The sequence below is a fragment of the Alexandromys fortis genome, unplaced genomic scaffold, assembly GCF_014885135.2.
Source record: "Alexandromys fortis isolate MF-2015 unplaced genomic scaffold, M_Fortis_MF-2015_v1.1 scaffold_81, whole genome shotgun sequence".
Taxonomy (NCBI): domain Eukaryota; kingdom Metazoa; phylum Chordata; class Mammalia; order Rodentia; family Cricetidae; genus Alexandromys; species Alexandromys fortis.
Genome location: NW_026067960.1, coordinates 7853288 through 7922525, shown reverse-complemented (window position 1 = coordinate 7922525; position 69238 = coordinate 7853288). Strand labels below are relative to the sequence as shown.

At 51.4% G+C, this 69238-nt stretch overlaps 3 protein-coding genes and 1 pseudogene across 9 annotated transcripts; 3 read left to right on the top strand and 1 right to left on the bottom strand.

Annotated features, from left to right (window-relative positions):
* The first annotated feature begins 16856 nt into the window (after positions 1 to 16856).
* Positions 16857 to 32112, top strand: Rbbp8nl (RBBP8 N-terminal like). 4 transcript variants are annotated; one of them, XM_050153102.1, is made up of 15 exons: positions 16857 to 17075; positions 17961 to 18035; positions 22087 to 22220; positions 23656 to 23698; positions 24450 to 24545; positions 24796 to 24908; positions 25267 to 25339; positions 25473 to 25615; positions 25705 to 25787; positions 26007 to 26173; positions 26794 to 27511; positions 27759 to 27885; positions 28736 to 28797; positions 28887 to 29004; positions 30748 to 32112. In XM_050153102.1, exons 3-15 carry the CDS (start codon positions 22160 to 22162, stop codon positions 30873 to 30875), a joined length of 1932 nt encoding a protein of 643 aa, XP_050009059.1. In that variant the 5' UTR covers positions 16857 to 17075; positions 17961 to 18035; positions 22087 to 22159; the 3' UTR covers positions 30876 to 32112. The 4 variants fall into 4 exon arrangements, with proteins under 4 accessions (XP_050009059.1, XP_050009058.1, XP_050009060.1 ...); XM_050153101.1 differs by having other exon boundaries at positions 17856 to 18035; XM_050153103.1 differs by lacking the exon at positions 17961 to 18035.
* Positions 32113 to 33822: 1710 nt separating this feature from the next.
* Positions 33823 to 53264, top strand: Cables2 (Cdk5 and Abl enzyme substrate 2). 4 transcript variants are annotated; one of them, XM_050152970.1, is made up of 10 exons: positions 33823 to 34204; positions 47539 to 47610; positions 47712 to 47804; positions 48735 to 48812; positions 49598 to 49706; positions 50139 to 50304; positions 50609 to 50688; positions 51039 to 51145; positions 51336 to 51552; positions 51650 to 53264. In XM_050152970.1, exons 1-10 carry the CDS (start codon positions 33849 to 33851, stop codon positions 51788 to 51790), a joined length of 1419 nt encoding a protein of 472 aa, XP_050008927.1. In that variant the 5' UTR covers positions 33823 to 33848; the 3' UTR covers positions 51791 to 53264. The 4 variants fall into 4 exon arrangements, with proteins under 4 accessions (XP_050008927.1, XP_050008925.1, XP_050008926.1 ...); XM_050152968.1 differs by having other exon boundaries at positions 50609 to 50712; XM_050152969.1 differs by having other exon boundaries at positions 50609 to 50712; positions 51336 to 51540; positions 51650 to 53262.
* An 81-nt stretch (positions 53265 to 53345) lies between these two features.
* On the bottom strand, positions 53346 to 54945 carry Rps21 (ribosomal protein S21). The gene is made up of 7 exons (XM_050152972.1): positions 54818 to 54945; positions 54429 to 54552; positions 54202 to 54264; positions 54014 to 54077; positions 53797 to 53868; positions 53501 to 53556; positions 53346 to 53409 (listed from the first exon to the last, which is right to left on the bottom strand). The coding sequence occupies exons 3-7, from the start codon at positions 54249 to 54251 to the stop codon at positions 53400 to 53402; spliced, it is 252 nt and encodes an 83-aa protein (XP_050008929.1). The 5' UTR covers positions 54252 to 54264; positions 54429 to 54552; positions 54818 to 54945; the 3' UTR covers positions 53346 to 53399.
* A 12627-nt stretch (positions 54946 to 67572) lies between these two features.
* Positions 67573 to 67671, top strand: LOC126508114 (uncharacterized; annotated as a pseudogene).
* Positions 67672 to 69238: the final 1567 nt, after the last annotated feature.

Genomic DNA, 69238 nt, shown 5'->3' with positions numbered 1-69238 from the left:
GTGAGAGGCTTGGACTGAGGGGTTACTGGTGTCCTCAAAGACATGGACTCTTTTCTCCCAGGCAAGTGGGAACCACAAAGGATTTGGGAGTGCCAAGGGATTTGACCTCCCTCAGGGCCTACTGCTACTGTATTTGAATGGACTTCAGAGAGGCAAGAAACCACAAGGAGACAGGGGCTCCTTGTTAAGGTGATCAGTGATGCCTGAAGACCCAGAGACCACAGCATGTGCTCGGAGCACAACTGGTGCCCAGCCGCAGAAGCATACAGTTCTAAACATGAACAACTGGGACCTCCAGCTGTGGACACACAACCTAGCTTCTCAGAGGGGCCCTCCAGCCAGAACCGTAGCCCAGGGCACAGTAGCCAGGGATCCTCCCTATCTTCACCCTTCCCTCCCTCCCTCCCTCTGGAGAACAAGTGACCCACACACTGTACGCTGCTGGTCTGTTAGTGCACGTCTAGGCCTTCCCACTCTCTCTCCTGCCCTGCCACTGGCCAGAGGCCCATTATTCCAAATGTTTCCGACAGAACCCAGAAGCTCTCAGACCCTCAGTATCTCCCTCTATAAAAGGAAAATCAGTTGCTCCCACATAAGCTGAGGGTCCCATTATCAGCGTCATGTGCCAGGTAAACAGTCAGTGTTCGGTCCGTGTTCGGTCCGTGTTCGGTCCGTGCATGTAACCGTCTCCGAGATGAAGTAGGGAAGTGAGGAGGGGTCGCCTTCCTTCTGAAGCCCTTGGTACATCTGCGGATGAAAACCCCAACACCACCGCAGGAGAGAGGAAGTGACTCTCACTGAGGCTCCACCCTAGCTCCAAACTGTCCCATGTGACCTAGCCACTGTGGCACCGCCAGAAGCACCAACAGTCCTCTGGGCCTCTCTTCCGGCTCCCCATGACCCTCCCTGCTCATGTCTCAGAGTCCACCCCAGGGTAAAGGAGCCTCCCTGAGCAGGTCCTCTGTTTCAAGTGTCCTGTCACACCCCACTCGTCCATTTCTGTGCCTCGCCAGGACAGGAGGCAGGCGACACCTTCCAGCCTGCAGGTGACACCATGTGACAACCAGAAGACTCCTGATAGGCAGCCCTGACTCAGGAGCCCAGCAGCCCACAAGAAGGTGCCTCGGGCACAGCCTGGGCCTCGTCCCTCTCAAGCAAACGTGTATGTTATTTAAAAAGGATGTCACAGCACACAGCATGCGGGCTTGGCTGCCAGCACTCTGATGCTGGTTATGGGCTCTAAGACCAGGCAACTGGCCAGACACCCAGCAGCTCACTGGCACTTACACACCCCAGCCTGCACCCTGGATGCCCTTCACTGGGCTGGCACAGACAGGACCACCACAGGACCTGAACAATACCTCCCTCCTGCCTGTCCTCTGAGCAGCTCTGGATAGTGTACAGCCAGGGCTGGCCAAGACTCCCGCAGAGGCCCAGAGCTCACCCTGATGGTCCTGCACACCAGGACAGGCAGGAGAGGGCCTTCTTTCCTGTCCCCTGTCTCTCCTAAGAGCTCTTGCTCCAGCCTTTGATCTTCCATAAGCGCGGCTGCTGCTCCCTCTCCGCCATGACACTGACAATTGTTTATTAGTTCTGAAATAGCTGAAATCATGTCAAACATTCCGCATGTTAGAAAAATGTTTATGAAGTGTTATCATCGTTTATGTAACAGTGCGTGTTGGGAAAGAAGCGTAGATGCTGCAGACCACACAGGCCAAGCCCAGCATGGCTGTGCCCGGGGAGGGGCTGTAGCCTGGAGTATGCCCAGGTTCCCCAGCTCTGGGAGCAGAACATTCTAGGTCCTGCAAAACCTCCAGAGCCTGGCCCAAGGCTGTGGGAAAGTCCCCTCACTCCCTGGGGGGAACCAAAGTTTCATGATTTTCAGCATTTACCGCGCTCAGTCAAGGTCTAGTTCCTCTGGGCCTTAAATAGCCCACTAAAAGTACCACTGACAGCCTCTGTTTGAAGTGGGCACTTAGCTTTCCTGCCTACCCTACAGGGAGTGCTGCAGGTAACAGTTCTATGCTGTGCTCTCTGTCACAGGATGGGCCCCAAGAAGACCTCAGGGACAATTCGGTGGGCATGGGATCTGCCCTATCCATCCTTACGCTGACCCTTGCTGTCACCTCAAATGAGTTTTTCTGCATAAGTGCCAAAGGGATTCATGGGCCAAAATGTGCTGTTCCCAAAGAGTGAGGAAGAGTGGCCAGCAGGAGGCAGGGGGCCAGCACGTGCAAGGCCCTGGAGAGAAGAAAGCGCAGAAACAACCGGGGTGAGCGCAAGACTATAGTGATTGTTTGTGTTTTAACAAATAAAGCTTGCCTGAAGATGAAAGTGCAGTGCTAAGTCACTAGAGGCCAGGCAGTGGAGGCATACACCTTTAATCCCAGGACTCAGGAGACAGAGGCAGACGATCTCTGTTAGTTCAAGGCCACACCGGGCTACTTGAAATGTGTCTGAAAGAGAAACAGAGCTCACACAAAGATGATCCCAGCACTTGGGAGCCCACGCCTTTAATCTCAGCACTACTAGGGAAGTGGAGACAGGGGTGATGTGGCTGGGCAGAGACAAGAGTATAAAATGGGAGAAGACAGCTCATGCAGTCTGAGTCTGAGGAGTCAGTCAGAACAGGCTTGCCCATTTGGTCTGAGTATTGGTAGAGGTAAGAACTCTCTAGTTGCTGATGGCTCTGCTTCTTTTATATTTCAGCATTAACCCCTATATCTGACTCCAGGTTTTTATTATTAAGATCAATTAGAATTTGTGCTACACAAGACACAGAGTCAGGCAGCAGGGGACATTAGTGTTGTAGAAGGCAGTGGTGGACAGGGCAGATTCCAGGGCGCAATTGCCAGCACAGCCTGAGACACAGGTCCCAACACTGAGGATTGGTGTTGCTAGACTGTTGTGCAGTCTCAAACAGTTCACTTCACCTCTCTGAACCGATTTCCTGGCCTTTAAGTCGTAACAAACACCACAGGAGAGACGGGAGCTGACACAAAGTATCAGGACAGCAGAAGGCAGTCAGTCAGCACTCTCATCAGACATCCATGGAGTCAGCTGCCTGTGGCTGTAGATTTGCCCTCTGAAGGAAATGCCCACAAAAGCCCAGTGCGCAGTCATCTATGTGAACTCCACTCGTAATGACCTGAAGGTAACACCGTGTACATCCACCATCAGTCAGGTGATGCGCTCTGGCTCATCCACGCAGGGATTCGCCGACAGGCAAGCAGACAAGTGATGGCTCACCCACGAGAGGAAATACTATTCAGCCCTAAACAGAAACAACATCCCACAGCATCCTGATCAGAAGTCAGGGAGAAGAAGCTGCAGAGGGTGTGGTTTTCTACGAACTGTCCAAAAAGAGAGGATTAACTTTGCAGTGGTCACATCTGGGGAGAGGAAAAAGAGGGCACACGCCTGTCCCAACACTTCCTCCTGATGACTCTGGACCAGGTATGACATTCCCTAAGTCATTAACACCATACCTGTGTCCAGGCAAGGATTATTATTAATCAACAGGAGCTCTTAGGAAGAGGGAGTGACATCTGAAATCCTACATGAAACACCAGAAGAGCTGAAAACAGACATCCAAGCAACCCTTGTCCCTAATGCTCATACCAGTCAAAGTACAGATGCTCCCATTACCCAATGCTCACACCAGCCAAAGTGGAGGTGCTCCCCAGTACCCAGTGCTCACACCAGCCAAAGTGGAGGTGCTCCCGGTACCCAATACCCACACTGCTCATACCAGCCAAAGTGGAGGTGCTCCCCGGTACCCAGTGCTCACACCAGCCAAAGTACAGATGCTCCCCACACCCTTGGAGGGAGGGGTAGACAGAAACAGCACTTCTCCACACAGCAGAGGAGTGTGACATTGTTCCTGGGGAAGGAAGCCAAACCCCAATACTGCACATTATACAATTCCAGTTACAGGAAGTGCCCAGCTAGGTGAACTGGGTGTAGGAGGGAGTGGAGAGCAGCTATTGAAGGGTCCCCCAGTCTTTCTTTGGTGTGGTGGAGTTGTAGAAGTGGTGTTGAAACTGGAGAATGCACTAAACGTCATTTAATCATTCACTTTCAAGTGACTTATAGTGGGAGAGATGACTCAGCAGTTCAAAGCACTGATTTTTCTGCTTGAGGTCCTGAGTTCAATTCCCAGTACCTGTATGTAGGTAGACTTATGAAACCTGATGCTGTCTTCTGGTGTGTGACATAGAGCGGACAAAACACCTATATACACAAAACATGTAATCAAGTGACTCTCAGGCTTCGGCTGTGCCTAATGCTGATGTGCCCGCATCCCTGGGCCCCTGATGTGCCTGCATCCCTGTGCCCCTGATGTGCCTGCATTCCTCGGCTCCTCATCTCACCTTGGGCCCAGAGGAAGCCGAGGACAGACCCCTTGCTCCAGGTGCTTCTATGTAGTTCCACATAGAGCAAAGGCATGAAGCTCCAGCACTGGTCACCAGCAGCTCCCAGGGCAGGAAGAACCCTCCCCCATGGAGTGGGGCACCGAGTCCTATGGACAGACCCCCATGGCAAAGTTCTGGATACATTTCTTTGCCAGGACTCTGCTCATACCGTGTGCCTCCCATGATGAATTTGCTCTTTTTTAGCAGGTCACTCAAGTTAATCCTTAAGATAAAACAAATGTTCCTCCAACAAGAAGCACATGGCAGATAGAACTTCCCACTGGAAAGAGGAACCCAGGCTCCACTCTGAACCCGGAGAACCAGGCTGTTAAGGAGCTCTGGTCCTGTGACGTACGCTGCTACCCAAGGGCATCCTGGTGATTACCCACCCAGCCCCATTGTCATGATGCACCCATGTCGTTCCATGCCTCTGCTTTCCTGCTGAGTCTGAGTTCACAAAGAGGGTCATCAGAGAGGAACCACACCCACATCCCATCCAGGGCGCTGAGACCCAGGGGCAGAGGCATCTTCTCTCTTCCCATATCTTCATTGTTTAATTGTTTTAGGCCATAAAATTCTGACTTTAATATTTTCAACTCTTGATTCTCATAAAACAACATTAGTATTCCTCTAAAGACACGCAGACCATTAATGTATCTTTATGATGTGCGCGGGATCCCTGGTGCCTGGACCGCAGCCTGCTGACACCAGACCCTGGCCTCACAGCCTTGGTTACAACATCTGGGTCTGACGCGGTCTCTGCACGCATGGCAGGGCGATGCAGTTTTACTATCTGTGACATGCCAGCAGACAGCCCAGCCCAGTCCGAGGATCTGCTCTCTCTTCACTGACACCTCCTTGTCCCCTCTGTCTGCCCTCCGCTAGAGGCACAGATCAAGTTATCCTGACCGACAGCCATTTACAGTTCCCATCACAAGCTCGTTAAGTTCCTTCAACTCCAGGAAGCTGAGGCCACTCTAGGCAGATACACAAGCCCGGGAGCCCTGCCATCACAGCCCCAGGCCAGGGGACAAATGAGCAGAAAAACAAGTCCATGCTTCCCAGAGTTGAGTCTCCAAGGAGATCCAGAACTGCCTGGGACTGCCATTACCTGTCAGTGGCCTCCCTCAGCCCCCTTCCCCTCTGTTAGACAACAGACAGCTGACCTGGCCCCAACTGGTCAGGAACGAAAGACGTTGCTAAGGAAGGATTCTGTCTACCCCCAGGACGTTCTTCCAGTGACCCCCACACAGTCCAGGAGCAGCTCCCACTACTGCCTTGCTAGCTCTGGAACTATAGAGGCCAAATGTGACCAGAGCAGCTATGGTTTTGCCCCAGGGAAGAGGACCTCCAGCAGGAGGGCAAGAATGAGAAGAGCAAGGGTCAGACTGCACACAGCTCACTGGTCTCTCCAGAGCAGAGATTTGAGATTCCTAGCAGGCATAGTGGCACACTCCTTTAATCCCAGCACTAGGGAGGCAGAAGCAGACAGATCTTTGAGTTTGAAGTTATCCTGGTCTAGAGAGTGAGTTCCAGGACAGCCAGGGCTACACAGAGAAACCCTGTCTTGAAAACAAAAAACATAACAAAACAAAAAAACCTTGGGATTCCAAAACCTTAGCAACCAAGAAAAAAAAATGTCCACCATTTAAACATTTTTACTTTTTATTTGGTTTTGATTTTTGAAACACAATGTCATGCACCCCAGACTGGGCAGGCTCAAACTTGACTATGTATCTGAGACTGACCTTAAATTCCTTATCCTCCTGCCTCCACTCACTGAGTACTGGGTTACAGGTTTATACTCAAACTTTTATTTCAATTGGATGCTTTTTTAGATAGTTGTGGGTTCACAGGCAGAAATGACCCTGCTACTACAGGCAAGGGTCTGTAGACCACCGAAGACTGTTCATGGTTCTCAGCCATAAAATCCAGCCACCTGAGGAACATCTGAGGACCCTCAGGCCTGGGGAGATACCCCAATGCTAAGAGACGGTAGTTGAGAGCAGATACTGCTCTTGCAGAGGACTTGAGTTCCGTTCCCAGCACCATGCCAGACAGCTCACAACCACCTGTAAATCCAGCTGCTGGAGAACAAGACACCTCTGGCCTCACTCTAATATACAAACCCACACACAAATGTACACATACATATAATTTTTAAAAATAATCAAAATCAATATATTTGTAAAAAGATCCTTAGGTCTGGGTACACAGCTCAGTAGTAGAGCACTCACCTAGCATACGGGAAATCCTGAGTTTAATGCCTGAGTCAATGTAGGGCAGTGTGTTCCCGTCCCAACAACCGTTTTTAAATGATCACACGGAAGCTTATATTAATTACAAATGCTCGGCCAATAGCTCAGGCTTACTACTAACTAGTTCTTACAACTTAACCCATTCCTATTAACCTATGTGCTGCCTTGAGGCTTGTGGCTTTTACCTCTATCCCATTTTGTGTGTCTGACAACTCCTCTGACTCCGCCCTTCCTCTTCCCATCATTCTCAGTTTGGGTCTCCCACCTAACTTTATCCTGTCCAGCTATTGGCCAGCCAACTTGTTTATTAAATCAATCACAGTGACATATATTCACACAGTGCACAGAAGTCAAGCACATATCTGCCACTTCAGCCTTGGGATGCAGAGGCAAGACAAGGACAGTCTGAGCTGTACAGTTGTCCCCTGAGGTCTATGAAAGCCTCTTTTTGGTCTTTTGGGACAAGACCTCACTTTGTTATCCTGGCTGGCCTGCAATGCTCTGTGTTGACTAGGCTGGCCACTAACCCATGGAGATCTACCTGCTTCTGCCTCCCGAATGCCTAGTCATGACAGCCCTTTTTACAACAACCACAACTGATAAAGGAGTCAGAATATTCGCAGTGTCTTTAACCCTGAGAAGGAGGGTAGCCCATTGTGTGCGGAGAGAGACCAGGCTATTTAGAGGAAATGCCCAGAGCAGGCAAATCCACTAAAGGAGAAGTCTAATGACTGTCAAGGGAAAAACAGATAAACCTAGGGTTTTCTTCTGGGTGAGGAATCTGATGGACACCATGGTTGTGTAGATTGGTGGTGTGGCCAAAGGAAGCATCTCTGAGTGGTTCGTGCTAGGGTGGCTATAATGCTAACCAGAGGAGGACCTGGAAGGAAGCAGGCTCATCCCAAGCAGAGGGAACCTGGGGAGGGGACAAGAGGGACAATAAAAGGAGACTTTGGCCTTACTCAGTGTTGGCCAAGTGGGTCATCCTTGCAATGTCTGTGTTATCAAAAAGAACTATAAAGACAGTGTGCTAACACAGAGGTCATGTGGGGGGCAAATGAGGGGTGCTTCCCCGGTGCTGCGTGCTCCATGTTAGGTACATTAGCCAGCTGCCAGAAAAGGTCCCATCCCCTCCCCCTCCCCCCACAGAAGCCCGTCCGCAGGAAGGTGGAGACAGGGGCCCGAAATTGTCATATAAAGAAGCCCTGCTCTGCAGGACCCCTCTGGGGCCATATTAATAGGTGACACATTTATCTGGGGGCTGGGGCTGCAGGGCTAGACTGGCTTGGTACCGGCCACCCACCCAACCCCTTATCTATTAGTCCAGTAACACAAACATCAGTGGCTGGGCAGCTTTTAAAGGTGTGCTCACAGGCAGCTGTCTTTGAAGCCTTATCTCCAGCCCTCCCTGCTCAGGGATAAAAGCCCAGGGCCGCCTCACCTCTGGGCTGGGCTTTTTTGCCCCCAACTGGCTCAGGAATCAGGGCTGGGGGCCATGGGAGCTTCAGGGATAGCCTTGGTATCACCCAGAGGAGCCTTGCAGAGCTCAGGAGTCACCACATCCTCCGAAGCTCAGACCACCTGTCCACTCTGACCAACTCCCCTGCTGACCGGATGCATAGGTGAAGGATGCCAAGGTGAGATCCCCGGGCCTCACAACAGCCCTGTGTCACAGATAAGTGAACTGGGGATCACACTGGACTTCCTACATGCTGATTCTGACCATCAGAAGTCTCCTGGACGTGAAGACACAAGCTCACATCTGCAGCCATTCAGGGCCCAGAGTCAGACATAAAACCTTGTAGGACATCAGCAGCTTCTGAGTGACTGGGAGTACAGCTCAGTGGGTAGTGAGCTTGCCTTGCGTGTGCGATGCCCTGAGTTCCATCCCTAGCACAAGAGGGGATGAGAAGAATAAGAACAGGAGGAGGTAGGGACAGAACAAGAAAGAGGGGGAGCAGGAGGAGGAAGTTTGACATGGGCCCAACAGAGCAGAGGAACGGAGGTTTGGGAAGGAGTCACCTTTCCCTCCCTCCCTGCTTTCTCTAGTTCCATCCCCTCCATCTTATTCCTCACCCCACACCCTCCAACCTTGCAGCTCCCCTCCTTTCTCCTACACCATCTCCTGATCGTGTGTGTGTGTGTGTGTGTGTGTGTGTGTGTGTCTTCTCTGGTTTATTTTGATTAAGTATCATCTGCCCCATGCTACACCAAAGACACCCTCGAGCTGCCACAACCAATATTCATTTTTTTCCCCATGCTCGTCCACAGCTGGGGTGGCCAGAATGGCCAACTATTTTTTGTAGGAGTTCCTAAAGAAGGAGAACCACACGGTACCCTTCCTGAACTGCACACAGTAGGCACTCAGCCATAGCACCCCATTCCTTATCTCCAGTCTTCACACAGTGGGCAGTCAGCAGAGGGCACCCCACCCCTGCCCCAGTCCCTACACAGCACAGATCTCAGCAGGCTGTAAAGAGTTAGCAATGAGCATGCTCAGTGGGATCCTATGGCTACAGTCTCTTTGGCCGACACCCACAGGTTCTGCAGGACAGAGGGTGGCCTACAAATGCACTCCCCGAGGCCTCCCATGATGCCTGCCTCAATAGCCTCATCTGCAACTCCAAGCCTGGGCTCTGAGGCTTAGCAAGGCAGAGAGGAGATGGGGCCACACCCTCTCTCAGCCTGGAGAATGGAGATTTTCCTATCTGTGTACTCAGGGCTTCCCCACACGTAACCGTGGTGCCCATGAAACGGCCTGTGTCCCTGAAGACCCACAGGCCACCCAGCTTACCTCCTAGGAAAGCCACAGAGCCCTCCAAGTCTTACAAGATCTGAGCCCCGCATCCCTGTCCTCTCCCAGCCAGCTTCTTCCTGAGATGAACACAAGAGCACAGGCTCTCTGGAGGACCCGCTTAATAGAACATCTCAACTGTAATTGATAGGAGAGGTAACCCGACTGAGGCAGAAGGACAGCAAGTCCAAGGCCTGCTTGGCCTACAGACAAAATCCAACACTGGGCCTAGAGACTTGGCTCAGTAGTTAGTGTACTTGCTGAACACGTGTGAGTCTCTACAGTCTACCCCCAATAGCATCAAAAACAAAAATCAAATAAATGAGGTCACCTTGAGCAACTTAACAGTCTTAAAATGAAAAAAGGCCTAGAGGTGTACCTCAATGCTTACATGACATGTACAAGGTTCTGAGTTCAATTCCTAGGATCACAAAAAAATTAATTGAAAAGAAAAGATGTTTTTATTTGCAAGTTTTTATAATAAAGTTTTATTATTTATATGTTTATCTTCTTAATGTGTATGGCTATTTTGTCTATCTGTATGTTTGTACACCACATGAGTGCTTGCTAATCTCAGGGCAAGGGACTGGAATTACAGATGGTTGTGAGCCACCATGTGAGTGCTGGGACTTGTAGCCAGGTTCTCTGGAAGAGCAACTTCTATTCTTAACTGCTGAGCTATTTCTCCAGTCCATATGTTTTAATTTAAAAGGAAGAAAGAAAGAGAGAGAGAGAGAGAGAGAGAGAGAGAGAGAGAGAGAGAGAGAGAGAAAGAAAAGAAAAGAAAAGAAAAGAAAAGAAAAGAAAAGAAAAGGAGAAAATATAGCTCACCCAGGTTTGGGTGGACAAAGGAAAAACTTTGGAAGAAGCCCCAAGAGGCCATACTCTGCTCCCTTCCAGAGGATAGGGGGTACCAGCTCTAGCTCCAGCATGCCTGGAACGTGGAAAGGGGACAGACAGGGAGTAATGAGTTAGAGGTGCCTACACACCCTTTCTAGTGCCAAAAACCTGGATCCCTGACACATCATCAGGTCACAGCGACTTTCCCCAAACAGCAAGAGAAGCTACTTCAGCCCCAAGGCGGTGAGGACCAGACCATGGCCTCCTGAACCAGACCTCTTCTGAGATGGTTTCTGTAGTCTTATCTCGTGTTGGCATCACCTCCATCTCTGAGCTCAGGACAGGCTTTAGGCTTTCTCAAGGTCGCCCAGGAAGGGTGAAAGAGCTGATGGCACTTCCAGTAGCCTTGGCACTAAGAGAGGGTTGTGGATTCGTGTAGGCAAGGCGGGGCTCCTGTCGATAACTGAACAAGGATTCATGCTGGCTAGTCTTAGGACAAATTGACATACAAACCAGAGTTATTTGAGAGGAGGGAGCTTTAATTGAGAAAATGCCTCCAGAAGACCCAGCCATAAGGCATTTTCTTAATTAGTTATTGATGGGAGAGAGCCCAGTCCATTGTGAGTGGTGCCATACATGGGTTCTATAAGAAAGCAAGCTAAGCATCCATGGGATGCAAGCCAGTAAGCAGCACTCCTCCATGGCCTCTGCATCAACTCTTGCCTCCAGGTCCCTGTCCTGTCTTTTATGATGAACAGTGGTGTGGAAGTATAAGCCAAAATAATCCTTTCCTCCCCATCTTGCTTTTCGGTCATGGTGTTTCTGATGCAATAGTACAAATCCTGGCTAAGATAGCCATGATGCTGGAGGCCTCATGAGCCATATAGCCAACATGTACCGGATGTGGATGGACATCAAATGGCCTCTGCCTTGAAGGGTGGTGCCAAAGAGGGGCTGAGCCTTAAATAGAGTGGTCACCAAAAAGAGTGGGGGTCTGGTGGGACACCTACCAGCTCCGAGGCTTTCTGAAACAAGTGTCTACTTTTTATCCCCTGAGAGGCTATAGACCTGCCCCCACCATCTGCTGCATCTCCACAGCCTCTGGTGGATCCCAGACTAGCAGCTCCAGGAAGACTGAGATCCATGGAAATGTGGAATAAGTCTGGAAAAAAAAAAAGCCTGCCAGGATGAGAGCAATAAAAATAGAAGCTGTCTCCCGAGGCCTGGCTCCACCTTGAAGCGTGTGAACCATGGGGGTACCTTCAGACAGTCCCACCCTTAACTCTGAGGCTCCCTCTCACAAGGGACGGTCCTCGGGTAAGGCCTCAATTCCCTGGCCTCAGTTTCTCCTCCTGTAAATAGAAAGGAGTGAAGAGGTTGATGCAGGCAACGCCCTTGGCCTTCAGCAAGACTAGACAAAGGCAGTGGTTAGCATCACTGTCACCATGGCAATTGTTCCAGCAAAGTGCTGAGGACAGAGGCCCTGAAGACAAAGGGCTGATGCTCCCCATCACCTGCTCACCATCCAACCATGACCATGGAGAAATGATCGACCATCCCTGGTGGTGTTAGGATCCAGAAAGATGTTGCCAGTAGGCAGAGTGGACACCTGCGGTCGTATGAATGTAACTGGCCCCCATAAACTCATAGGGAGTGGCACTATTAGGAGGTGTGGCTTTCTTGAAGTGGGCGTGGCCTTGATGGAGGAAGTGTATGCTGTGGGAGCTGGTTTTGAGGTCTCCTATATATCCTATATTCCAGTGTCACAGTGTGGTTCCTGTTGCCGTCTGATCAAGATGTAGCCAGCACCGTGTCTGACTGCATACCACCAAGCTCCCTGCCATGATGATAAAGGACTGAACCTCTCAACTATAAGCAGTCACCTCAGTTAAATGTTTCCCTTATAAGAGTTGCTGTGGTCACGGTGTCTATTCACAGCAATAGAAACCCTAAGATAGCGCCTGAACATATCATGTCCCTAAGCATCATCCATCTGAATCTGTGTTTATTGTGTATCTGCAACCCTTTTCTGACCAGGACCACTTCTTAAAATGCTAAACAACATGGCTAGGACTAAGGCTGCTTTGCCTTTTAGCTCCACCACCCAGTCCAACATGGTGGAGGTCTGTTTAGAGCCAGCTCTGTGAGCCATGCTCACAGCCCCATTTTCAGGCACACAACGGGTCTATGCTGCTGTTAAGCAGGTTGTAGCACTCTGCTCACAAGCCCCATTGAAGTGCTCAGCCTCCTGAAAGAACCAGAGTTTGTGCTGGCAGCATGAGCCAGGAAGCCAGTCACCTGAAGGTTTTGCTGCTAATGGTGAATCAGGAAGATCTCTCTTAAAGGGGCCGCAGCATCCCTGCTTAGCACCAACAAACAGAACCTATCTGAAAAAATACAAGAAACTGCACTTAACTCTGTTCTTTTGTGTCTAGAATTCCTTTCCAAGCTCTCCCAGTTTTATGTGGATTTAATCAGCCCACATTGGGTGCCCATCTGTAACCGGAAGCTGCCCAGATTATTTCTGTGTGAAATAATCACACAGAAACTATATTATTTGCAATACTGTTTGGCCAATAGCTTAAATGTATTTTTAGCTAGCTCTTATATTCTAAACTAGCCCATCTCCATTAATCTGTGCATCACCACCAGGTTGTGGTTTACCAGCAAAGTTCTGGCAGGCTCTGGCAGGACATCTGTCTCCTGCAGTAGCTACATGGCTTCTCTCTGACTCTGCCTCCTTTCTCCCAGCATTCAGTTTAGTTTTCCCACCTAGCTCCATTCTGTCCTATCATAGGCCAAAGTAGCTTCTTTATTCATTAACCAATAAAAGTAACATATATACAGAAGGGAATCCCACATCAGAGAAAGGAAGGGAGAGAAAGAAATGAAGAAAAGAAAGACAGAATGAGGGAGGGAGAAAGGGAAGGAGGGAAAAAGAAGGAAAAAGGAAAGAAGGAAGAAGAGATAGAGGGAGGGAGGGAGGGAGGGAGGGAGGGAGGGAGGGAGGGAGAGAGAGGGAGGGAGAGGGAGGGAGGAAGAGGGAGGGAGGGAGGGAGGGAGGAAGAAAAAAAAGAAGAAGAAGAAGAAGAAGAAGAAGAAGAAGAAGAAGAAGAAGAAGAAGAAGAAGAAGAAGAAGAAGAAGAAGAAGAAGAAGAAGAAGAAGAAGAAGGGAGAAAAGAGAAGACCAACTTAGGCCTGGCAGTGCACTTAAAACCCCAGCTGCTTGGGAGGCAGGCAGTAGAGGACAGAAAGTTCAAGACCAGCTTGAACTACATAGTGATACCCTGTCTCAAATTAAAAAAAAAAAATCTTTTGAGACACAGTCTTACTTAACCCAGGCTGGCCTCAACTCATGGAGGCATGTACCACCATACTTTGTTTTATGTCGTGCTGGGCATCAAGCCCAGGGCTTTATTCATGGAATACAAGCACTCTACCTACTGAGCTATATACACCCAGCCCCTTCTATTTTTAAAAAATATTTAAGAGCTGGGAATGTAGCTCAGTGGTAGACCAGTATGCCCTAAGTTCTACCCTCAGTACCATAAAAAAAAAATCAGCCATATGAGGCAGAGCTGCATAAAACTAAGTTAATGGTCTTTAATGTACAGGATGAATGTTCCCAAATGAGTCCTCCCACACACAACCACAACCAAGAAACTGATGGTTCATCACCCAAGAAGCTGGCTCCTTGGGCTGCTTGTCAGTGGAAATCCTGGTCTCTAGTGCCTATGCTGCCCTTACCCACATGGAGCAGAGGTGTAGACAGGGAGTTTTCCATCTCAGAGCTGGGCCCTCTGTTTACTTACTGGGGAGTTCAGTTGGGAGTGATTATAAATACAGCTGCAGGGCTGCAGGGCTGCAGGGCTGCAGGGCTGCAGGGCTGCAGGGCTGCAGGGCTGCTGGGCCAGTGTGCGTGGCCCTCTGAGAAAACAGCCTCTGCTCAGTTATTAACACTGTTCTCAGTGCCCCTTCCCTGACCATTCATCCAGCCCCAAGCAGGAAGGGTCACACTGCTGAGTACCCACTGAGGTAGACCCTGGCAAAAGCTTTAACTGCAACCCCAGGGCTCCTTCTGAGATGCCTAGGAAGCATACTACACAGACGCTGGGTCAGGAGCTGGGGACGGAGGAACCAGGACAGAATTGCAGTGTCCAAACCCCAGCTCTGGTCCATACATGAACCTACATTGCTAACGTGGAATATATGACTCTTCCTCCCCACAGAGAACCAACCAGATGTGTACACGCAACCCCTTAGACTTGTGTACACATTCCCAGGCATGCACTTACGCAGTTCTAAGATATGCACACACAATCCCCAGACATGTACACACAGTCTCCAGGCATGCATACACAGTCCCCAGACACATACACACAACCTCCAGGCATGCACACACAATCCCCAGACACATACATACACAGCCTTCAGGCATGCACACACAGTCCCCAGGAATACAGTCCCCAGACATGCATACGAAGCCTCTAGACATCCTCACACAGCCTCTAGCCTATAGACCCTACCTCACACACAAGAACAAGCCCATGCACATAGCATACATACATGCTGAACATGCACAGGCTGAGGGACTGCCATCAGTCACTTTGTCCCAGATGTGACTTAGCCATAGGCTGCTGTACAAGATGCCGTAGGCTAGGGCTGACAGGAAGCAAAAATGTGCCTCTCATGTTCCTGGAAGCTGGAAGTCCAAGGGAAGATCTGATAACAACCTTGTCTCTGTCTCATCTGGAGGGAACTGGAGCTTTCTAATCTCTCTATAAGATCACTGGTGCCAAGACAGACAGTGGTGGCACATGCCCTTAATCCCAGCACTCCGGAGGCAACGGCAGGCAGGTCTCTACGAGTTTGAGGCCAGCCTGGTCTTCAGAGTGAGTTTCAGGACAGGCTTCAAATCTATACAGAGAAACCCTGTCTCAAAAAACAATCAAACAAACAAAAATGTCAACGTATGAGTTGGGAGGCACTTCAGACCTTATCCTAATGCAAGCAAAGCATCCATCACATACACACAAGTCCCCTTTCTCCGGACATCAAGCTGAGCCCACGTGGACAACGCCCACTCCCTTCTTGGTGCACGTGCAAACACACTGCGTGAGTAGATGTGTCTCACAAAGACCCAGCCAGGAGTTAGGGAAAAGGAGACCATGGTGCTCTGTGGCCTAGAACTTTCCCCTTCTAGGAAGGTCATCCTGGGGCTAGAAACAGTTCGTCCTTGCCCCATGCCCAGGGCCAGCGGCCAGCAGTAGAAGTCTTCTATCCTTCAAGACCCGGGACTTCCTCCTCTCCTAGTCAACATGGTGCTCTGATGGACCTTCACTACCTTCCTTCTGTAGCCCCATAAACAGGGGAGCCCCCCTGCCTCTGGGCAGAGCCAAACTAAAATAGGGGACAGTGATGGGCAAGTGAACAAGAGAGAAGGGGGCAGTAGGAGAGGTCGCTTATCCGTTCCCAGCTGCTCAGACCCAAAATAATCACACAGAAAACTATATCATTTGAATCACTGCTTGGCCAATAGCATAAGTATATTTTTAGCCAACTCTTATATCCCAAATTAGCCCATCTCCATTAATCTGTGTATCACCACATGGCTGTGGCTTACCGGCAAGGTTCCATCTGGTGTCTGTCTCTGCCGGTGCCTACATGGCTTCTCTCTGACTCCGCCTTCTTTCTCCCAGCATTCAGTTTAGTTTCCCCACACACACCTCTGTTGTGCCCTGCTATAGGTTCAAAGCAGTTTCTTTGTTAATCAGTGGTATTCACAGCACACAGAGGGGAATCCCACATCAGACAGTAATTTGGGCATCCATGGCCTCAGAGGGCACTGTTTCCTGCAGGAATGCAGCCATGATGTCACTATCTAGAGAGGAAATGGTATGACAACAGTGCCTGGACTCTCTAGCACCCTGAGCCGGGCTACCTCATACCAAGCCAGCTCTCTGCCCTATTTGTCACCCCAGATTCCACCTGCTGGGGCAGTCAGCCTGAAACCCAGAGATACCCACCCACTTGGAACATCCACAGACCTGAGGCTCAGCCCTGCCCACCTCTACCACAAGTAGAAGCTAGCTATCTGTCTCTGCAAGGGCATAGTGGATACTAGACAAGCCCTAACCCAGTGAAGTCTCTCTGAATAGTAGTCTCTAGAGGCACAGGACCTGGGTTTTGTTTTTTATCCACAAGCCACAGATGAAGAAACCAAGTCAGGACAAGGGAACTGCACCTACCCACGGCCATCCTGGCCACAGACCAGGAAACCAAGGTTAGACAAGGAAATCAGACCTGCCGAAGGTCAGCCAAGGCAAGCTGAATGTAGATAGCTTGATGGCCTCCTAAGCATCTAGACCCTAAGTGGCAAGGCCAACCGCATCTCCCCTCCCTTCATAAGTGCCCACACAGCCTGGCTGTGCCCCTGGGCTAGCCAGCGCTCCTGTCCAGGGCCCCATAGGATGCTCCCCGTGACGGTCAAGCTAAGGCACCCAGGCAGCTGGGATTATGGGGAAACAATCTAACTCTATGCACGCGGCCAGCCGGTTCTTCCACTCTCTCTGAGATGGCCAGACCAGTCGAGCGGCTTTGGGCAGTCCCTGCCTCCTAGCAGCTCCCGGCTGGGAGAATCGGAAACCCGTCAGGCGGGTTTGGTCAAAATTCTGTCTTGCAAGTTCATGCTGCTTGCTCCTATCTCTCCCAGGAGGGGATCACTCGGGACCGAGGCCCCTGGAGGTCCAAGGCTGGCCAAGTGGCCATGTGAGTACACGCTTACAGCAGGCAGGGCCCTTCCAGGAGCTGGGTGGGCTGGAGTTGTTGGGGTGCTCACCTTGGGGGCCAGAGACCCAGCCCAGACTTCAGAGCAGGCAGCCCGGAGGCAGAAGGCAGGAAGCAGGAGGCCTGGGAGGCGGGAGGCAGGGACAGGCAGGCTGGCCTGCCTTCACCTGTGGGAGGTAAGGAGGACTGCCTGATGCCTGCTCCTGGGGACCAAGCAAGGAGGAGGAAGGCTCGGGGGTTCCCTGGACAGAACTTTGGGAGCAGCAAACGTGAACCCTGGTGAGACACTCTGGCCCCAATCTCTGCAGGGGGCTCCAGGACCTAGGATATAGGCTGGTGTCCTCTCACCACCTAGCTTCTGTGGGTCCAGAGACTGTGCAGTCATGGGAACAAGGGGAGCACAAGGCCAGGTCTGGCTGCCCATAGCTCCGAGCTTGGCAGGGGGACATTGTCAGGCCCTGAAGTTGGGTCAGTAGCTGCAGTACTGCAGCCGGCAGTGGAAGACAGTAGGATCAATCACTGGCCTACGATGTCTCCTGCCCCCAGGTCTGGGAGGATGGAGTCAGGTTGCAGGGCCTTCTGTCACCTGAGCTGCAAAGCTACCTCAGGCAGGCAGTGTGCACACAAGCATGAGACATGAAAATGTCTGTGTCCACTGCCTGTGTGTACACAGCCATCCCTAGCCCCGTGTAAGGGTCATGTGCATGGAAGGGGACGGGCTGACGGTGTATAAAGGCATTTACTTTTGGCATGTATACACAGATGTGGGTTTCTTCAGCCGAAAGTGTTGCTTTGTCTGTCTGTGGAGGCTACCTGTCTCTGCGGGTTTATTGTCAGAAAGATATCAGAAGCCACCTCTCCACACAGCCGCAACCCAGACCGACCCAAGAGGTTGCCAGGAGGCCCGTGTGTCTAGCCTGTATCTCCTGTGAGCTGATGATGGTAAGCAGATACCATCTCTTAATCTCAGATTTCTATAAAATAAGAGCTGCCATGGGTGACCATGAAGTGCACATGGGAGCACATGGGCTTAGAAGCGCCGCCCCCCCCCCCCGTCCCTGTCTGGTCCCCTGGATCAGCATGGAAGCTCCCACTTCATATCAGGCTTCTCCTATCTCTGTGGTCACCACCACCAGGTTTATGAATGGGGAAACCGAGGCACAGCCAGACGAGTAGTAGCTTGGCTAAAGCTTCTGTGGGAGATGCTTTGTCCATCCCTGCAGTCTCCCATTCAGAGAATGAGAGGAGATGGAAGCAGCCAGACTCTTGTTCAGATCCAGCCTCTGCCTCCCTGCCTCTTGTCTGCTCTGTGTCTTGGAGTCTGATTGCGTAGCATGGGATACTCAGTATTTCCTCAGTACTGTGTACAGCAGCATCTGCCATCATTACCACCTCTGTGGCCATTGCTGCTTTCTGTGGCTAAGTGGACATCAGATGGGTTGACTAACAGCTCATCCTTAAAGAAACAGAATGAGGGTTTGCTGAAGAGTCCTCTTCCCTTGAGGACCTGCTAGAAGAAAGGGGGCCAGGCTTTGAGGAAAGCCAGGCAGGGTGGAAGTCGTTGGTCTCTGATTTAGCACTCTGGGAAGGGAAGGAAGCCAGCTGCCACCACCCACCAGTGACAGGAGTCCAGGGGCTCTAGCTGCCCCAGAGAACACATCTAGGTATGGCCACTGAGCCACCTCTTGGGCTTTGCCACATCTGTTATTTATTTATTTATTTATTATGTATACAATGTTCTGTCTGTGTATATCCCTGCAGGCCAGGAGAGGGCACCAGACCCCATTACAGATGGTTGTGAGCCACCATGTGGTTGCTGGGAATTGAACTCAGGACCTTTGGAAGAGCAGGCAATGCTCTTCACCGCTGAGCCATCTCTCCAGCCCGCCACATCTGTTCTTATTGGAATGCATGGCACCTTCCCTGGGAATGGCCACCAAAACCCACGGACTAGTGGTCACTTTGTGTCCACCATCTGCTCAGAACACGGGATCTGTTCTCCTACAAAAGGTCTTTTTGTTTGTGAGCCTCAGGTCTGTCCCAGGAGGGAGGGCACTGTTAGTCCCCTGGGAGCTGTACGTGAGGGAGACAGGAGGTTCAGGGTTCCCTCTGTCACACACAGAATACCGCCACCTGACTTCTGCCTGGAGCATGTGATACCCGTGAGAGTCTTGCAGAAACCCAATACAGGACATGGGTGTGTCATTCCCCCCAGATGAGGAAACAGGGGCTCAAAGCAACTTACCCGAGGCTATACATAGGAAGGAAGAATCGTATTCAAAGCCCAGGCTAGTGCTCTAGGCTAACACTCCTGTGTCCTCTGGGACACCAGCCTGCTGGTCTGCTGTGATTGGCAATGGGAGGCCCCTCTGGGGAACTGTGAGGTACAGGTGAAGGGTCTGAGGTTCAGTTGAGGCTCCTTGGAGGCAGGTGAGCCTGAAGAGCAGGTGGGGGCTCTACAGAACAGGTAGGGCCCCACAGAGTAAGTGGGGGGTCTAAGGTTCAGGTGGGGCTCCTGGGAGGGTAGTAGGGGCCCTTGGGGTAGTGGAGGCCCCCATGGAGCATATACGTGCCTTAGAAGGTAAAAGGGGACCTGAAGGTGCTGATAGGGGCTCTTGAGACAAGTAGAGGTGCCATGGAGTAGGTGGAGATCCTTGTAGCAAGTAAGGGACTGGGGGTGGGGATGGGGAAAGAAGGGGAGGGAACCTGAGGCTCAAGTTGGCTCCCAGGGAGGCAGGCGGAGCTTAGAGTGTGCCTCCTGGTGAGAACTTGTGATAGCAAGCTTCTGCCATCCCTCAGGCTTCCTCACTGTAGAGTGCTTTCCTAAGCACTGACAGGGGAGCGATCTGGCTTAGGGACATGCTCTGTCTGGTTCTGGTGAGCCGTACTGAGTTGGTTCTACTGAGTTTGTTCGAGTAGCATTCAACCTGTCCATGTAGAAGCCAGCCATATCTCACATCCTCCTGTCTCTTGCCGGCTTTAATTCTGAACAAACCACCTCTGTCCCTGCATCTTCACAGGCAAAGGGAGGCAGATTGGCCTGAAGGTGTGTAATGTCTTTGCTCCCAATGTCGTATCTGCCTCCCCAACTGCTCTGGCAGCAGCAAAAGATGGAGCAGAAGCTGTTCTGCTGCCTTGTCCCTCCACCAGCTCCTTCCCAAGGGCTCAGTGCCCACACCAAGAGTGAGGGCCCTGTCTAGGGACCTAAGGCTCAGGGTTAGGGTTCATATCTCTGCCTACCCCCATCACCACTCTGCATTTTTGCAGCCCCAAAGCACCCTCACACATTCCTGGGTCCCACCCTTCTGGGTTGAAGATGGCACCAAGCCTATCACCTTTGCAGGCTTCTTACTTCACAGCTCCCTACAGCTGGATGCAAAGACAGCTGTGGCCTCTGAAGAGACCCACTCCCACCTACAGAGCTCCCTGCATTCCCAAGACTCACAGAGCAGGCCTCCTGGGGACAGCCACTCTGTTGGCACAAGGCTTCTGGGCATGGGCCTGTGTATTCGTAAAAGCCAGGTTCATTCCTCCCATGGGTGCCCATTTCTGCACCAAAATGGCTTGAAGGATGCATCCAGGCATCTACCACCCTCCATTTCCTTTCCCTGCCCGGACGGACCCCTAAAACTCTAGAATGGTAGAAGCTGGGCATAGGGACACCCTAGGCACGGCAGGGGCCCAGGAAACTGAGTTCCACTTTATCTCAGTTGTACGTGTCTCTGTCATCTGATTACCAGGGAAGTCACGTCATCCCTAGAGCGATGTTACCCTGGATCAAGACGACCTTGTTTGATGTTGTCACCTCCCTGAGTCCCTGGACAGGACACACCATGGAGATCTGAGGGAACTAAGCCAGTGTCCAGCAGAGAATTCAGAACTGCTCTTTGGGGACCTTGAGAGTAACAGCCTAGTGGTCTGTGCCATAGGCTAGAATGAAGAAACTAAACAACATATAGACCCAGAGCCCATACAGACCTCACCCCAGCCTGCAGGCTCCTCTACAGGTGTTGGCCCAGCCCATAAAGCAGGTGCTAGGGACTGGGGAAGAGCCACCTGCTGGGCGAGTCTGGGTGGAATTGCAGGTGCTGGCTTAACCCCTTCCTAGCCCTGTTTGTCCCAACCAGCTGGTCCCACCTCCTTGCCTTCAGCAAGGTAAGGCCTACCCAGCTGAGCACACCAGCCCTCTGGAAAACATCCTGAGCTCATGCTGGGTGAATAATCAAGTCTGAGTTCAAATCTACTCCCCACCCCCACTCCACCCCACCCCCAACAAGGTAGGGGCAAGTCCTCTTTGAACCTCAGTTCCCCCACTTGGAGAGAAGTTCCTGGAGCTATCTTGAGGATTAAATGGTAAAAAGCGATACCCACCCGTATTGAATTCAAGGAAGAAAACAGGCAGCTAGGTCCTGGTCATGTGACCTAGGACTGGGACACTCAGCCTCTGACCCCTCAAGGCTGGGGCAGTTAGTTAGCCCACAAGGATATCCCTCCTTGAGATGAGCCTTGGCTCCCAGACCGTGGTTGAGGGACCTCGCAATTCTTCATTCCGTGTCCCTCATCTACCAAACACAGAGCCACCAACTCTCAATTCCAGGACTGTAGCCAGCTCTGGGAGAGCTAGAGCCCAGGTGGATCTGTGAACAGTTTGGGAGCCCATCTTCTTCCTGGTTTCTGTCCCCACACCATAGATGTCTTTGCTTGGTGAGTTCCCGTGGCCACCACGGCCACTGTGTGGCACAGGATCCACTGCTCTTCTCCTTACTCCTAGCTCAGCCTCCAGAAGTCAGTCTGTCCAGTCCTCTGACCCCATGCAGTTTTTACTATTAACCCTTTCATCCTCCACATCCAACCTTTAGCCATTCACTCTCTGCCCCTCCCCCTGGACAGCCCCTCACAGAAAACGCATTTGCCCCACACCTGAAGAGCTCTCCTCCTTTTCAGCCCAAGCCCCTGCTTAAATCAACCTTCTCCCCAACTCCCCTACCTACAGGCTGGACCCAGAAGGGCAGTAGAGCTCCCAACCCTCCTGTGACTAGTGCAGAGTGGCCAGTGCACAAGGAGCCATGGACAGCTTCATGGAGTCACTGAACAGACTGAAGGAGGCCCATGAGAAGGAGGTTCTGGGTAAGTAGTTAATAGAAGGCTCCCCTGTGCTCATAGGAAGATGGTCTTGGGGGTCTGGGCAGGTTAGGGAACTTCCAGGATACCCCTTTAGTACTCAGTAGGTCTGTCTGGAAAACAGAATCCTGACCAAAGGATACAAGTTGCACAGGGTCCAGACTCGGCCTGGAGCACTTCCTCATCCAGAATGTTTTCAGACCACACCCCATGGTGTGAACCGGAAGAGGGACCTATTCAGAGATCACCATCAACACCTCATGACCACAAGCTGCATCCAGCCCCCAAGCACGGCCCTGCTGTGTCTTCTCAGAGGGCTAGCAGCTCCAGCACAACAGCTCCTCACCCGGAGGGAGAGGCTGCCCTTTCTAGAGCTCCTAAGGCCATAGGAAGTGTCTAGGGCACTGAACAGACACTCCCTCACCCTCCAGCCCCTGCTAAATTCCCCAGCCGTTCAGGGTGCCCTCCACCCACCTCATTACAATTCCAATTCAGTCCTGGGAGGCCTTCCAGGAAGAGCCACCTGAAGGTCAAGGAAGCCAGACACTCCCCCAAGCCTCAGGGAAGAAGCCAGTCTGTCCTTCTGAGAACCCTCAGGCCTACCCAGGCTGGGATCAGTCTCACTGGGTCCCAAAGGGGTGTGTGTCAGTGAGAACTTGCTCTGAAGGCCTGTTGATTGTACATCTAATGTTTCAGGAAATGTCCCAGAAGCAACAGAAACAATACCTGGCCACGTGTGCGTGGGGACACGAGCTATGGTTAATAGGATTTCATCTTGAGAGGTGAAGAGCCAGCACTGACCAAGATGAGAACACTCCCTAAAGAGGAGTGGATCTTCTTTTGGCAGTTGGTTTGGGCTGCCAGACAATCTTCACCATACCTAAGAGATTTGGTTGGGTACACAGGAATTCAGGGTGGGGCAGAGGCTGCTGAACCCTGGGGGCAAAGAACTTGTTGCTGCTGAGAAAGTAGATGGCTAGACCCACCCTAAGATCGAGCTGCTCTGAAGACGAACAGAACCTCAGTAGAAGAGACAGACAGGTGCCCGTTCTTTCTGTCCCGCTCCACGTACCCTGTAGACACTGGCAGGTCCTGAAGTTAGGAGTGTATCTAGCTTCCCCTCCCTAACACTAGCACTACCCCCCCCCCAAAAAAAAAATAGCCACTCTTGGATGCTCTGCTCCTGCCAGGTAGCCAACCACTTCCAGGACCAGGGTCTCTGTCAACCGCTAATTAAATGCTAAGTTAGGGACCCCGGCCTCAGTTCAGGAAGTCAGAGCATTTGGGCCGCAGGTGCAGATGGGGTGGGTGTCAGTGAGCAGGAGTCTGGAGAGGATCCCATGTGACGACCAGGGCAGGAGTTGCCACCTCATGCCTCAGCCCTACCGGTGCTGTGGGAAGCATCTGGACCTGACCTGTACCTATCTATCTTCTCTGCTAGGCCTGCAGAACAAGCTTCTAGACCTGAACTCAGAGCGGTGCCGGTGAGTCAACCCAGCCGAACCAGCAGAACAGACAGGAGGGCAGCTGTTCCCACAGGCCATGGCCACCCACACTGCCCCCAAGGGGGCAGGGAGTCTCTTGGCCAGGTGACACTGTTTATGTGGTAGAGCCGGGACTAGACCATTGAGATGTTAGCCCCAGCGGGTCTGGCGTGGCCCTCCACTTGGAGACCCAGTGAGACCAAAGCCCCCGTCACAGTACTTATTGTGGGTCCCAACGCATAGCCTCAATTGCTGGTGGCTGACCTGCAGGTCACCTTCCTGTGTCCCATCTCTGGCTAAATGAGTGATTCTCAATCTTCCTAACACTGTGGTCCTTTAACACAGTCCCTCATGTTGTGCTGACCCCCAACCATAAGATTATTTTCATTGCTACTTCAGAACTGTAATTTTGCTATTATTAATGGATCATAATGCAGATATCTTTGCTTTCTGATGATCCTTATAAAAGGGTTGTTTGACACCCCGCCCCCCCAAGGAGTTGCGATCCCCAGGTTGAGAAACAATGGACTAGACCAGGCTAGACCAGGGTCCATATGTGCTGTAGCTAAGGTAACAAGAAGACAAGATAGGCCGTAAGAACAGTTCTATCTGAGGGTGTAGAACTGAGCCCCATTTGAAGGGCCACACTCTAAGGCAGATCCCTACAGGGAGCTGCCAAGGGGGCCCCACCCAAACCCAGGCTACGCTGGCCATTGAGACCAGTGTTCCACCTCAGCTGTTTGCCACACAGGGATGCACAGAGAATAGAAGAGCTCTTTGCCAAAAACCACCAGCTCCGGGAGCAGCAGAAGGCACTGAAGGAGAACCTGAGGGTACTAGAGAACAGGTGAGCCCCCCCCCCAGAGTCAACCTGGGGGCCTTTAGCACAGACCAAGCCAGACAGGTGTCTCAAAGCCAGGCTTTGCAGAACCTTAAGAGAAAATCCTTCTCAAACTTAATCACACAAGGGATGCTAAGCCCTCAGCAGGAGGCATGCCTGGGGGACCATGGACCACAGTTGGGAAAGGCAGGACACGTCCTGGCAATGGGGCATAAGGAACCAATGTCTGCCTCAGTGTGACTTCTCCTGTCCCTAGGCTGAGGGCTGGCCTGTGCGATCGCTGCATGGTCACCCAGGAGCTGGCCAGAAAGAAGCAGCTGGAACTGGAAAGTGCACACCTGCAGAGCCTGCAGCATCTCTGCATCCTCAGTGAGCCACACCCACAGGCCGGGGACCCCAGGGCCTGGTCAGCCCACACAGAGCCACAGGGAAAGGAGGAGGCACGACTCCCAGACATCACACCAGTTCCTGGGCCAGGGCATCCCCACTCTCCTGACCTTCCTGAGGGAGCTCTTGGGACAAGCTGGAGTGTTGACCTCATCCTTCTGCAGACTGCAGGCTGAGGTTCACTCAACACCATCCCACAGTCCACTCCTACAGCCAGTTTTATACTCCTGCCTGCTATGAGCCAGACTAGAGCAAGACAATGAGAGCCTCTCTGGTGCTGTGGGAGTCCCCTGTCTCCATCCTGCCCCATGACCTTGCTAATTGCCACCACTCTTTGCAGCCAATGAGATGAATGGGCTGAGGGAGGAAAACAAGATCCTGAAGGAAGAAATGAAGCTGCTTCGGAGCCTGCGGTGAGTGGGGCAGCGCAGGCCCAGATGCTCGCTCAGCAGACCCGTGTCCTTAGAATCCTGCCCCACAGGGTGTCCTGGTTGTCCCAGTTCTCTAGCTTCTGTATCCTCATCATTGGCCTCATGTCCTCTCCAGAGACAAGGCTGCACCCCAGGCCTGGGATGGCTCCTCAGAGCCTGCATCACCCATGCCGCTCCCCTCACCTGGGAACCGGAAGGGTGCCCCCGAGAACCCCCCAGGAGACCTGGAGGAGGCGGAGGAAGAACAGTCAGGCACAGGTCCATGGGGTTAGCGGGAGGATGGGAGATTGGGCACCTGGGGGATCCCACAGTGTCTCCCTAGCTCCTTGTCATTCTTCTTCCCACAGATAAGGTATCAAGCCACAAGACTTCCCCAGTGGCCAGAATTTCCCCAGCTGCCAACCTGCCTGAGCCACGGGCCTTGGACATGGTAAGGACAATGGTTTTGACCCCTGACCCCCTCAACACTCAGTGCCATCCTGACAAGTGGGCTGGCCCCATAGTCCTGCCTTGTTCAAGGTACTTTGTGCCAACCTCACACCTATCAGGCCTGTCCCCAGGCCAGACAGGGACACTGAGCTTCATGCGAGGCAGGGGAGGCAAGCCCGGGTGAGATGACCTGCCAGGCTGACCCGCCCACCCTGTACAGAGCCCTCAGTGCATCTCCAACCAGCTGCACTCGACAGTAGCTGTGGTGCGGCCCGGCTCCCGGGCCTGCCCACCAGACAGTGGCACCGCCAACGGAACACCCCCGCCGCCATCCACCAGAAGCAGCCCACCCAGCCCACCATATGAACATGGCCTCCCTGTGGACAGGTGAGGCTCTACCCACCACTGTGAGCAATGCTCTGCTGCTGCCCCATAGTAGAGGCAGGACACTGGTAGACACCTTGGCTCGGGCACTCAGAAGACCTAGGTAAAGCTCCAGTCTCATGGCCTAGCAGAGCCAGTGGGATTGTGGGAGATGGACAGGAGGATCAGACACTCTAGGTAGCTGGTGCTCCCCCCACCAGATACTGTAATTCACTTTCTGTTGCTGGGATAAGCAAAAACTCTGACCAGGAGTGTCTGCGGTGCCACCCACCATGGGCTGGGCTCTCCTCCATCAATTAGTAATCAAAACAATCTCCCATGCATCAGCCAATCATATCTAGGCAGCCCATCTACTGAGGCTCCCTTCTCCTGAGGCTGCCTCAGCAATTAAAGCTAAAGACACAGGAGGAGGCATAGGACCCAGTGTGTTCATGCTCTGGGTCCTTTTTGACCAAATCTGCCACCTTCTTCTATACATAGTGGCCTCCAGAGAGGGCATGAGAATCCGCCCTCTCCCATGACCATGTGACCTCAGGTGGCTTGCCTGACCATCCATGAAGTGAGGTGCCTATTGTCTTCCCTCTAGGATCTCACTTAGCCAGTCACTCTTCTCTTTCCCCTAGCTTCCTGCGGGCCTCTCGGCCATCAGCCCTAGCCTATGAGACGCTGAAGCGCTCCCTTCAGACCGATCGCCTCTGCCTCCTGAATCGTCACCTGTCTCTGCGTCTGCAAAGCCCCCACAGGAGCCCCCCAGCTCCTGCAACAGCTGCCAAAAGCCCCCTGCCCCAGGGCCTGAAAACTAGAGAGGCAGAGGCATGGGAGGAGCCTGGTGCCCTGATGGGCATACAGGACCCACGGCTGGAAGGAGCATTGCACCTGCTGCTGGTTCAGCAGCAGCTGCGGGCACGGGCACGGGCAGGGGCAGGCAGTGCCAGGTTGAGGGTCCCATCCACACAAGAAAATATGCCATCTTCCCCACCAGCTGGTTCGGATTCTGAGAGCTCTGAGAGTGAGGCCCCCAGGACAGCTTTGAGCACAGAGGCCCAGCCTGATGGGTGGCATCCGCAGTCCACAAGCCAATGTAGCCCCCCAAGGAAGGAGATACATGTGACCACTCAGGAATGTCCCCCAGACAAGCCTCTGGACCTCTCTGACCGGGGACGGTGTCGGGACAGCCTCAAATCCACTAGCCAACCTTTGCCACTCAACACCACAGTTGCCCATGCTCCCAGCCCCCAGCTGCCCACCTTGTCCAGACCTGTGATTCACAGCCCCCATACTCTCAACAATGGCAACACACAGGCCAGAACTCAGGAGCCTGAGGAACACTCTACTCCCAAGGTAAGGGTCCCAGTCCTGGCCTTATTCTCTATGCCATTGCACTACAGAATGGCATTCACATCTCCTTGGGCTGCCTTCTCTCTGCCGCACCAGTTTGTGCCAAAGAGCAGCCTAACGGTCCTGTTCACACTCGGAAAGGACTGAATATCCACCTACTACAGCCTGAAGATGGAGTTGGCTCAGGGACACACACAGACAGACAGAGACACAGAAAGAGATACTCAAACCATTAATTTGCCTCTCCTAGGACACCTCACACCTTCTCCCAGGGACCCATACCAGCCTGACCTCTCCTGGAAGGACAGCAGAGGAGGCTGGAGGAAAACCAAGACCAGTACCCCACTTGCAGAGACCTGCCACTGATGGGACCACAGGTGAAGTCAGCACTCAGAGAACCAGTCCAGTGGGAAGGGATTGCAGTGGGAACTAATGTACAGTGGGAAGGGATTGCAGTGGGAAGGATGTGCAGTGGGAAGGGATTGCAGTGGGAAGGGATGTGCAGTGGGCATGGATGTGCAGTGGGAATGGATGTGCAGTAGGAAGGGATTGCAGTGGGAATGGATGTGCAGTAGGAAGGGATTGCAGTGGGAATGGATGTGCAGTGGGAAGGGATTGCAGGGGGGATGGATGTGCAGTGGGAATGGATGTTCAGTGGGAAGGGATGTGCAGTGGGCATGGATGTGCAGTGGGAATGGATGTGCAGTAGGAAGGGATTGCAGTGGGAATGGATGTGCAGTGGGAAGGGATTGCAGTGGGAATGGATGTGCAGTGGGAATGGATGTGCAGTAGGAAGGGATGTGCAGTGGGCATGGATGTGCAGTGGGATGGGATGTGCCGTGAAATATGATGTGCAGTGGGAAGAGATGTGCAGTGGGCATGGATGTGCAGTGGGATGGGATGTGCAGTGGGAAGAGATGTGTAGAGGGTAAGGGAGTGATTGGCAGCCTGCTGGCCTCCAGCGTGGTCTCTCCCATTGTGGATAGAGGCTCTGAGGCTCAGAAGTATTGCTCTCTTCTCATTTGAGGAAGGGAAGGCACCAACCCACAGGGCTGTAGGAGTCAAGCAGGAGGTTATCTAGCAGGGGGGCCTGGATTCAGATCTCCAGCAAGAGCCCCGAGGAAGGTTACCAGCTCCTCTGTGTCTTCATCTGAAGAGTTATTCTCATTGTCCTGGGACACCATGTCTAGGGCCACCAGTCTGGCTGACTCCATTCGTGTCTTTCAGAGCCCAGCAAGGTCAGGGCACAGAGGCCAGATCTGCAGCAACTGGAAGAGTCAGACACCAAGGTGGGTCCTCAACCATTCATTCAAAGTGACCCTGGCAGCAGGCAGGAGAGGGGTTGTTCCTTGCCCTGAGTGTGTTTCCTTCTGCCCAGATGGGACTGACCTCTGAGGCAAGCACAGAGTCAAGCATGCCAGGAGAGAGACAGGCTGAGGGCCATCAACAGGGTCCACAGCAGAAGAGGAAGCGGACCTCAGATCTTCAGGACAAAGGTACCTGCCTCCTGGAAGGGCAAATAGGGCAACATATGTGGTAGGTGCCTCTCCTAGACCCCTGGAGAATGGCATCTGGGGACCAGCGAGAGCCTGATGGAATCCCTGAACCTCCCCAGTAGAGACCTCTGTGAATCCCGACCACATGGCCTTCTGGCAGTACTCCTGAGCCTTAGCTTCCTTCCCTCAAGAGCACCAACACCAGCGCTCCATAAAACTTCAGTGGGAGAAGGGCAGAGCTGAGAGAGGCTGGGGGTGCATCTCAGCTGGTAGTAGGCTTTCCTGACATGCATGAGGCCCTGGATTCTAACCCCAACACTGAAAAAAAATTGACATCTTCCACAGGGAACAATATTTTGGGTTTTTTGTTTTGAGACAGGCTCTCATTATGTAGCCCTGACTGGTCTGAAACTTCCTCTGCAGACCAGAAAGACCTCACACTCACAGAGACTGTCCTGCCTCTGTCTCCTGAGTGCTAGGATTAAAAGTATGCACTGCTAAACCCAGCCACAGGAAACAATGTAAATCATGTTGTCCTCTTCAGCTGCAGTAAGATCAAGGCCAGCCTATGCTATTATGAGTGAGCCCCTGTCTCAAAAAGTGGGGGGGGGGGGTGTGGAACTGAAGACATTGATTACTGTCCCCTTGGAAGCAGCTCCTTGGGACTGGCATCCTTGGACCCTCTTGTACACCTTTGGGCAGCCACATCCTCTGTCCCTGTGTTCCTTCGGGGTTAGGGTTGCTCACGTGTTTGCTCAGGGCGGTGCCTTTGAGTTCAGCTCTGCCCGATAAGATAGCAGGAATCTCAGACTGGTCCCGGGTCTGAGAACCATGACACTTCCTGCTCCAATGCACAATGGTGAGTCTTTGAACACCTAAGCTAATATGCATGTGGCCTATGTTTGCCCAGGATACAGCTCAGCAGGCTGGGCTGGGGCCACAATAAGCCATTGTTGCTGGAAAGGGACTGACCGCAGCCTGTGTTTGCTCCGAGTGGAGGCCAGGGTGCCTGTGTCATTTCCAAGCACTTCCTGCTGTGTGCGACATGGAGTGGGTGTGGCTCACCTGGGTTCCCAGTGTGTGCTTGCACCTTTCACACTCGCAAGCCAGCCCCCCTCCCCTATCCTCCCGGGGAGAATTGGGCCAGGGACAGCTGGCTCCAGGCACCCTGTGGGTAGCACTCCTCCATTCCCGGACACTGCCTGGTAGTCAATGGGAACAAGCTCATTGTAAGGATCCCGCTTTACCTAGTAGGGTGACGGACACACATCCCAGCATTACCCTGAGCCAGGCAGAGTGGGAGGGGTATGTAGTTGTCTCTACTTTAGGCCTACAAATTCACCCAGCGGGTAGAATTGGCACTATTTGACAGATGGGGAAACTGAGGCTTGGTATGTGAATTGGTCCAAAGCCACAGGTCTGCTGCGTAGACCTACCATCTCAGTAGGTCCTGGGTGTGACCTGCCCAGAGCCAGATGCCCCTCCCTTGTAGTCACAGTCCAGCCACCCTGTGGCAGTGAGGGAGACTGTGGAGTTGGGCTCTGTGAGAGCCATACTCTTGTGGCTCTCCTCCCATGCTCCAGCCACTCAATAGCTTGTTAGGAACAAGAGTGGCCAGCTGGCTTCATGGAGTTTAGCTTTCCTGAGCCTAGATAGAAGCTGAAAGCCAGAGAAACATCTAGGTAGGAGAAACAAGACCACAGGGCCGTTTTCATGCCTCTTCTAACTTCATATTTCCCACAGCCCCGAAGAAGCCATCTCAAGGGAGAAGGAAGCCAAAGGAATCTTCGATACTAACAGACAGTCCCGGGAGCCCAAGGGACATGGAGGACTTCAGCCTCTCCCCTATTGACAGCGGTCAGGAGTCCTAACCCACCAGACTGAAGGATGCTTTTGCCCAGAAGTGGCTTTCTGTCACAGACTTTTGTTTGCACAAGTCAAACCACCCGACCTGAAGACAGCTCGGAACAGTCAGTACACCGAGGCTCTTCTGACATCCAGACGGTCTGTGAGGCACATCTCCCTCCCAGGTCTCTGGGCGGCTTCACCCCCTCTCAACCCTGTAGGAAGATGCAACACACGGAGGCGGGAAAGGGAAGACGGGAGCCTCAGTCCAGCCCCACCCCCTGCAACGCCCTCACCTCCGGGTGCAATCAGAGGTTCCAGAGCTTGCAGAAGTCTCCAGGCCAGGAAGAAGCGGTCTCAGGCGCCCCCTTGTGGAGCATGAGCAAATGCAGCCAGCGAAGAGGAAACGGGGAAGGCATTGTGACCTCGGGAGAGCGCAGAATATAAACAGTAATATGCGCAGCTGGCAGGGCTGAGGTCAGGGGCATTGGCCCATTTAGGCAGGCGACCCAGGATTAACTGGATCCAAGCGCAGGAAGACAAAGCAAAAGTAGCCCGTATGTTCTGTAGAGGCCCTGCACACTGACAACCTGGTGCTGTATCTGAGCTTAAGAATCAGTCCTGAGCCACTGGATCACTGGGATATTAAAGACACTCGGGGACCTGCGCGGATGAAGCTTAGGAACTGCCACTTTCAGAACAAAGACAGGCACTGTGGGCAAAGGGTTTCTGAGTCAGGGCCCAGTGTGAGGAGAGAAGGAAGAGAGAAGGTGTCTTGGGGAGGTCAAGGAAGTGGCATCTAAAACTCAGATTTGGATTTGGGGGGATGAATAGGAAGGTGCCAAGTAGGCAAAGTTCCTGACATGCTTTTATAAGTATCTCGACGCCTGCTAAGAGGTCAGGGTGAAGGCCAAACAGAACTTGCTTGACCGTGACTGAGGAAGGCCTGAGCTGACCAAGCCAGGTAGAAGAGACCACAGCATAAAAGGGTGCTGTGGAGTAAGAGTTTCAATTGTAAGAGTCTGAAATCTCTGGAACTGGAGAAGTTGTCACTAGGGCTAAGTGAGGCCTGGGCTTAATGAGAGGTACCATTCTCCACTGGGCAGACAGTGGCCTCTCTGCCTACCACCTGACAGAAGGACCGAATTCCAGGGGATATCCAGGGGTGCGTGAGCACATGCATGTGTGCATGCATGTGTTGTTGTTGTTGTTGTTGCTTTTGCAGGTTCCTTGAGGTTTTTTTTTTTTTTTTTTCAAAATTAAATAAAACACAAGCTGTATGCTCTATCTACTCTAACCTCCTGGTCCAGTTTGGTCTGTGAGGGAACACACCATAACACCACACCCAGGAAGAAGCCTAAATGTCCCTCAGGCACCTCAAGGATCCCACAGTGCCTGCCAGCATTGGGGACCAGCTCTAGGGCCAGCTCCATGTGGCACCCTGCTGAGGAGCACACCTCCTTGCCATCCCCACTTGACAGCAGCTTCTGTTAGCCACAAGCTGGTTGTCCTCTCCCACTCCAGGATTGCACATTAGCAACAAGGACCTAGGGCCACCATACCACAGGCCCAACACTCATCTATCCCAAAGCTGCTTAGGCATACAGCTAGTACATCATAGCTACCGGGAACCAAAACTCAGAAAGGTGAGTCACCCCCAAGGCCACTTGCAGACAGTGGGGGTTAACAGCAGCCTGAGTGTCAAGGGCACAACACCCAGGTCAGCAACATCATGACCCCTTCAGGGTTTAGTGTTGCTCTGACAGAAATGATCCTCTCTGGGAATGCCCACAACACGCTTGTGACCAAGCCCTACATTCTACTAGAAAAGAGAACTGCCGACCTTACCACTAGCTCCTGGCAGAGGCCAGTGTGGAAAAGGCAGGGGAGAAGAGGAGAGGGCAGGGTAAGGGTAAGCCTGCTTGTGCAGGGATGAAAGAAAGAGTCTGCCAAGGGGAAAAGGGGGTGGGTGTCTGGCAGGATCAGCCTGCCTAAGCCTTGAAAGAAGGGAGGGACAGGCAGTGAGGACCACTGACAGATTCTCCTACTAGCTAAGAAGCCACTTCCTAGGGTTCCCTGTCCCTCAACCAATCCACCCGCTGCAGCACCCGCTGCAGTAGCCACAGGACCCGACCAGGCAGTGAGCACAGAAAGAAACATAAGGGAGAATTTTCCTTTTGTGCTCCCTCAATGGTCCACCAAACCTCAAGGTCCGACCTTAAAGATAAGTCCACATAGGCTGGTCGCGGGGAAGAGCTTATGGTGGCAAGATGAAGGCGGGCTTTGTTCAAAGCCTCTCTACACTGAGGACGGACACAAACACACAGCCAAAGAGGTCCGTATACTCAAGCCCTGGACCACAGGGGAAACCGCAGACTGAGCACCATGCGACTCAGGACCACATCCATGCCGATACTTAGGCAACCCAGGATGGTGCCAGCTGTCCTCAAACCATAGATGGGTCTCTTCCGCGGACAGCGAGGGAGAGCAGGTGGGTCCGTTGGCACAGTCCGGAAACTGGTTCCAGGGTGGCTCCAAGGGTGGATGCCCAACCCAGAGGAAAAAACAGTCTGGAGGGCAAGTGACCAGGCCTGGCCCACACCCCGAGTCCGTGGCCCATAATGATCATTCTCTGCTGGGTGACCCCCCACACTGCGTCCTGGACAAGAGAACAGGGCAATGGCGCCGCCGTGCAGCCACGGACCTTGCTGTGTTTAGAGCCCGGTGGCCAAGCCAAACCTACAACCGATGGACGGGCCCACCTCTAGGACCCAGGGGAGCGCCGGGGCACGGTCCACCTCGCTAGCCAATGGAAGGGCTCAGGGGAGCCTCATTTGCATGTAGGTGCGCTGCGGCCAATGAACGGGGACAGCGGGATCGTATTTGCATGCGGCCGCGCCTGGGCCAATGGGCGGGAGTGACGGAGTGACATTTGCATGCAGGCGCGCCGCGGCCAATGGGCAGCAGCGCGGCGGCACGGCGCGGCGGCGCACTCGAGCATGGCCGCGGCCGCGGCGGGAGGAGCCCCGGGTCCGGCCCCCGGCTCCGCCAGGCCCGCGCCGGCCGCCCGGAACCCGCCGTCCGTGCCGCGGAGACGCGGGGACTCCCGGCGCCGCCAGGCCGCTCTCTTCTTCCTCAACAACATCTCCCTGGACGGACGGCCCCCGAGCCTGGGTCCCGGCGGGGAGAAGCCCCCGCCGCCGCCACCCCCGCCCACCGAGGCCCGCGAGCTGCCCGCGCCTCCGCCCGCTCCACCCGGAGGCCTCCCGGGGCTGCCAGCCAGGCCCGCGCCCCAGAGCCTACTCAGCCCCACGACGGCGCCCGCCGGCCTCAGCCTGGACGGGCAGCGCCAGAGGTGAGCGGGCTGGGCGGGTCGGGGTGGCCTAGAGGCCTAGGCAGCGCGCCCGGTGTGTGACCTGTGGGCTTGGCAGCCCACTGGGCACAGGTGGTGGTAGCTGAATCCTTCCCCACAGCTCACAGGGTGGTTGACCTGTGGGCTCGGCGGACCTGGACATGGTTGGGGTGAAGTGCATCCATTCACCCAGCACACAGGTGTCACCTGGGATCCGTCAGCTAGCACTTAGAGGTCTAGTCAGCCCAGGACATAAGGGTCAGGATGACCTAAGCCCACCAGCCCAGGAGTGGCCCCAGGCTCCGTCATTCCTGTACTTAAAGGGCTGGTCACCTCAGCCTGCAAGAGTCAGAGCGCCTTGTAGTCCCGTCTGCCCTTGACTTGACTACGATGATCTGGCAGCATCAGTCGACAAAATTGGGGTTAACTGAAGCTTGTCAGACTCCAGATATGGGGACTAGTTCCATTAAAGCTGTCCCCTCCCTATGGGGTCGGTTCTTCACCTTGAGAGTCCCCTTAGCCTCACTCACTTTAGACACATCCATTCTGTCTGTTCTGTCAGTGCCCAAAGCACTGTGACTCACAGACATTTCTTACGTGCCGTGTGTTCACCTCAGCTTGTGAACAAGAGTCTTACCCACACTTTCTCAACTCTGCTCAGCCTTGTACAACTGCCCAGACTCTCCTCCTTGCCGTTGCACACCTGCTGGATACAGGACCTGTCTGTCACGCTGGACCCTGTACTTCCCCTGTCTGCATCATTTCTAGGGGCCCCTCAGTCTGACTAACCCAGGGCAGCTCTTATTCCTAACCACCGCCCCTCCCCACGATTGTGCCCACTTCCCAATGTCCACAGCCACCAGCTACCATGTGGGTCTCAACCTCCTCCTCAGCCCCCTCTTACATCCTCAGTCTTAGTAACAATAGGAGCCGATTCTGGCCATTATGGTCCCTTCTGGTTGGTAGGCCCCTCTGCTATAGGGCAGGACTCCTGCCAGGTAGTTCCTAGCACTGGGAAGCCCTGGGCAGGTCTAGCCTGGGTAAGCTGTAGGCTCACAGGGATGAGGTGCCTCCCAGGTCTGTGAGGGGGAAAGTTCTCTGACGTCTGACCATGTATCACATGTGTGTCCAGAAGGGCCTGAACTCTCTGTGGTCCTCACCTTCGCCTGCTTTCCACAGGACCTAGAAGGATCCACTGGGGACAAGGGATAACTGAAGAGCAGGCTGGAGTTTGTGTGAGTGAGGCACCCTGTGCTAGGTCCTCCAGTGAGCTATCTCCTGCCTTCTAGTTCTGCTTTCCAGTTCATTCTGATAACCTGTGGCAGACATCTTTTCTTGGGTTCTGCTTCCAAGTTCTTGGCTAGAGTTGTTACCCTTCCTCTCATGGGCCCAGGCTCTTAGGAAGAAGACTGTCTACCCTCTCTCAGCTCCCAACCTGTGTCTAGGAGAGACAGTAGTGACTGGCCTGTTAAACAAGGCTACTGGCTCCCAAGTTTCCCTGATCTATTGGAATGTTTTGTTTTATGTGCATTGCTGTTCTGCAAGCATGTACATCTGTGTGAGCGTGTCAGATCCTCTGCAGACGAAGTTACAGGCAGTTGTGAGCTGCTGTGTGGGTGCTGGGAACTGAATCTGGACTCTCGGGAAGAACAGCCAGTGCTCCTAACCACTGAGCCATCTCTTCCCCTGATCTGTTTATCTGGAGTTCCTGAAGGCTGTGTCAGGAGTGCACACCAGCTTTCCTCCACCCAACAGCTCTGTGACCTTGAGCATTTAAGGGATTTCTTAGAACCTCAGTCCCCCCCCTGCAATAGGCTGCCCTGAAGCTCTTGCTCCTTGAGGTCCTGTGATCCTAAGGACTCAGTGAAGTGACAACCTGTTACAACTTGGGGCTCCCAACAATGTTTCTAGCTATAGACAGAATCGCCCCTGGTTTTCCGTCCGGGGCTCTTGGCACTGTTGATGGTCTCCTTTCACTATGTGCCTGGGAGTAGAGTCATCTCTAGAATCTGTGGTCAGGTTTGAAGCATGCATTCCAGCTCCCTCACCACTGCTGCCTTCTGCTTAGAAAGCCTGTGTATGCACCTTCAGAGCCATGGTGACAAAGGACACAAATCCGGTAGCTCTCCACAGCAGCACTTTCTTCCCTTCTCCAGGCCCTGAGCTCATGCTGTGTTGTTCTGTCTCATGTCTCCCTGTGTGTCCTCACAGACTTTTCCTTATCCTCCTTTTGGTTCCTTCCTAGACTGTCTCTAGCTGAGGCCCCTGACAAGGGCTAAGCCTTTGAAGGATCTTTTTGAGGAACCACTTCAACTCACAACAGCCCTGCATAGTATCTGCGGCAGAAATGAGGGGGAAGGGAAAGTCCCACACACAAATGACTTTGCAAATTGCAACCTAGTGCACCCACCATCAGAGAGCTGGGCATAGCCTAGAGGCGGAAGGCTGTGCTCTGCTTTTTTCTGGAAGAGGGGCCTAGGCCAGCCCTAACCAGCCCCTGAGTCCCTTAGCACCACACTTAGTCTGTGCCAAGCATCTGCTCACTGGGGAGCAGATGACCCCTGGAGTGGAGTTCTCTAGGACAGGTGCCTGCCCCACCCTGAGGCCCTGCTTTCTCTGTGTAGCTGCTAGACTACAGGCCCTACATGGAGTCCTGGGACCAGGCACCTCATCAGGAGACCATGGGGTTTGTTTTGTTGATTTTTTTTTTTTTTTTTTTTTTTGTAGGCAGAGGCTGCTCATTCGTTTCCAGCCACCCAGACTTGAAATAATCACACAGAAACTATATCATTTAAAACACAGTTTGGCCTATTAGCTTAGACTTCTTATTAACTAACATTTTTAATTAACCCATTTCTGTTAATCTGCTTATTATCACAAGGCTGTGGCTTACCAGGTAAAGTTCCGACATCTGCCTTCTTCAGCAGCTACCTAGCATATCTTTGACCCTGAGTAGTTTCTCTCTCTGTTTGGATTTCCCACCTGGCTTTATTCTGCCCTGCTATAGGCCCAAAGCAGATTCTTTATTAACCAATGGTAATAAAACATATTCACAGCATACAGAGGGGAATCCCACATCACCTCCCCGTTTCTGTCTAAATGAAAAGGAAGGTTTTAACTTCAACATAGTAAATATATATAACAAAACAGGTATCAAACAAGAATTATAGATATAATATTTAGTCTATTTACATTTGACAAATTAAGGAAAATACCCTATTATCTATCCTATCTTTGTGAGTCTAAAATTTTATATCTAATTTATCCTTTATCATAACTAAGGAAAACTATCTTTCTTCAACTCTTCAAAGACCCCAAAAGGATATAATATTACCTCAGTTAACAGGAAGTACATTGTAAGCAACTTCCAAAATTCTAGAGTTACAGAGACATCTTGCTGCCTGGCCAGTCACCCAAAGTTCTTCTGTAACGTTGGGGCATCCATCTTCAGCCTACAGGCCCATAATATCCAGCAGACTTTTCCATGAAGCAGGAAATTTCAAAAACAGGTCCACCAATATCGGCAGTTTGTCAGTTTCTTCTGTGTTCTGCAGAATATCTGGCAGACTCTTTCATGAAGCAGGAACTGAAGGACTGTCTCACCTTTAGTCAAATTCAGCAGTCATTTTTCTGTGGGTCCCGCCTGTCCAGTTTATGCAGCATAATATCCAGCAGTCCAGGCAAGAGCAGCTTCTTGCCCAAATGACTAACAAATTCCATGAGGAGCCTCTTCAATGCCCATCTTCCTCTTGAAGTAAGATGTGTTTCATTGTCATGAAAAGTACTAAGTTCTTAAAACATTTTGAATGGCATATTCTGTTAGTCTTTGAAAGGTTTGAAGAATACCTATCCATCTGAAATATATCTCTGAACATCTAGAAAACATAACTAACATGACTCCAAGTTTGACTATTATAGATGACTATCTATTAACCTGTATTTCTTAATTNCTGGTCATTGTGGAGGCCAGAGAGGGCTTTCATTGGGTCTTTCTTGAACTGGGGTTAGACTGCTTGGAAGAGCAATCACCTCACTAATCCCTAATGTTTGAAAACTGATATTTTTTTTTTTTTAAAACTGAGTATTTTTCAAGCAAGTATATATATATATTGGTTTTTCAAGACAGGGTTTCTCTGTGGTTTTGGAGCCTGTCCTGGAACTAGCTCTTGTAGACCAGGCTGGTCTTGAACTCACAGAGATCCGCCTGCCTCCGCCTCCCAAGTGCTGGGATTAAAGGTGTGCGCTACCACCGCCCAGTTTTACATTATACTTTTAAATGAGCTGCACAAACACCTTAATCAAGATCAGAAATATGCATATAACAAAATTGACCTTAAATATGTATCAATAAACAGAGCCCATACCAATGCAAAATATTCATCTCTGTAGCATATCCCCCTTTAAATGTAAACAAACATTTATAAACAGTTGTTTAGGGAATTTGGGCATTGTTCTCTATAGACTACTTCCTGCTGATTGGAGGCGCTGTTAATCAGTTTGTCATGGGGTGTCCTGTGTGGCAGGTCCATCTCAGCCAGCAGTCCTGAAGCTGTCATGGATGTTGGACTATCTGGCTATTGCTTCAGGGGTCTTGTTGATCAAACCATATTAGCTGGTAAGGAATCCACAGCTTTTTATCCTCTGGAAACAAAAGCAGAACCTCTTTTCCAAAGCAACTTATCCTTAGACCCAAATTTTAAAGTCAAGATACCTTTAAAATATATATATTGGTTTAGCTTAGTGGCCCATATAATGAAATGCCCCTCTGTACTTAGCTCATTCACAGTCAAAAAATTTAAAGAAAACAATAAAATACATAATCCAGACTCTCTGTGTATGTTCCATCTTTATGTGGCTTATTTTTTTTACTCCTTTAATATATGACTGTCTGTACTCTATCTCTTTAAAGACTTTGTTTTATTTTTTAAAACTATTACTTTTTATAACTATCTATACTCTTATTCTTCTCTCTCTCAAGCCTACATACATTTTTTAAACATACTGTGATCCATTCAGAGGTTTATTTCTATCTGAATCTATCTTTATTGCATATCTGAAATCATTTTCTGACCAGGAGCCTTTTTTTTAAATGCTAAGCAGGCATAGCTAGGACCAGTACTGCCACCCTGCCTGTTGGCTCCATCCAGTCCAACATGACAGAGGCATGCTCACTGCTTCTGAGAGCCATGCATACAGCCTCAACTCCAGGGACACAGCGGGTCTATGTCACTGTTAAGCAATTTGTAACACCTGCTCCCAGACCCCATTTAAGTGCTCAGCCTCCTGAAAGAGCCAGAGCTGTTCCTGCAACTAACACGAGCTAGGAACCCTTCTGAAAAAAAATACAGCTACAAGAAGTTGTATCTAGAATGTCTTCCAAGCTCTCTCAGGTTTTATGTGGCTGTAGTTGCCCCACCTTGGGTGCCATTTTGTAAGTGGGGACTGCTCATTCATTTCCCGACTGCCAGACCCAGAATAATCACATAGAAATTACATTAATTAAAACATTGCTTGGCCTATTAGCTTGGGCTTCTTATTAGCTAACTCTTAAATTAACCCATTTCTATTAATCTGTGTATTACCACAAGACCATAGCTTACTGAGTAAAGTTCCAGCATCTGTCTCCTTCAGCAGCTACATGGTGTCTCTTTGACTCCTCCTACTTTCTCTCTATATCTCTGTTCAGATTTCCCACCTGGCTTTATTCTGCCTTGCCATAGTCCCAGAGCAGATTCTTTATTAACCAATGATAATAAAACATATTCACAGCATACAGAAGGGAATCCCACATCAGTTTTTTTGGGTTGGGGGGGGCTGGTTTTGTTCTGTTTTTGGTTTTGGTTTTGGTTTTGCTTTTTAGCAGATAGGGGTCTGCAATGAGCCACAATGATGCTCAGGCAGGGGGAACAGAGCCCTGAACACCTGATGAGACTGCTGCCCCCTGTACTTCCTTAGTAGGGGAGGTTCTTGGGGCCTGAGCATGCTGCTGGGATGGTGAAGTGCTGCCTGGGGTCCTCACGGGCTCCTCTGCAGCCTGTCTGGCAGGTGGCGCCTGCCCCAAGCTGCATAGACCATTATTCACTCTCCTTGGATCCCAATGGGGACAGAATCTCAGCCACAGGGAGTGGCTCTGCCTCAGCCTCTCCCCATCTCCCACATCACCAAGTAAGGAAGCCTGTCACATACCAGAAGTCGGGTTCCAGGAACTGACCGGAGAGCAGTGGTGGACTCCCTTGACAGCGCGGATGCTAAGGGTAGTTCTGAGCTGAGTTAGGTCAGCAGAACTGATAAATGGGTAGGTAAGCTCTCTCAGCAACCTGTTTCTCACTCCTGACCCCTCGCCTCTTCTTCCCAGGGCACATGGAAAGGGCTCAGACTCTTGCCATGCCACTGTGGACATGGAGCTAGGGTAGACACTGTCCTGTATAAATAGGCAACATGAGGCACCAAGCTTGGGTCTGCCACAACTTGGACTTTATCAGTTGTCTGGGGAGGGTCGGCTGAGGCAACAGAGACTCCAGGTTCTTCAGGGTTTTTGTTTGTCTGCTTTTAGCTGTTTTCAAGTTGAGGTGCCAGGTGTATGTGAACAGTATGTGGAAACTGTGTGTGCGACTCCCTGTGTGTGTTTGTGGACATATGCCATACATGGCCACCATTTACTCCACAGAACAGCCCCTAGGTTTCCTTACACCCTCCACAGCCATCTCCTGACCAAGACACCTTTTGTTACATAGAGAGTCATGTCTGAGCGTCACACACACAGACATCCCACGGTGCCCTTCTGCTGGACTAGCACAACTGTTACTCCGGTCAGTTCAGGGCCCACTGTGGGGTGTTTATTGAGCACAGGCTCCACCCTAGGAGAAGCTGGCCCACCGCAGAGTAGCTGAGCTGTGGACATGGGCCTCTACTCCGCTCCTGCCAGCTGTTTATTGCAGATAAGTTAAATGGCTCTGTACCTCAGTTTCCCTACCTGAAACTGAGTAAACATAGTGCCTCTCTGGTACAGGTCAGAGGATAGGATTTACAATAACATTCTTATGAGGGAGGAGAAAGCCACAGGGAGCAAGATGTTGGACCAACTGGGAACATTTCACAAGCTCCTGAGGGAGCATGCCATTCCTAGAGAGAGCAGAAAGTGTCAAAAAGAGCAAGCTAGGCAGCTGAGGACAGATCTGCGCAGTCTCCCTCACCTGCCTCTGCAGACTTGCAAATGAGATCCCAGGGCCACCATCAGCCAGCTGGCCCTGCCTGGATAATTACCTCAGGGAACGCCACACCTGACAGGTGTCTCTAAGGGCCTCAGAGCACAGACTGTTCCACCTCAGGCTAGCTACTTCTCTCTGCTCTGGACCTGTGCATCCAGCCCTTGGCTAGTCCTCTCTCGGCAGATTCTGTCCCCCAAACATGTGGCACACTGTCAGCGTTCATACGGCACCTTCCTAGCCAGTAAGGTTGTCTGAGCCTGGCATTCTGGCCGGGCCTAACCCCTCCTGTTGTAGGCCCCTCGCCTTTCCCTCTGATGCGTACACTCACCTCACCCTCCTCCAGCGTCTTCCTGGGCTGATAGCTGCAGGGTTCTCCCAGGGTGGCACCGAATGCTTTGTTCAGTTCACTTCTGTTTTCAGTTCTGGTTGGTTTTCTGCAGGCTCCTGGTGGCTTTTGTCATTTAATAGATGTAGGTGATTATGTCAGTAAGAAGGGAGAACTACGGACTTGGATCACTGTGACAGTCTTGGGGCCTACCAGGACCTGGGCTGAATCATACTCTTTGTGTGACCTTGGGCAATGGCTTCTCTGTGCCACCAATACTTGAGTGTGAGTGTCACAGCCTCTGAAGTTCTGGTGTGAGTTAGTGGCTGTGTCTCCTGCTTCTGAGACAAGCACAGACAAGGGCATGATTTGGGGATCTGCATGGACCTACCTGGCAGGCAGGTATCTGACCATGCCACTGTAGTGATGTTTCATTTGTATTTTAATAACTAAAGCTTGCCTGAAGATCAGAGAGTAAAACAGCCCCACTGGTCAGCCTTACAGACCAGGCAGTGGTGGCACACATCGTTAATCCCAGTAGCCACACTAGATCCCATAGAAACTGGGCGGTGCATGCCTTTGATCCCAGCCTTAGAGAGAATTAATAAAACAGAGGAGACAGCCCTCACTCTCAGTCTGAGATCCCAGGAGCAGGATTGCCATTTCGGACTGAGGCCGAGGTAAGAGCCAGTGACTGGCTGCCTTACTCTTCGGGTCTTAAGGTTGAACCCCAGTTTCTCTCTCTGAGTTTTTATTAGTCATGCTACATGCCACATCTCATATAAACCAGCTGTCCTGCTAGAAGGGAACCTCAGTTAATAATGCTGCAGTATGGGCCTGGGGTTCACCAGATACAGCTCTCCACCATTCATGCTTAGTAAATGCCCGCTGCCAGAATGTCTGGCATGATCAAGGACCTGTGTGCAGTTAGCACAGGGCTCCTGGGTGCAGTAAGTCCTAGGTGCAGTAAGCGCATGGCTCCTGGGTGCAGCTTCCTCCACATGTGACGTCCAGAGCCCTTCTAGGCTGATAAAGTGTGTGCGCTTGTCCCCACAGAGGTCAGAACAGAGTGTTTGTTAGACTGGAGTTACAGGTACTGAATCTGGGTCCTCTGGGAGAGCATCCGGGGTTCTCAACCACTAGGCCATCTCTTCAGCCCCAAACAAGACTTTGTTTTTGTTTTTCAAGACAGGGTTTCTTTCAAGCAACAAACTTTTATTTCTCACATTCTGGAAGTCAGGAGCCCAAGAAGGTGTGGCCGGCTCCCTCTGGGGCCTCGCCTTTAACCTCACAGACTTTGTCCTCCCTTGTCACCACATGGTCCTCCCTCTGTGTGTGTGTGCTGTAACCTTAAGGATGCCAGTCACATGGTTAGAGGGGACTTAATTCCCCCAGCATCCCAGGATGAAGGGCCTGTTATGGAGTGTGCTCAGATCTGCAGGTGCCTAGGAGCTCTTACTCTAAAAGTTTCTGGTAACAAGCTGAAGCTCAGCCTGTGTGGTAGCAGCAGCTTCCCCATATGACCCTTCTTTTCCACATCCCCATGCCTAATGCGCAGGTTTTGTTGTCTTTACGACAGGCATTTTTGAGCTGTAAGTGCCTTGGACCATTTGACTGACCAGGGTACATCAGGTGCTCGTTACTGGATTTCCAAATCCAGTAGCGGACTCACTGATCCAGGGAGCTTGGGCATAATTGCATCACACACACTCACAAGTCAGAGAAACCTCAGGTGTTGTGAAAGAGCCCCCACCCTAGCCCTGAAAGGACAGACAAGCAGCCTTACAGCCACAGCCCTGAAGGAGACTGTAGACAGGTTCTGGTCTTGAGTCACTTGTTGGCATTCCTGCCTGGAATCTCTGGCTCAATACCAGCATGGACTTTCCTCTCCAGGTTCCTAGATGGCCTTGGATGTCAGGCTCACCTCTTCTCTGTGTCTTTGGTATGTCTTTGTCTGTTGGCCTCCAACACCACTGGAAGCTTCTCAACTATGAAGTAGTCACTTTGTGCCCATCAGGTGAGGGGAATTTGGAGCAAAGTGAAGTACAAGGACACCAGACATGGTGTGTGCATAGCAGCAGTTAGTACAGCTGCAGCCCTCAGCTGCCACCACCATTGACACCATCCCCGCCAGTACCACTGCCATCCCAAGCTGTAAGTCTACTGCCCTCAGCATCTCTACCACCACCATCCTCAGCATCCCCTGCGATACCCTCTCCAGCATCACTGCTCTGAGTGGGTGGTTTTCTTAGTCGTGCCATGTGTCAGTCCGTGACATCACCGCTGCACTCTCAAGAGTATTCTGCGTTCAGAGCATGCACACCCATGGGCCCTGGTGCAGGGAAGAGAGAAGAGCATTACTGTCTATGCCTTGGTAGCTTTGTGTCCTGGAGAGCCATTTGTCTGCTTTGAGCTTGCCGAAAGGGCCACACAGCTTGTGCAGGGACTTACTATTAAGTCAGCAGTGCTAGGTGTGAGGGGGGCTGCCCACAGGCACAAAATTCCTGGACAGTTGCTGAGGTCCAGGCAGGAGGGGGTGGCGCATGTGTGTATCCTCAGCTTCTGTTGGGAAGCTTCAACTATGTGTCCTGGCACATTCCTTGGCCATATTTCTACATTTAAGACTCTGTTAGTGCATTTGACACATACCGCTAATCCTTAATGACCCGGGCGTCCTGCACCACGGTGAAATGGGTAATGCCAGGGGCTGGAGTCAGCTCAGTGGGAGAGCAACTTGCCTACCATGCATCAGACTCAAGATCCTCCATGCACATGCAGTGTGCATATACACACATGCATGGACTTGCCCAAAGATGCTATGGCAAAAGAGCCGGGCGGTGGTGGCGCACACCTTTAATTCCAGCACTCGGGAGGCAGAGGCAGGCAGATCTCTGTGAGTTCGAGACCAGCCTGGTCTACAAGAGCTAGTTCCAGGACAGGCTCCAAAAAACCACAGAGAAACCCTGTCTCGGAAAAAAAAAAAAAAAAGATGCTATGGCAAGAAGTGACTGAATCATAACATCTTTGTGACCCTGTGTCACAATGATTCATGCCCAGACAATAATCCTAGTGTCTGACAGGAGGTTATGGTGTTTAGGTGAATGGCTTTTGAAGGAGTTGCTTTTCTCTGTAATCCCAACAGGCAGCAGTGGAGGCAGGGGGATTAGGAGTTCAAGGTCATTACTAGCTACCTATTGAGTTTGTAGCCAGTCTAGGCCACATGAAACCTTGTCTTTATATGGGGGTTTTGTTTTTGTTTTTTTTTTGAGACAGGGTTTCTCTATGTACTGGCTGTCCTGGAACTAGCTCTTGTAGACTAGGCTCGCCTCGAACTCGCAGAGATCCGCCATCTGCCTCTGCCTCCCAAATGCTGGGGTTAAAGACATGTGCCGCCACTACCTGGCAAAACCATATCTTTAAAATTAAATAGATAGCTGTGCGGTGGTGGCGCACACCTTTTATCCCAGCATGCAGGAGGCAGAGGCAGGCAGATCTCTGTGAGTTCAAGGCCAGCCTGGTCTACAAGAGCTAGTTCCAGGACAGGCACCAAAAGCTACAGAGAAACTCTGTCCCAAAGTGTTGAAATAAGGAGCAGCGGGGCTGCGTCCCCAGCACCCCAGCCGCCTGCTAGCTTATGCCCGAAATAACAACACACAAACTGTATTTATTTAAAGACTGCTTGGCCCATTTCTATCTAGCCTCTTCTAGGCTAATTCTCACATATTAATTTAGCCCATTTCTAATAATGTGTGTAAGCACCCCAAGGTGCACTTACCGGGAAGATTCTAGCCTACGTCCATCCTGGGTCTGAGCTTCTTGCTTCTGCCTCAGAGCACAGAGCTATCGCGCGTCTACCAGGGAGAGCTGAGCATGGCGTCTCTGCTCCAGAGAGCAGAGCTATCAGGTCTCTCCAGGAGCAGAGCAGAGTCTTACCTCACTTCCTCTTCCTCCTGTTTCCTATTCTGTTTACTCCACCCACCTATGTTCTAACCAATAAAATGGGCCAATCCAGTTTCTTTATTAGCCAATGACCTTCCTCCATCACCAAAGAAAAAAAATTTAAACAGATAATAACAAAACAAAGAGAAAAGGTTTCATAAGACCAGGTTGGCCTCAAACTTGTCATCCTCCATACTACCACACCAATTATTCCTTACTGTTTTCTTCATGAACACGTACCACTTGTCTGATAATAGGAGAATAAAAATGGAAATACAGCCCCCTTGGGTCTGGATACAAATCTCTCATTCTCCAAAGGCTGTGGCAGGGAGCCATGGTATTTGGCCCAGCCCCCGCCTCAGCTTGAGGTTCCTTAAGTCTCTGTCCTCTTGGGGTCCTGGCACAGACTTCCCAATGGCAGAGGCCTCAGAGCAGGCTTCATCTCAGAACCACAGACCATAGCTAGGTCTTCCTACACTGTGACCTTGGCCTCCAGAAGCCTATCCTTGTAGCTTTGCTGTGACTTTGACTGACTGTGTCCTATGATGTGGGATTCCCCTCTCTATGCTGTGAATGCTATTGGTTAATAAAGAAACTATCTTGAGGGCTGGAGAGATGGCTCAATGGTTAAGAGCATTGCCTGCTCTTCCAAAGGTCATGAGTTCAATTCCCAGCAACCACATGGTGGCTCACAACCATCTGTAATGAGGTCTGCTGCCCTCTTCTGGTCTGCAGACACACACACAGACAGAATATTGTATACTGTATACATAATAAATAAATAAATAAATTTTTTTTTTAAAAAAGAAACTATCTTGAGCCTATAGCAGAGCAGGGCAGAACTTAGGCAACTAAACTGAATGCTGGGAGAAGGAAGGGCAGAGTCAGAGAAGCCATGGTGCTGCCACTAAAGACAGACGTGCTGAAACTGTGCTGGTAGGCCACAGCCTCGTGGTGATGCACAGATTAATGGAGATGGGTTAAATTAGATTATTTTGGGTCTAAGCTAACTGGGTGGCCAGGAACCAACAAGCAGAATTTCCTCCAACAGTCCTATAAGACCATAGTCATTAGACCCTGGGACTAAGTACCTGACTCACGTGGTCTTGGCATAAAGGTGTGAGTCTGTGGGCCTCATTCCTCAGCCTGAGGAAGCCCTGTTCTGGCACACAGTGCTGGAAAACTGCCTCAGCTGGGGGGACCACAGGAGCCAGCCTGTCCTGTAGGGATCAGTGTTCCCAAGGCAGTGGTATCACCTTCCACCAGTGACCATTACCAACAGGCCTTCCTGAGGGGCAACATGAAGCTAGAACCCAAAGTCCAGGAGGAAATTCTTAGTTGCAGATTTGGACAAGGTTGTTCTAGACCCCAGAGCAGCTACTTGGAGGGAAGGGTGTGTGTCTGACTTAAATAGCACTACCAGCCTAAATAGAGGCTTAACTGATACTGTGCTCCTGGCATGGGAACAACCCCAAAGAGTTCACTCTTCTGTGCCCTCTGAGAGATGGAGCCTGTTGAACTACCGTGCACCAGATGCTTCCTCATAGGGGAGGTTGCAACCTTGTGGCAGGGACAGGACTCCCCCCCCCCCCCTCCCCGTACTGCAGTCTTGGTTCACAGGTTCTCAAAACCTGCCAGTTTCACCGCAGCCCTGCCCTGCATACTCCACTGTTCAGTCGTTCAGTGACTCCCTAGAGCGTGGCCCTGGCCCTTCTGAGGTCATGGAGTCTGAGGCCCTGGCCCTTCTGAGGTCATGGAGTCTGAGGCCCTGGCCCTTCTGAGGTCATGGAGTTTGAGGCCCTGGCCCTTCTGAGGTCATGGAGTCTGAGGCCCTGGAGTCTGAGGCCCTGGTGTCTTCCCTACAGGAGGCGAGTCACGTCTCAGCGCTGCTCCCTCGAGTTTCTGGAAGATGCAGTGGGATGTGCCTCGGTTCAGAGGTATACCCCCACCTGCCCCCACTTCAAGGCCCAGCGTTGCAACTGCCTCTGACCCCTGAGGCCACAAGGAGGGCAAGAACGACCTGCTTTTTACCTTACAGAACCAAGCATGCGTCTGGGTCACCGAGACACAAAGGCCTGAAGAAAACACACTTCATCAAGAACATGAGACAGTACGACACGAAGAACAGCAGGTGAGAACACGCAGGCCTGGCCTGGGACCCCGCGGTGCTCCTGCCCTGTAGGTCCAGCCACGTGAGGTCGGGCCTGCCCTATTGGCAGCACCACCTTCATGGCCAGTCTCCTGACCCTTTAGAGTTGGGCACTAACGCTCCTCTGTGTTAGCTGAACACTGGCTAGCATGGCCAGGTCAGCAAGACACCCCTCTGCAATCCCATGGGAGAGCCTCCAGTTGAGCTTGAGTCTTTGGGAAAAGAGAACTAGGAAGGCAAAAATGGGTCCCACCCGAGATGTGCCCAGGATAAAAGGTTTGGTCATATTGGGGGGAGGGGACATACATAGGATAAGGCATGGTTATACTTGGGAGCACATAGGAAGCAGTCACACTGAGGACACACACAAGAGATACAGTATATTGGGGGACATGTGGGAACTCCCCAGAACAGTGCTAGGCTGGGCCCTGGGCAGCTGCATCTGTCTGCAGTGGGGTAGGGGCAGTGCTTTGGGTCTGTCCCTTGGCACTGCCCTGCCTTTCACGCTGACCTGCTCTGGGAACCCCTTTCCCTCTGTAGGTCACCCTGGTGAGGCTCTCCAGGGAATGTTGCTGCAGGGCCTAGCCAGGGTGGCCCCTGCAGATCCTGAGCACTCAGGGCCTCAGGTCCTGAGCCCCTGGACGGCTGGGCTCTGTACTAGGTCTGGGTGATCTCTGGTGGAATCAGGCTTTGCCTTGTCTGGACCACTGAGGCTAATGCTGATGAACTTGGGCCTCACCTTCCTGTGCCCTATCTTTGTGCAAATGAGGCCTGCCCTTTCATGGAGGACCTGTGCTCCCAGGAAACATGAAGTCTGTGACCCTGTGGTTACAGGGTCAGGGGAAATCTGCCCGTCACCCAAATGTAGGCAGGACAGAAGTGCTGACCCGCTCTGACCTGTGCCTCCCACAGGATTGTGCTCATCTGTGCCAAGCGGTCCCTGTGTGCAGCCTTTTCAGTCCTGCCCTATGGAGAGGGCCTGCGGATCAGGTAAGAGCCACGCTGTGTACACTGGTGAGCCCTGGTCATGCTGGGTCCTTAAGACTCATGGGGCGTCAGCGTGCCATCTTCTACCACAGCCCAGGAACTTGCAGTTCAGGTTCTTATTCCCCAGGGGCCATAGGTTCTGGTGAAACTTTATGTAGGTTGGCTGAGATGTTCCTGTCCCTCCCTCAGATATGCTCCTAAAACCTTGTATCCAGCCTAGGCAGTTGTGTCCTGAGTGTAATTCAGGAAAGAGGTAACAGGTGCTGGGGTGGGGTGTGTGTATATGTGTGTGTGTGTGTGTGTGTGCGCGCGCGCGCGACCCCACAGAACAGCAGTAGGTGCACAGGGCGGTGTGTGTGTGTGTGTGTGTGTGTCCCCACAGAACAGTAAGCAGGCAGGGATGTGTGTATGTGTGACCCCCACAGAACAGCAGTAGGCGGGCGGGGCAGTGTGTGTATACACAGAACAGCAGTAGGCACAGAGAAGCCTCCTGTCCAGAGTGGGAGGTAGCCAGTTCTCAGGGTCCCAGGCTGGCTACTGGACTGTGTGGCTGCAGATAAAGGGTTAGACGCACCCAGGGAAGTAGACCTGAGCCTAAGTACAGGTGAGTGCTCAGGATGTTCCAGAGTCGGGGATCCTTAGACCTCCACCTGGGGCAGGAGTGAGATACAGACTGCTTTCAGCTAAACTGTCACACACCTCCGAGGTCCGGCCCATCTACTTGTGCTCCTGTGCGGGTGGATGAACAGATGAGGCTGCCACATGGACCCCTCTCCTAATCATTACAGTGACCTGAGGGTGGACAGCCAGAAGCAGAGGCACCCATCCGGCGGCGTTTCTGTTTCTTCCGAGATGGTCTTTGAGTTGGAAGGCGTTGAACTGGGAGCGGATGGAAAGGCAAGAGCCCTGTGGCCAGCCAGTGGCCAGCAGAGTTAGGCAGACAGGTGCCTCACACACTAATCTAAGACACGGTATTGGGAACAAGCCACGCATCCTGTTATACCTAATACTAGCTGGCCCGTGCCATCCCAAGAAAGGGCCTAAGTGTTCACCATATATGACCAGTGCCAGCTGTATGTGACCCAACTGTCTCCCCCTGGGCTCTCCACACCTAGCCCTGCTTCTTGACCAGTAGGCCAAGGCCAAGAGTCTTCCAAAATGGGGAGACTTGCACATCCCTAGATGAGGGATGGAAGCTGGTGTTCAGAGCAGCTGCTCCAGTGGGTAGCGGCATAGCCCCAGGCTCCTTGCTGGTGGAGGGAAGCAGAGCTTGGTTGCATGTTCTGGCCTGGGAAGCAGGACTGAGCTCCAGTGTGATTACTTTTCCAGGTCGTGTCTTATGCAAAGTTCCTGTACCCTACTAATGCCCTGGTTACACACAAGAATGACAGCCATGGCTTGCTGCCCCAGCCTCGGCCCAGCATCCCCCGGGCTCCACCAGGTTCAAGACACAAGCCTGTGCCTACCAAGTCAACACCAGCTGGCACAGAACTAGGTAGTCTAGGTGTCTTCACCACGGCACAGGGAGGCAGCCACACTGGCTGGGCTAGGGTTGGTAATGGGGCAGACAGCCACATAAGCCACACCCGCACTGAGGCTTCTCAGAGGAAGAGGACTCCACATAGTGTGGCCCTGGCTCTGCCAAGGAATGCATCGGTGTGGGAGGGGCGCTGTCCAGATGTCGCTTCTTGTGCCCAAGCCCTGACCCTTGACCCAAACGTGACACCTCTTCCTTCGGTGTGGGGGCAGCATGGGTTCTAATCAGGATGCTGAGGGTCAACAGCTGCCTCTGCTTACAGGAAACGATGGTGGAGATGCGGTGGAATACAACCCCAACCTCCTGGATGACCCCCAGTGGCCGTGTGGGAAACACAAGCGGGTACTTATCTTTGCTTCATACATGGTGAGTTCCACAGCCCTAGCATTGTTTACAGTTCAGGGAATAAACTGTTGAGTGGGCACCCCTCCACACCCAGAAGCCCAGAACAGCCATTACAGGGCACTTTGTCCCCATCCAGCACCAGCAGGTAGGGGGACAGGGCCATAGACAAGGACAGTGTGCCAAAGCAGACATGTTGGACAGTCTTCTGGGGTCAATTCTGGATGCCGGGCCTGTACCTACAGAGGACAAGCTGAGCCATTTTATCCTCAGAAATGCAGGTACCTCCTGAAGTCCCACATACTCATGTCTAGGCCGCAAGGCTCCACCTGCCTCTACCTCTGTTACAGACCACAGTTATAGAGTATGTGAAGCCTGCAGACCTCAAAAAGGACATGAATGAGACCTTCAGGGAGAAGTTCCCTCATATCAAACTGACATTGAGCAAAATTAGGAGGTAAGGAGGAGCCAGGCAGATGCCCCTACCCAGCCACATAACCTGGCCCTGGGCTTTCTCCTTGGAGAACATAGTGTCTTTCCTGACAGCCCACAACACGTGGTGTAGCCTTGGATGGGTGGCTGCTGCTTCGTCCTAGCCTCATGGCCATAGATTTGCCCCAGGGACATGGCTCCCATCCCACCCACAGTTTAAAACGGGAGATGCGGAACCTGTCCGAAGAGTGCAGCTTGGAGCCCGTGACCGTGTCCATGGCCTACGTGTACTTTGAGAAGCTTGTACTGCAGGGCAAGCTCAACAAACAGAACCGCAAACTGTGTGCTGGCGCCTGTGTTCTGCTGGCTGCCAAGATCAGCAGTGACCTCCGCAAGAGCGAAGTGAAGCAGCTTATTGACGTGAGTGCGGAGGTGTGCACGCAGCACGAGCACCCTGGTGCCAGGACTGACCATAGGCAGGGACCACAGATGGGGCTAACCCACTGACCCTCTGCTTCCTTCACTACAGAAGCTGGAAGAAAGATTCCGGTTCAACAGGAGAGATCTCATTGGATTTGAGTTCACGGTGCTCGTAGCTCTGGAGCTGGCCCTGTACCTCCCCGAGAACCAAGTGTTACCTCACTATAGACGCCTCACCCAGCAGTTCTAGCCCAGAACAGTGCACCCACAAGAAAGCTGCTCGGTAGGAAGGCAGGCAACCAGTGTCCTGCCCCTCAGCCCAAGGTGACGTGCTTCCCTTGGAAGAGTGCACACCTCAAGGCACTTCAGAGAATTTTCCTGGACAAATGCGTGGAGCTTAGCTTGTCATGTCCCGGAGACCAGCCACAGTGTGGTGAATGCTGAGCTCCAGCCTTTGTTTTGCCTAGTCTCTGCATCCCTTCACAGCTGAGGCCATTCCTGTGGCAACTTGGGTGTTCAGAGCTGAACATGCTGGGGTTGCCAGCCAGGCTTACCCGGAAATGGCTCTGCTGACTGACGCTGACTCCTGGTACCCTGCCTCCATCTAAACAGAGCTCTCTTGCTGTCAAGGTAGAGAGGAGGGCAGATACCTTGACCCATTCTGTTCTGCTTACTCTTTGGACCTTGCCAAAGCTCTGTCACTGTGAAACCCTGTGCCATCACACATGTAGCAGGGCTTGCCTGAAACCACCCACGCCTCCTGCCAGAAACTTCCCTGCAGCATTGGACCTTTTAAGACAACTGCAAACTTGAGGCTCTTGACTTTCCTAAGCAATACTGTGATTGAGAAAAAGTATAATAGTTTGGAATTTGATCTCCAAGGGAAAAGAAGCTGGTCTTGTAAAATCTGCTGCATAACTCTGAAACCATACGTGACCCTCAGACAGGAAGGCACTGACCCGGCCAACTTGCCTGTGTATCCACTGTCCCTCTGCTTTCCAGACTATTGGTCACCAGTCCTGCTAGCAGCTACCCAGCTCCACAGCCCCGTTCCCCCAGCAATGCCATGCCTCTCAGGCCTGACACCATCTAACCACCCAGGACCGAGAATAGCTCGAGATGAGAGCATTGCAGCATTAATTAATCAATCTTTTATCCTGACCACACTTATGGTGGTACAAGCAAACCCATACCCCCCCTATAGAGCATCTTGGACGCAAGACAATAGCCCTACAAAAAAATGTCATCTTCAAGGTAGTCCCATCATTTTGTTTAAAATGAACTTCCTAGATACTGCTCCAACTTACAGGCTACCCTTGGAGGATGTACCCAGGCAGCTTCCTCTCGATGTATAGTTTAATGTATTAAAGCTGGTAAACAGCATAACTTAACCTTGTATATTTATGTAGTAAGGTTTATTATTTACCAAGCGGGTCTGCTGGAGCCCTGACCAGTAATGCTAAGAGCTGCTGCAACAAAACCAATCCTTGAACCAAATGGCAGGCCAAATCCAGAACCCTGAGCTGTATCCAAGGTGTCCAGCTGGACTGCGACCCAATGCCACAGACCTGGTGCTGCACCCTTAGCACCCAACAGCAGGCACAAATGTTTGAGAGCATCTGACCTCAGAATGTCGTGTTTGTCGGGTAGGTTTTGATTGGTGTTTAAATGTTTTTGTTAAATTAAAACTTGGTTTTGCAACAAACTCCTTAGTTTGTCTCCTTTTAGATGTGTGCTGCCCCTGTTCAGGTCACGATAAAAACACCATCCCTACCCACATGTTAAAAGCAGTAAACTCAACTGGCAACGGTACTTTTTCTCACTTTTATTTATGACAGATTTCCCCCGAACTCTTCTGATCAAAAATTCCTAGCAAAACAAGGGGGAAAAAAATCACATTAAAAGCCTAGCTCTTGGGAAATCCCAGGTCGCTCAACCCCAATATATCATCCCCACTTACTTGGAGACAATTCCATCAGCTTTAGCCAATCGGAGAATAGAATCATCTGACTCGCCCTAAAAATTAAAATAAAAAACCTGGGTATCCCCACAGGCCTCCCAGCTTGGCAGGACAGAGCATGCATGCACTATCGGACCCAAATCTGTACCCACGCCCAGGGGACAGAGAATGAGACACCTAAATCTTCCCAGAGCAGACCCTCCATGATCTAAAAGAACAAGGCTGTCCCGCCAAGCGTTTCTTTCAAAGGGATACCACCATCACAGCCCAACGTCCACGTGGTCAAACAAACTCACCATCCTGCGAATGGCGCCGCAGATAGCGTAGGTTTTAAACTGGCCATTAAACCGACCTGTGACCCTGTCAACCTGTGTAGAGTCAAGAGTGGTTAGGAGATTCGACCCCACCCCACGCTTTCAGTCTAGCCTGGTTATTAGCAAACACCAACGCAAGCACCCAGGCACTGGGAGGTCTAGCTGCCTCCTTCCTTCCTTTCCCGGGTTCCCAGCTCACCTCGGCCACGTTCATCTGGATGGACGCGTGGTCTTTGGCACCAATGATGCGGTTGCTCGCGGAGCTGATGGGAGAAAACAGGGCGCGTGGTGGGCCGCGGAGAGGAAACGGGATTAAAAGGAGTTGAGGAACGTGGGCGTAGTGGGGCCGCGCAAACAGATGGAAGAGCAAGGCTCGTGGGTACTTACCATTTCCGCGGCACGTACAGGTCCACGAACTCGCCGGCGTCGTTCTGCATGTCGAGGTCCTGCCTGCAGAGTCACCGAGCGAGCCATGAGGTCGGCCGGGCCCGCACCCGAGACTGCAGCCCCAGGCAGACCCGCGCCCGAGCGCCCCGCCCGCGACCTCCCCAGCCCGGCCCGCCCGCAGCCGCTCGGGCCCACAGCTCGCGCCCACAGCCCGCCACGCCATATACCTGCTCGCTAGGCCGCGGGAGCGCAGAAAGGAAGTAGCTCGTCCCCGGGCCGCACTATTGGGCGTGAGGGGCGTGGCGTTGGCGAATGCTTCCGGGTCACGCCGCTTGCTCGCTTTTTCTTCCACTTCCGGTACAAGGAAGCCCCGGCTCTTCCTGGGGTCCGGCTCCACCCCAGCCAAGGCGAGCACCTCCCTTCGGCCCCGCCCCTCCTGCTGTGTCCGTCCCTCAGGCCCCGCCCCTCCTGCTCCTCCCGCCGGCTGCCCCGCCCCGCCCCGCCCCGCCCCGCCCCCCCCCGCCCCGCCCCGCCCCGGCCGGGAGGAGTGCTGCGGGTCGCTGGCTCGTGCTTGCCAGCTGCTCGCGAGGGTAGGAGTGGCGTCGGAGGAACGTACCTGGACGTCCACCCCCGGGAAGCCGCCACCAGGGTCGCGGAGAGGAACAGCCGAGTGGGGTGTTCGCGGTGCTGGGAACGCAGCTGCAGCGCCTCAGTCGGGACGGGAAATCCAGCCCTGAGGTCGGGTCCGATGAGCGCTCCGCAGCCTTTGCGCTGCACGTTCGTTCTCTTCAAGGATCCCCTCCCCAGCGCGAACTGTAAGTGCGTGCTCCGGTGCGGCTTCTCTACGTGGGCTCCGGCCCTGTCCCCAGGCCCTGCCCCACTCCTGCTCCGGCCGCCACAGGATCATGAGTCTGGCCAGAGAATGCCTTTTAATAGCAATACACTGTATACATAATAAATAAATAAATCTTTAAAAAAAATTTAAAAGAGGGCTGGAGAGATGGCTCAGAGGTTAAGAGCATTGACTGCTCTTCCAGAGATCCTGAGTTCAATTCCCAACACCTACATGATGGTTCACACCCATCTGTAGTGAGATCTGGTGCCCTCTTCTGGCAGGCAGACATACATGCAAAACCATATACATAGTAAATAAATCTTTTTTAAAAAGAAAGAAAATTCCCGGGCTTTGCCACGTTCCCGTAATTCGCAGTCAGCCCCCAAACCAGCCTGGACAGAAGACTAAGTCTGCACTGTTGACAACTTTCCTACGACTCCATTTCTTCACACGGTGATCCACTTGTTTCACACCTGTAGAACTGTGCGCTTAACGTCTTCTGGGACTGGAACCTCGGGTGGACAAACCCAGTTAGATGACCTTGGGGAGAGCCCTCCTTCCCAGGATGTCAAGGGGTCTGGTGAAACCCAAGCTGCACTTTATCCTCCGCACTCCGCAGATCGTCACGTGGGCATTGTGTCTGCGGTTTCTACCAAAGCCCTGCCTCCTAGGCCACGAGGCGTGTGTACAAGGGTGGTTTGTTTATGTTTCAGCTTTGAGATCTACTACTGATCTGGCTGCTCTGTGTGTGTTGACTTGAACCCTCAAGGCCTCCTTAGTGGCGTGACGTGGAGCAGCCAGAGTACCGGAGAGTGTGGTGTGGCCAAGGGGCAACTGCAGAAATCTGCAGTAGCAGTCCTGGAAAGGGCTTAGTGCACATAGCACTGGGCAGTGTTCAGAAAGGTCTAGCCTCCGGTCACTGCCCTAAACAATACCTAGGTCCACCTAACATCATAAAAACAGGACCTGCCATGGGTGGTAGTGGCGCACACCTTTAATCCCAGCACTGACCCGACCTCAGGGCTAGATTTCCCATGGGAGGCAGAGGCAGGCAGATCTCTGAGTTCAAGGCCAGCCTGATCTACAGGAGGTAGTTCCAGGACAGGCCCCAAAGCTACAGAGAAACCCTGTCTTGAAAAAACAAAAATATATAAATATATAAAAAGGACCTGCAAGGATCAAAGTATTACCAAGTAACCCCACTTCACCCCAAAAATGGAACACGAAGGCTGCATGAAGCCAACAACAAAGGAAAAATTCACATTTTCTGGTATCCACTCAAAGACTGCCAGGTTCAACAGCTAGGGAATATGGCCACTAGTGAGAGAAAGAGCAGCCCATGGGCTGGAAACTGAGGTTGTGATAGGGGTTTTCACAGAAGGTATTCCATCTGCTCAAATCTTTGGAGGAAGTGGGACTTGACTATACATGCCTGCATCAGCACCCAGAGGGTGCTGGACAAGAGTGTCAAGAGTTTGATCCGAAAGTAAGACCCTATCTCAAACATATAAAATAAAAATTAGTAGAAAAGGTGCCGGAGAGATGGCTGCCCTTCCAGAGGTCCTGAGTTCAATTCCCAGCAACCACAAGGTGGCTCACAACCATCTGTAATGAGATCTGGTGCCCTCTTCTGGCTTGCAGCGGTACATGCAGGCAGAACACTACATTATAAATAAATCATTTTTAAAAATTAGTAGAAAAGCTCAAACTTTATTTATTATTAAAAATTCCAGCCTCCCTTTTCCCTCCCCCTCCCCCCACTCCCCACTAAAAGCTCAAACTTTTAATGGGAAAGAAAAAGACTAATTAATAAGCTTCTTCAGCTAATTTCGGGGCGCTTTTCTTCCTGAGGAAGGCTACAGCTATCACTGCCTCTGGCACCTTGCCCAGCATCCACCCGTACTGGGCTCTATCTGTGGCTCTCAGCACCTACCGCGTCCTCATCCACTGCGTCAGTGAGGTGGTTTAGGACCAGTGCTCTCGCTTAAGCCACCAGTGTCCTGGTGTTGGACCCTCGCATCCAATCACGGAGGAGGAGTCGCCCCAAGAGACCATCTCTCATATCACAGCTGATGTAAAAGCATGAGGATTTTATTAATTCTGTCATGGCAGGGTCTTCCAGCAGTCGGGAGGCTAGAAGACCCTGAATGTCTGGTACAGGCTATTTTTAAAGGGAAAGACCACAGAAGGAAGGGGTGTCTGGGGGTTGCTCTTTAACTATTAAGATTGGCTTATTCAAAAAGGCTATTACCAATAATTGGCTGGAGAGTGGTTGCCAGATCAGATGAGGTAAAGGGAAACTTCTGAGGGTCACTTTGCCCCTTCCCAGGGACTAAGTCAAAACATCAGTCACTGAGTCAACACCTAAGGGTTATCTTTTTTTTAATTATTTATTTATTATGTATACAGTGTTCTGTCTGCATGCATGCCTGCAGGCCAGAAGAGGACACCAGATTCTCATAGATGGTTGTGAGCTACCATGTGGTTGCTGGGAATTGAACTCAGGACCTCTGGAAGAGCAATCAGTGCTCTTAACCGCTGAGCCATCTCTCCAGCCCCCCCTAAGGGTTATCTTGCCCCTATTCAGAGAGATGGAAAGTTCCCAACATCTCAGTACGCACGCGCATGCATAGCTGTTATGTCCTTGGTTCCCAGGGGAGGAGGGGAAGTACTGAGAGTTGTCAGAAATGACTTCAGAATTATCTTAAAGTTCTACACTGGTTATGTGACGTAAGGACCAGTCAACTTGGCCCAGCAGGCGTCCTGCCCCAGCCTGGCCGAGCGTCCGGTGAGGACAAGGGCCCTGATATCAGAAGGCTGGGCATGGTGGTGCACGCCTTTAGCCCCAGCACTTGGGAGGCAGAGGCGGGTGGATCTCTGAGTTCAAGACCAGCCTGCTCTACATAGGTCTACATGGTGAGTCCCAGCAGGCCAAACAGGCCTACATCGTGAAACTCTGTCTCAGATAAATAAGTTCATAGGGTAGGAGATAGTGCTGGGACGGACGTAGAGGCTCAATCAGCAAAGTGCCATCTGCACAAGCCTGAGACCTGAGTTCTGTCCCTAGAATCTGGGTGTGGCAGCACACACCTGTAATCCAGGGCTAAGGCAGGAAAATCCCTGGGGCTTGCGGATCAGCTACTCCAGTGAATCAGCAAATTCCAGGCTCATCGCGAGACCCTGTCTCAAAGAGTGGTTGGTATGTGACCACCAACAACAACCTCTGGCCCACTCGTGTACGCATGCGCACACACACGGGCACCAGGGGTCAGCTCCAGGTGTTGTACCTTGGGTGCGATCCACCTTGTATTTGGAGACAGAGTCTTTGGTTAGTCTGGATTCCACCAGTGAGCCCCGTCTCCACCTCCCTTTGCGCCCCAGCCCTGGAATTGCAATCCCTTCTTCAGGGCCCAGGAGATCTGGATGACCTTCCTATAAGATAATTTGCTGCATGAAATTCAAGACCCCCAAAATAAAGGGGCTAGAACCTCCCCTGAAGGAGGACAAACTCGTCACCACTGAGTTTCTCTATCCTCAAGCCTCCAGCGATCTGCAGAGAAGCTGAGATTGCTCAGAGCAGGCGTCATCCTGAAAGGTCACCTCACATCCCCCTGTACTGCCCCTAGTCGCCACTGGGGGCAGCCAAGACCCACTCTGGAACGAGGACAAACAACACAGTCTTGCCCCTAGCCATTTCCAAGCCGGCTGGGCCACTTCACCCTGGCAGAACCTCTTGGAAGATCTCTAGGGTGGAAAAGGGTCGGAGACCAAGTGAGAAAGAGCAGGAGGACCCTCGACTCGAAACACTATTAGATCAATGCCTTCCTGCAGACTCTTAGGCCTCAGAGTTGAAGCTGCTTCTGCAAGGCAATCATGTCAGGGTCCCTGAATGGCCCTAGGTCTGTCCCCTCAAGACCTTGACTGCTAAAACCACATAGGGATTGTGGGCTGGCCTTGTATTTGCTGTCATGGTTTATTATTGTTTGTTTGTTTGTAAGGAGAATGCTGTTTTCTTTCTGTTTTGTTTGTTTTTGTTTTTCAACACAGGGTTTCTCTGTGTAGCCCTGGCTGTCCTAGAACTTGCTCTGTAGCCCACACTGGCTTTGAACTCATGGAGAATCCGCCTGCCTCTGGCACATTTAAATTCTTTATGTAGTTCCTTCAGTGAAACCCAGCTCATGCCCAACCACAGCACCAGCTCCAGGGCTTCCACCCCAGGTTTACGTCCCAGACACTTAGAAGGGCCACCCTCCATACTGCCTGCTCCACTGTAGGGATTGGTCTGAGTCTGGGTGAGCCCCATCCTGCTCCCCAAAGGACCCCATAAAAGGCTACAAGTCAATAGAACGAAGGAACTGCACACCGCAACCCAGTCTGGCCTAGTCTGTCTGGACAGGTCTCACCACAGTGTGGTTGATCCAAAAGACAGACTGTGAAGTCAGAATCCCCTCTCCCCAAATATCCCATCTTGCCTCTACCGGCTCCATGGGGCTGGATACCCAGTTCTGGGTCACAGGAAGAGAGCTTTGTGTCCCAGCGGTTCCACTAGCACTCGGACACCAAGATGCCCGTCAGGCTCAAGGAGAGAAACCAGTGAGGGCCGAGTCTTGCCCAGCAACAAGCTGAGCTGACCTCTGACCTAGGCACAGATGGCCCTGACACTAGGTCTCTGCATTGCAATGAATGTAAAGACCCTGCTAGCTTGTTCCGGACTCTGGCCGCACCGCAGCGTTCCCTTGGAGACACGTGCGGCACGTGGGAGCCCGCCAGCAGATCTCGGCACTGGGAAGAGCTGGCCCGCCCACGTAGGGCTGGCTCCTCAAGAACAGAGCCACTCCCGGCGGTGCCAGCGACTTTTAATCTTTTCTATCAAGTTCAGTGGCTGTCGCCTGTTTCCTCACGCCCTCCCTTTGACTCTCGCGTCGAGGACTGTGTGTGTTTGTTCGCGCAGATACAATCTACTTCTGCATTGTCTGACACCCTGACTCACTGACACGGTTTCTTGAAATGGTTAACTTAAAACACACACCCCTTCTCCTTCTCCCCTTGCCACGTCCTTTATTGCCATGTTTCAAACTAGCCAACCGGTGTAGATTGTGAGGCTGAACCTCAGCCAGTGACAGAAAACCAAACAAAGCACCCTTGCATTGGGGTGTGGGGTGAGAGATCGGGGTGTGGGGTGGAAGCCAGGTTAGAGCAGGTGAGCTGGCTCCCCGGCTTTTGTGCAGAAGCCAAGTTTTCCTTGCTGTGACCTTGAGTGGTAATTTCTTGATTTGTGACCCCATCTTGTCTGTAACAACATGGGGAGCTTGCCCACGATTCTAGCTCTCCAGAGGAGGTTCACAGCTCCTCTCCCAAAGGAAATGCATCCCAGGCCTGTTTGCAACTTCCCTGGGCCCTGAGTCCATAGTGCTCCCTGGGCTAATGAAGAAACAAACCCTGGACTGGAATCTGAAAAGACAGCCCGGGTTTAGTTTCCAGCAAGTGCATGGTGGCTCACAACCACCCAGAACTCCAGCTCCAGGGAATCCAGCACCTTCTTCTGACCTCTCCAGACACACACACACACACACACACACACACACAGAGGCATATATAAACTTGCTTTTTTTTCTTGAGACAGGGGCCTGGAATTTGCTGGCCTGGGACTCACAGAGATCCACCCACCTTTGCTTCCCAAGTGCTCTGGCTGAAGGTATGAGCCTAGCCATAGCTTTCTGTCTGTCTATCTGTCTGTCTGTCTTTCTCTTTTGTTCTTTTGTTTTTTGAGACAGGGATTCTCTGTGTATCCACCCTGGCTGACTGAGCTGGAACTCACTCTGTAGACCAAGCTGGTCTTGAACTCACAGAGATCTGCCTGTCTGTGCCTCCCGACAACTGGGATTAAAGCGTGCGCCACCACTGCCCGGCCCCTGAGAGACTCTTAGAAGGTCAGCATGGAAATGGAGTAAAAAGAGACCTAAGGAAAACAAAATAAAGAGTTCAGTTTTCCCACACAGCCCTGAGGGGCTCATGCTTGAACAGTGGGCAGGAAACACCTGCAGTAAAGCAGGGAGACACAGTAAATGTCCAAAGTTCTGTTACTTTACCTGGACCCAAGAGCCAGTCCTCTGACCCTCGGAATTTTGACCCCAATTCAGTTCAGATGAGGGCAGGATCTGTCAGCCTTTCATTGAGTAAGAAAATTCTAAATGTCCTGTTTCAAACTGAGCAGTGGTGGTGCACACCTTTAATCCCAGTACTCGGGAGGCAGAGGCAGGTGGATCTCTGTGAATTCGAGGCTAGCCTGGTCTGCAAAGTGAGTTCCAAGACAGCTAGGACTGTTAACACAGAGAAACCCTGTCTCGAAGAAAACTAAAGGAAAGAAGGAAGGAAGGAAGGCAGGCAAATACAACAGAAAAAGGTCCTGTTTCCCAAGAGGGAATTAAGTATGTTCACTGCTGGAGGGAAGGGAAGGTTTTACAACTCTGCTCCCCCTAAAAACAGATCAGGACAGCCACAAAGATGGTCAAAGGCATAAATGAGACCCCCCCCTCGCTTGTTTTTCTCCTGCCCTCCAATCCAAACCAGATTCTTGACCCCTTAGATCCCCTTGATGCAGCCCAGACACTTCCCGTCCCTCCCCCGTCAGCTCTTCCTCAGTTATCTGGAACCACTTCCCGTCCCTCTATCCGCTCTTCCTCAGTTATCTGGAGCCCTTCAACTCAGACTCTGTGTTAGACTCGGCAAACACTGGCCTCAGGTGAGCGATATGAGAAGAAATTGAGAATCTCCCATTCTGGGTCACCAAAGAAACATGACCCCAACAACCTGAGACCCTTCTCTAGCTGATATGCCCATTAGAAAAGCTCCCCAGAAAGAGCAGGGACTGGGTTTGTGAGTGTGGTGCTCGTTTGATGAAGTCAGAGACAACAACAGGAGCAGAACCAGATCCCGCGTCATTGGAGAAGCCCCACTAAAGCCTGGCGTGGTGGTGCACACACACTTTTAATCTCATTTAATCTCAGCACTCGGGAGATCTCTGTTTGAGGCCAGTCTGTTCTGGTCTACAGAGTAAGTTCTAGGATAGCCAGGGCTAGCCAAGAAACCCTGTCTTAAAAAACAAAAAAAAAAAAAAGAGGGAGAAGGAGAAAGATGTCCTGTTACCTATCACTGCCTTGTAATTAGCCCTACTTAGAAAAGCCAGCTATACTCAAAAAGGCCATTTTGTTTATATTTGTCAGCATCACTAGAAGGACAGCATTTGGTGCCCTGACTCAATAACATGGGAGCTGGGGAGCTGACAACCTGTGGCATACTACAAACTAATCAAACCATTACTCTGGCCTGTGTGAGAGCCAAAGTTACGTTTTAAGTTTTACTTACTACTCCTTAGAGATCTGTGAAACAAAGACGTTTCTGATCTTCTGATCTGTGAGCCCCTTCCCCAAGGATAAATAGTTCCTGAAAGGCTGGAGGCTGTTGTGTTGGTAGATAAGAAGCCACTTGTTTCCACTCCCTAAACAAGTTTGACTCAGCTGGTGTGCTTGAGCACAGGTGTGCAGGAGGTATGTGGGCAGGAAATACACCAGGATGTCAGGATGTATGTTTGCCCCTGATTGGACCTGATGGGAAATACAGTGAATTATGGGTTTTCCTTCTTAAACCACTGTAAACCTGGGTATGGACCTGGCCAGAGTGCGTCCACCAGGCCAGTATTTAATTAAAGTTTGCTTCAAATTTGGCTTTAAACTGTGGTTGTGGTCTCGGTCTCAGTTGGTGGGATTAACAACTGGCCGAATGTATCCAGTGGGTGACAGATATTATTATTCTTTTAACAGAAGAAGGTAAGAAACTAATCTTTGAGGGAAGATTAGTACTCAAAATATGGGCTACCTCATACCAAAGGATGGTGAGATGTCTCATAGACTCTCAGATCTTCAAGTATGGAACCATCCTACTAGAGAGAGATGACTTGACTCTGATGAGTCCTTGGATGCAGCCTACTTTTCTGTTGGCTGTCATAAGACTATAAAGGAAATTGATCATCATTGTTTGGACAACATAGAATACCAAGATGAGGTCCTATTTGACCTAAGAGAAATTCCTTTTAATACTGAATGTGAGGGGCAGGCTGGAGAGATGGTTCAGCAGTTAGGAGTACTGACTGTTCTTTCAGAGGACCCAGGTTCAATTCCCAGCACCCCACAATGACCCACCACTACCTGTAACTCCTGTTCTATAGGATCTGATGCCTTCTTCTGACCTCCACAGGGTCCAAGCCCACACATGGTGAACAAACATCCATGCAAGGCAAAACATTCATACAATAGAAGTACATAAAGATATATATATACATACATACATAACTGGACTTAGATTCTTCATAGACGGCCTTCCAGAATGATTGAAAGGAAGACACATGTCAACTAGCAGCACCATAAAAACCGGGGAGTACAGACAACTGGTCGACCCAGATCTGCGAACTGTGTGCTTTAAACTGGGCTTTGAAATTTCTTTTTTTTTCCCCGCCCCCCCCCCTGAAATTTCTTGAAGTGCAGAAAGGAGGCAGAGACTCTGGTTCTAAGTGTGTCTTTGGTGCCACACACATTTGGCAAGATTTGGGCTGAACAGGGCATAGTTAACAGGAGCAATGCCTCGTCCACAGGAACTCATCACTCAGATTCTGCCTGAAGAAACTGCCCCAAGACACGTCCCTGGACTCCAAGGGGGACATACTCTAATGGAACAGTCTCAATTTGCTAAAAAGGCCACGTGGCAAACATTCCCCTTTTTCTACCTCACCTCTATTATACCTCCTGTCCCGAGTTCTCTGCCCTATTAGCCCCCAAGGAAAAACGACAAGGTAAGACCTCCAAAGGCAAGGATGGGGAGAGGTTCGAGAGAGATGGATCAGTGGTTAAGGGCCCAGGGCACAAGCTCAGTTCCTAACACTCACAACTGCCTGTAACTCCAGCTGACCAGAGCCTTCTGGCTTTCGGGGGTATATACTTTAAAAATAAACCATTTTTTAAAAAAAGAAAAGATGGGAAATGGCTTTTATAAGACGGACAGAAAACGCTACTTAAGCCCCACACGTGTGAATTATTGCATCATGTGCATTAGGGCGGTCATTGGGTCCCCCAAGTGATCCCAAGTGATGTGTGGTGCTGCCTGAGAATGTATGAGTACATGAACCTTTATGCCATAGCTAAACAAGTCCTTTCTCGTTCTAACACAAATTAGCAAGCTTTGAGACCACAGCCTTCTGGAGGGAGGAACCCAGAGCTGAGCCTTTTCAGAGCGTGCAGGTTGACTGCATGGAGATTGCTGAAAGTTGGCCACTTAAAGAATTACTGGAAAGAGGCTATTCCTCTACCTGGGGCTGCTCCTAATAATGCAATCAGAATACTTTAGAAAGTAAAATCCCAGCACTTAGGAGGCAGAGGCAGGCGGATCTCTGTGAGTTCGAGGCCAGCCTGGTCTACAAGAGCTAGTTCCAGGATAGGCTCCAAAAAGTAAAATTCCTGATTTGGAATAATCGGCTAGACAATGGCAACCATTTCACTGCTGCCATTGTCAGAAGTCTCACCCAGACTCTTGCAACTAACTGGGATTGTCATGTCCTCTGGTACCCTCCCCTCCTGGTGGAGGAGCATCTTGGTCACTGTTCTATCACTGTGAAGAGTCACCGTGACCAAGATAATTCTTACACGAGAAAGCATTTAATTGGGACATGCTTACAGCTTCAGAGGTTCCGTCTACTGTCATCATGAAAGGGAGCATGGCTGCGTGCCTGGCTCTGGAGTGGGTAGTGAGCACCGCATCTTCATCCACAGGTGACAGAGCACTGCCTCTTCATCCATAGGCGATGGAGCACCACATCTTCATCCATGGGTGACAGAGCACTGCATCTTCATCCATGGGTGACAGAGCACTGCCTCTTCATCCATGAGTGACAGAGCACTGCATCTTCATCCATAGGTGACAGAGCATCACTGGGCCCACTGTGGGCTTTTGGAGTCTCAAAGCCCATCCCCAGTGGCACACTTCTGCCAACAAGGCCACGCCTCTTAATCCTCAAACATTGCCACTCCCTGATGACTAAGCATTCAAATAAATGGGTCTATGGGGGCCATTCTTACTCAAACCACCCCCAGGAGAATGGCACCTGCTGGGGTTTACTGGCCAGAAGCATGAGTCAGGCAACCATGTCCTAATCAAATTCCGGAGAGAATGAGGTTGAACTTATCTGGGAAGGACCCAACCAAGTCCCACTCTCTACTGAAAGGTCACATACTTCCCAAAGGGGCTTGGACACATAGACTCAGACAGAGAAGTCACGTGTAATCAAGGGGACTTTACTGAGTCTGACCACATGTATTTGACCATGCAGGAAGTGTCAGACAAGCCCTTAAAACCAAGCCTCGAGAAACAGACAAGACCCCTTACAGCTGCCCTACACGTGAGTCCCGGCGCTACTCTCAGCCTGCTACTGTGGACATGTGTATGCGTCATGTATGACATAATGTAGATTTTGTGTTCCTGGTCCTCTCTTGTGGCCTTAACTAACTCTCTGGTGCTATTTTTTTTTCAACAATTTATTTTTATTTTATGTGCATTGGTGTTTTGCCTGCATGTAAGGCTGTGTGAGGGTGTCAGACCCCCTCAACAGGGGTTACAGACAGTTGTGAGCACCATGAGGATGCTGGGAATTGAACCCAGGTCCTCTGGAAGAGCAGCCGGTGCTCTCAACTGCTGTTACCATCTCTCCAGCCCTCTGGTGCTATTTTAAACTCAGGATATTCCAAAAGGCAAAGCCCATTAACTTGCTTGTCATGGGCTCACTTTTAAAAGACTTCAATGAGACTTTTGCTTCCTATGGAGGCAACTAGTAGTATTCTTTACTCCTCATGTAGCCACAGCCCACACTGTCTATCCAGTCTGGTGCCCGCTGGGTTATACCCTGTGGGAATATGTAAAGCCAAAGACAGTTCTCTGGGATAGGTAAGCACTTTGTCCCTTCAGAGCTCAGGACACCAAAATTAAACACAGTACTTTAAAGGTTCCTAATGACTGCAGTGACATTTTGGTGGGCCACTCAGTACTAGGGACAGACTTACAACCCACTTCCACACCACAGAGGCTGTGACAGCCCTAAAGGAAAGGCTACAGGTGTTAAACAAGTCTAGTCCTCTAAACTGTCAGCGTCAACATTGTCACCCATCACGCACGCATAACAACAGTAAGTCCCACACCAAGAATCCTCAATACTCAGACCTTAGGGACTAGGGACAGATGTCAAGGGGAGAGGCCCGACGTGCCCCAGATCACTTCTCTCAAGTCTTTAAGTCATGTCCTTACTACCCCCTTGCTCAAGTCCAAACCTGTCCCCAGTTTTCCATTACTTACACCCAAAAATTCTCCTAAGGACCAATATCCCAAGCTAACCATAGTGGAAGCCAAAGACCTCAGGCAGACCTGTAGCACCGAGGGGAGGCAGAAACACAAATGCCTGATTAGAGTGGATAAAATATTCAGGCCATCCCTTTGATAAGAGTGTTTGTTATGTGCATGTGGCTGGAAGACCACACACTCCTGTTGGGTGGTCCTTCAATCCTAATGGCATGCATTGTATGATGTTCCTCCTCCAATGTGCCCTGTCTCACCTGGCCCTGCTGCTTCCCCCATCAAAGACACGGAGCCCTGGCCACCATGGGGCCCCCATCCCCAGGGGTAATTGCATCTGGTGCCTTCCTAGACGGGAAGAGCAATTGACTCCAGCGGGCCATGTAATGGGGCTCAGTGAAGGCTGGTCTTTTGAAGAGATGACAGACAGCTCGGGTAGTCACACGGTCGGATATCTGGTGACGTTATGGAGGACCAGTGGCTCAGAGTCCAACTGGCCACCTCTTTCAGTATGGCATTTAGATGTTCCCACTTGCTTTAAGGCCTCTCCTGCAAGAAGAGGGAGCTGTTAACTCTGGGAGACTCATTTCACCCCCATATTTATATAGATAGTGTAGAAGTGTCTCGGGGAGCCCCATTAATTTCTTTCTTTTTTTTTTTTTTTTTGATGGACTTGTGACCATTGGCACTTCTTTTTTTAAATATTTATTTACTTATTTATTATATATACACAATATTCTGTCTGTGTGTATGCCTGCAGGCCAGAAGAGGGCACCAGACCCCATTACAGATGGTTGTGAGCCACCATGTGGTTGCTGGGAATTGAACTCAGGACCTTTGGAAGAGCAGGCAATGCTCTTAACCTCTGAGCCATCTCTCCAGCCCCCTAATTTGTTTCTTGAGACAAGGTTTTTCTGTGTAGCTTTGGAGCCTGTCCTGAAACTCACTCTGTAAACCAGGATGGCCTCAAACTCACAGAGATCTACCTGCCCCTACCTCCAGAGTGCTGGGATTGAAGGCATGTGCCACCACCACCCAGCCAAATTAATAGTTAAAATAATTAATTAACCTTGAAATCAAATAACAGCCAGTTTCAAGTCAGCCTTGTTCTGGTGGCCAAAAGTTAATAAAAATATACGCAGATTGTAGCATTCACTTCAGCACATATACTAAAATTGGAATGATGCCGAGAAGATTAGCATCCCCTGAAGGATGCCACACAATTTCTGAAGAGTTTCTGTATTTTTCCTCCAAGGTCTCTGCTTCAGTTCCTGCCTTGAGTTCCTGCCTTGGTTTCTCTGATGACGGACTATGGACTATAACCTGTAAGCAAAATAAACCCTTTCCTCCCCACACCTCCTGCAACATAAACTGTAGCAACTAGCCTACTACAACCAAAAAAGATTGCTGAGCTATGCTGGAGAGGCTGTCAAGGGCACAGCTGAACTGCTGAGCCCTAACAACACGGTTTGGGAAAATAGATTGGCAATTAGCACGATTTTAGCTGGAAAAGGTGGAGTCTGTGTACGTGGGGAGGACAGTGTCGTGTGTTTATTCCAAACAGTGTTGCTCCACACGGGACTGTTACCATGATGGTTCTCTCTAATGAAGGAGTCAAAAATGTAGGAATAGATGATCCCTTTGCCAACTTAGTGGAACAGTGGTTTGGAAAATGGAATAGAGACCTCAGCTTTAGCATCCATAATTATAATAGTTGGAGTTGTGGTTCCAGTGTTCGGGGTCTAGTCCCAAGGGTTATAGGGACAGCTAGTGCCAAACGGTACCCACACAGCCCTTTCCATCAGATGCCCAGGGAAGAGAGGTCTAGTGCCTCTTAACAGAAACTGAAGAAGCGAATATATAACAAAACGGGTGGGGGTTCGCGGAAGATTTCACCTTTTTTATCAAACAAGTTGAGTGGTCAAATGCCTCTGTCCTTCCAGATCTTCGCTGTTCTGTTAAGGACAGCGTGTTTGTTTAGCCAGATATAATCTGCCTCTTGGAATGTCCATATGCCTGACACCCTGACTCATTGCCACAACTTCCTGGAATAGTTATCTGTTAAAATTTATCCCTTCAGGCTGGAGGGATGTCTCAGCAGTAAAAGCATGGGCTGCTTTTCCAGAGGACCTGAGTTTGGTTCTTAGCACCCACATGGTGGCTATAACAGTCTTTAACTCCAGTTCCACTGACCTCTTCTGGCCTCCATGGACACCACACATGCATACAGCTCGCAGACATACATACAGGCAAAACATATATACACATAAAACAACAGTTTCAAAAACATTTAAAAACGCCCATCCCGGGGGCTGGAGAGATGGCTCAGAGGTTAAGAGTGAGCACTGGCTGCTCTTCCAGAGGTCCTGAGTTCAATTCCCAGCAACCACATGGTGGCTCACAACCATCTGTACTGAGATCTGGCGCCTTTCTCTGGTGTGCGGGCATACATTGAGGCAGAATGTTGTAACCATAATAAATAAATAAATCTTTAAAAAAAAAAAAAACGCCCATCCCTTATCTCTGTATCTTTTCTATTTCCTTTGTTGCTAGTTTTCCAACTGACCAAGCAGGTGTAAACTGTGAGGTTGATTCAGCCAATGAGGAAGAGCCAAGTCCTTGAGTTAGGGATAAAGGCTGACACCATTGGGGCTGGTTATGCTTAGTTTCCGGCTTTGACAGCTACACACCTTTCTGTGAAAAAGCAAAGTTCTGCTTTGTCAAACCACCTTTATTTCATTGATTGATTGATTTTTGGTTTTTCTTGTTTTTTGTTGTTGTTGCTTTTTTTTTTTTTTTTTTTTTTTTTTTTTT

Bases quoted from the DNA above. Each gene is read 5' to 3' on its own strand.
- Rbbp8nl (XM_050153103.1), top strand. From the start codon at position 22,160: ATGGACAGCTTCATGGAGTCACTGAACAGACTGAAGGAGGCCCATGAG. The intron at 24,909-25,266 runs GTGAGCCACACC...CACTCTTTGCAG, and splicing joins GCAGCATCTCTGCATCCTCA to CCAATGAGATGAATGGGCTG. The intron at 27,886-28,735 runs GTGAAGTCAGCA...CGTGTCTTTCAG, and splicing joins TGCCACTGATGGGACCACAG to AGCCCAGCAAGGTCAGGGCA.
- Cables2 (XM_050152968.1), top strand. From the start codon at position 33,849: ATGGCCGCGGCCGCGGCGGGAGGAGCCCCGGGTCCGGCCCCCGGCTCC. The intron at 34,205-47,538 runs GTGAGCGGGCTG...TCTTCCCTACAG, and splicing joins CTGGACGGGCAGCGCCAGAG to GAGGCGAGTCACGTCTCAGC. The intron at 47,805-48,734 runs GTGAGAACACGC...TGCCTCCCACAG, and splicing joins TACGACACGAAGAACAGCAG to GATTGTGCTCATCTGTGCCA.
- Rps21 (XM_050152972.1), bottom strand. From the start codon at position 54,251: ATGCAGAACGACGCCGGCGAGTTCGTGGACCTGTACGTGCCGCGGAAA. The intron at 53,869-54,013 runs GTGAGCTGGGAA...GACTCTACACAG, and splicing joins TCCAGATGAACGTGGCCGAG to GTTGACAGGGTCACAGGTCG. The intron at 53,557-53,796 runs GTGAGTTTGTTT...TTTAATTTTTAG, and splicing joins GCGGCGCCATTCGCAGGATG to GGCGAGTCAGATGATTCTAT.